Below are 69,017 nucleotides of genomic sequence, written 5' to 3'. Positions count from 1 at the left end.
AGGCAAGAGTACTGGAGTGGGTTGCCATTTCCTTCTCCAGGGCATCTTTCCTGGCCAGGGATGGAACCTGAAGCTCTTGTGTCTCCTGCATTGTCAGGTAGATTCTTTACCACCGTGCCACCTGGGAAGCCCAGTCTGTTCTATACTTGAAAATAATTTTGGATGAATATTGAGTTCAATATAGGAAATAATTTGCACTCAGAATAATGAAGGCACTTTTAGCTTTTAGCTTTCAGGGTTGCTACACAGAGGTCAATTCACTTTGGCCTGCAATCATTGTATATAATTTTTATTTTAGCTTCATGGAATCTCTATTTAGTTCCATGTTCTGAGCCTTGGTGTGGGTTCTGTTTATATTGGTGGGTAGTCAGTGAGCCTTTTTCCTTCTGGAGAGTCATATCCTACAGCTCTGGGATTTTAATAAATTGTATTTATTTGATAATTTACTGTCCAGTGCTTTTTTATTCTTTCAGGAATTCCCACTAAGTCAAATACTGAGCCTCCTATCAGTTCAGTTCAGTCGCTCAGTCGTGTCAGACTCTTTGCGACCCCGTGAATCGCAGCACGCCAGGCCTCCCTGTCCATCACCATCTCCCGGAGTTCACTCAAACTCAAGTCCATCGAATCGGTAATGCCATCCAGCCATCTCATCCTCTGTCGTCCCCTTCTCCTCCTGCCCCCGATCCCTCCCAGGATCAAAGTCTTTTCTGATCTTCGAATTTAATCATTTCTCTCTTTATTTCCGTTTCTTTCATTTTCCTCTCTTCCCTGGAAAAGTTCCTTGACCTTATCTCACTACCTTCTAAAATCTAAACACTGTCTTCTTAGCCCTCATATTTTTAAGTTCTATGGGGTTCTTTCTTGTTCTCTGACTTTCCTCTTTGATAGCATTCAGTTTTTGTTTCAGTGACACAGTCTGTTTCTCTCTCTGGATAATACCTGCTGCTAAGTCGCTTCAGTCGTGTCCGACTCTGTGCGACCCCATAGTCGGCAGCCCATCAGGCTCCGCCGTCCCTGGGATTCTCCAGGCAAGAACACTGGAGTGGGTTGCCATTTCCTTCTCCAACGCATGAAAGTGAAAAGTGAAAATGAAGTCGCTGAGTCCTGTCCGACTCTTAGCGACCCCATGGACTGCAGCCTACCAAGCTCCTCCATCCATGGGATTTTCCAGGCAAAGTACTGGAGTGGGGTCATTGCCTTCTCCTACAGGGTTTTATTAAGCTCTTTTTGCTCTTTGTGCTATTTTGTTTCTACTGAATCTGCCCCTCTGCTCCCACTGCCCCAAATATTTATTTACCTCAGTCTTTCTCTTTCATGATAGGGAATTTCCTCATATGTATGCTGATCCTTAGCGGCATGTTCTATTTATTTATAAATAAAAAATGTGGGGAGGCTGTTTACTGGAATGTTTCACTATTTTTAGGCAATCTGTCAATTTTTTCATTGTAGATTTCAAGATAGCTGTGTCTCTGGAGTGTTCAGTTTTTCCTGAGAAAGATGCTTCAGTCTCCTACCTGCAGAATGTGAGCCTTGATGTCAGTATTGCAGAGTCAGGCAGGGGGAGACCTTCATGGAATCTCCCTGTCCCCACTCCAGGACTAACTACTTGGTTATAGGTACCTTTACACGAGGTTGTTGTTATTTTAATACTATTGTAAATGGTACTGATTTTAAAAATAATTTTATTGAAATATAATTCACATACCATACAATTCATCTATTTAAGATGTATAATTCAGGGAATTCCCTGGTGAGCCAGAGATTAGACTCAACATTTTCACTGCCATGGGCTCAAGTTTAATTCCTGGTCGGGGAACTAAGATTCCACAAGCGGAGTAATGGGGTCAGAAACAACAAACAAATCCATTTTATCCAACAAACAGTGGTTTAATAAAGAGGAGTTTCTTTAAAAGGAAAAAAGTATAATTCAATGGTCTTTAGTATATTCAGATATATGCAAACATCACTAGTGTCAATTTTATTAACAGATCATTTTCATCACCTCAAAAAGTCTAGGGGAGGGTGAATAGGGCAACTGTTCAACAGGCACAGTGTTCTAGTTTTGCGAGATGAGAAAATTCTACAGATCTGATGCAGGACAAGGTTATCAGTTAATACTACTGTACTGTACACTTAAAAATAGTTACGATTGTTTCCTGGTGACGCAGAGGGTAAAGCATCTGCCTGCAATGCTGGAGACCTGGGTTCGATCTCTGAGTCAGAAAAAGTCCCCTGGAGAAGGGCATGGCAACCCACTCCAGTCCTCTTGCCAGGAATAGTCCATGGATGGAGGAACCTGCTAAGCTTTCCAGTCCATGGGAATCACAAAGAGTCGCACACGACTGAGCAACAAACCCATACGCCTTAGCTATTCACCACCATCTCCACATCCACACCTACCCCAGCCAAAAGGAATTGCTAATATACTGTCTTTGTAGATTTCTTTACATACTTCATATGGGTGGAATCATATTTACTATACGAATAATTTTCCGTTGTACAACATACCACATTCTGTTTATCCGTTTAGTCATTGGTGGACATTTGTTTCTACCTTTTGGGTATCATTAATAATGTTGCTATAAGCATTCACATACAAGTTATTTTGTGAACATCTGTTTTCATTTCTCTTGAGTATACACCTAGGAGCAGAATTACAGGTCATATGCTGGCTCTATGTTTAATCGTTTGAGGAACTGTCAATCTGTTTCCCAAAGCAGCTGCACCATCTCACATTCCCACTAGCAATGTATAAGGGTTCCAGATCTGTGCTTCTGACTTTCTAATTCTAGACTTTCAGAGTGTGTGAAGTGTATCTCCTGTGGTTTTTATTTGCGTTACTCTAATTACGAGTGGTGTCCAGCATCTTTTCATATGCTCATTGGCTATTTGTATATCTTCCTTGGAGAAATGTCTGTTCAGATGTCTATAGTGAATTGAATAGAGTCCCCCCACCCCGTCCCTGAATTTATGTCAGTCTGTTAATGGTGAATGTGATCTTTTTGGAACTAGGGTCTTTGCAGATGTAATCAATTTAAGTTAAGGCCATACTGGATTAGGGAGGATTCTAAATATAATGAATGAAATCTGTATAAGAAGAGACACAAAGACACAGAAGGAGAAACACAATATGAAATGGAGGCAGAGTTTGGAATGAAGGGTCTTAAATCAAGGAATGCCAAAGACTAGTGGCAACTACTTGGGCTTCACTCAAAGCTCAGTAGGTAAAGAATCTACCTGCAATGCAGGAGACTTGGGTTTGGTTCCTGGGTCGGGGGATCCCCTGGAGAAGGAAATGGCAACCCACTCCAGTATTCTTGCCTCGAGAATCCTGTGGACAGATGAGCCTGGCAGGCTACAGTCCCTGGGGTTGCAAGAGTCAGACAAGACTTAGCGACTAAATCAAAACCACCACTACTGGCAACCACTAGAAGTTAGAAGAGAGGCATGGAACTGATTCTTCCTCAAGCCTCCACAGGGCACATTGCTCTTCTGACACCCATCATGACTTTTAGACTCCAGAATTGTAAGAGAATACATTTCTGTTGCTTTAAGTTACCTATCTTGTGGTAATTTTTATGGCGGCCCTAGAAAATTAATACAAGATCCTTTGTCCATTTAAAAATTGGGTTGTCTTTTTAAACTGTAAAAGTCCTTTATCTGATCTAGATACAAGTCCCTTATCAGATATGCAGTTTGCAAATACTTTCTCCAGTTCTGTGGTGGTCTTTTCACATTTGTGATGATTTCTTTGGAAGCACCAGAGTTTTAATTTTTTTTTAAATTAACTTAATTTTTATGAAATTCAGATGATCTATTTTTTGGCTTTTTGCTCATACTCTTGGTGTTATATCTAAGAATTCTTTGCCAAACCCAAATTAATGAAGATTTACTCCTGTTTTCTTCAAAGAGTTTGATAGTTTCAGTTTTTACATTTCGATCTTTCATCTATTTTGAGTTAATTTTTATATATGGCATTAGGAAAGGGTTCAATTTCATTATTTTGCATGTGACTATCCAGTTGTCCCAGAATCTTTGTTGAAAAGACCTTCCTTCCCCAACTGAATGATCTTGGCACTTCTGTTGAAAATCTGTGGACCACAGACATAACCATATATTTCTGGATGCTCAATTCTATTCCATTGTTTAACACACTGATTTTTGTCCCAATACTGCACTGTCTCCATTATCATCACTTTGCTATAACTTACGAAATTGTAAAGTGTTAATTCTCCTTGCTCAGATGCTCAGTCGTGTCTGACTCTTTGCGATCCCATGGTCTATAGCCCATCAGGCTCCTCTGTCCATGAGATTCTCCAGGCAAGAATACTGGAGTGGGTTGCCATTTTCTTCTCCAGGGGATCTTCCTGACACAGAGATCAAGCCCGCATATCTTTCTTACGTCTCCTGCATTGGCAGGTGGATTCTTTACCATTATTGCCATCTGGAAAGCCATTAATCTTCCTAGTTTGTTCTTTTTTGCAAGATAGTTCAGGCTCTTCTGGGTCTCTTGCAATTCTTTATAATTTTTAGAATCAAATTGCTAATTTCTACAAAAATAGCTGAGATTATGATAGAGACTGCATTGAATCTATAGACCAATTTAGGGAATATTGCCATCTTAATAATATTAACTCTGCAGATCCATGAAAATGGGATGTTTCCATTTACTTAGATATTTAATTTCTTATTTTGTTTTTTAGATAGCTTCTGGAATGTTTTACTCTTTTTGATGCTACTGTAAGTGGAACTGTCTTATTTTTATGTTTGGATTGTTCATTGCAAGTGTTTATAAATATAATTGAATTTTGTATATTGATCTTATATCTTACAACTTTGTTGAACTTGCTTATTACATCTAATTGTTTTTTAGTAGATTCCTTAGGATTTTCTATGTACAAAATCATGTCATAAATCGAGATAATTTTATTTCTTAATTCCCAGTCTGGATGCCTTTTATTTCTTTTTCTTGCCTCATTGCTTTAGGTAGAACCTCCAATACAATGTTGAACAGACATGGCTGGAGAAGCATCTTTGTTTTGTTCCTGATCTTTGGAGGAAAGCATTCAACATTAACCATTAAGTATGATGTTAGCTGTGGGATTTCAAGCTCTTTATCAGCTTGAGGAAGCTGTCTTTTATTCCTAAAAGTTTGTTGAATTTTTATTTTAAGCATGAAAGGGTTTTGGATTGTTACATAAATTTTTAAAGTGACCCTCCTCCATGGGGTTGCTAAGAGTTGGGCACGACTGAGCGACTTCACTTTCATTTTTCACTTTCATGCATTGGAGAAGGAAATGGCAACCCACTCCAGTGTTCTTGCCTGGAGAATCCCAGGGACAGAGGAGCCTGGTGGGCTGCTGTCTATTTGGGTTGCACAGAGTCGGACATGACTGAAGCGACTTAGCAGCAGCAGTAGCAGCCTCCCCTATATGGATGACTTAGTAAGAGATACCCCTCTCTGCATGGTCCAGCCCCGGCTGATCCAGGGAGTTTGAAGCGGGGATGGCGTCGGCGAGGATCAGGATACAATAGCTTCAATTAGATGTTAATTAGAGCTATAAAGAGTAATAGAATAAGGATAGCTTAGTAGGAAAATTCAGTGGAGAAAAGAGGCTGAGTAGCTTGGTTTACCCGGGAGACCAATAAAACTTCAAGACAAGAAGCTTGCACCACTTATGTAGGCCGCAGGCATCCTTCCATTCTCCCGAAGGAGAGGAGACACTGAGGCCTCCCCGGTAGGATCTTAGAAGCCCAGGTATAATTAGTAAGCATGGCGGGTTCCGTGCTCCAGATGGAGACTCAGCCAGAGTGAGAGAGAGAGTGACATGGGGAGACCAGTCTTTCAAGGAACTGATCCCAATTCTTTATTTTCCATGGTCTACTTTTATACACTGAGATGTTATGCAAAAGTCACACAGGGTCAGCAGTCCTGACTTTTATCAAAGTCAGGTGCTTCATACAAATGTATACAGAGGTCTTAGGGATGTTACATCATCTTCTGGCCAGGGGGCCTGCTGACAATTTATGACCCTCTCCTTGTGACAGCGGTCAGTCAACCAGGACACTTATTTCTCCAGGGGTGATTATTCTTAAAACAGACGCCACCCAAATAAAGTTACATTCCTATAGGGAGGGTGTAGTGGGTTTTAGTTAAGGAAAGAATTTACTTAGCCTAAGGTCTAATGTGATTAATATCAAAGGTTAATACTTATTTCTTCTATATATTCATTAATGTGTATAAGGGCAGGGGATGTGGAGACCTAGTGACAAACATTGGCTCAACAAGTGAAAAACCCTTCACCAATACAATTTCTAATCAGCCCATTATACTTATACTAATAGTTTTCTAACTTTTCTAAGGAACCTGTTTTTAGAAGGTTTAAAGCATCTCGTGCCTCTCACGGTTGGGAGGCTGTGAGCAATCACATGTGGCTGGACAAGCCTGTCAGGCAGGCCAGAGAACCTTCAGAGGAGTTTGTAGGTTAAAACACTCTTGTCACGCCCAGGAGTTTTTATTAACTGGAGCTCTAAGTTAACTCCTTCTCCGAAAGAGGTGGTGGGGGACAGCCCCCAGTAAAGTCAGAGGTGTAGGTGAGAGGACAAAGTAGTAAAGTAGGCAGGCTCTGGTTATGGGGGTAGATGCTCAAGGATTTCCAGGGGGACTCCTGAGGCTCAATCCCGCCTTTGTGTATGTTGAGCCTCCTTCCTCATGACCTTTGCCACGGGCAGAGTGCCTCACTCTGGCCCCCAACAAGTGTGAGCTAAGTGCTCCTCTCCCATGGGATACTCTATTTCAGGACCTAATCTGTACAAGGCAGCCTTGCCCCACAATCTTTTTTTTTTTTTTCAGTATCTGGTTTCCTAGTGCCTGGGGCCTCTCTGATTCAATTTCTTTTGGAGATTTCATACCAATGGCTGAGGTGTTGAAGAGGGTCAGATATAAAACCTGATGTCGATTTTAACCAATCTACGTGTTTCAGTCTACTGCCTTACTGTTACCTTCTGTGGCCCCTGGTATCTACAATTCCTGACCTTCTTTGGTATTTATTATTATTATTTATCTTTCTCTATAGGTACTTGAGTTTGACCTTCTGCTTTGCTAAGTTACTTTCCACTGATATCTTTGTGACTTGGAGTTACACATATCTCTTAGTTCAAAGGAAAAGAAGTTTGTGCTTTTATTTCTTGTTCTCCCTGCTTTAGAGAAGAAACTTTCCTTAGAAGAAGAGAAAAATATTTTTGCTCTTGAAATCAGAATTCATTGTCCTCATTCTTAGAAGTATGGAAACCTATCACCTAAAAAGATAAATTACTTCATCCCTAGGCTAGTTAATGGAAAAGGTAAAACCAGAATTCAGTTCCCGACTCCCTGTCCAACACTCAATTATGATTTTGTTCTTGGTCCATAGAAGCACATGTAGTCTGAAAGCTGGTAGGTACCTTTGAGGTTCTAGGTCAGTTTTCCCAAGTTTTCTATGAATCTCCTTAACAATATAAGCGGATATCAGCATTGGTTAAAATATCAATGTGAAATCCCATGCCTGCCTATTCTTATCTCAGAGAGTTCTGGTTATTGGAAAGATTTTTTTTTTTCCTCTGAAACACATTTCTTCACTTCCATACACTGCATCTACTTCTTCTCTCTTTAGTTACTAAGGACTGTCGTATTTAAAAAACAAGGGACTTCCCTGGTGGTTTAGTGGTTAAGACTCAGTGCCTCCATTCTAGGGGGCGTGGCTTCCACCCCTGGTCCAGGAACTAAGATACCCACAGGCTGCACAGTTGTGACCCAAAACATAACAAATAAAAATAATATAATATGGTGAACAGAAGGCTGATTTCATAGTCTGGAGAAAGGATACTAAACTCATTGTCTCTAATTCTTTGTCCAACCCAGAAGTAGACAGTTCACCAGCAAAATGGAGAAAAAGCTCAAATCCCAGATAACAAAGGTTGGGCCAATTAATAAACAGCAACTGTAGTTTACAAAAATCTAACTAGCTCTCAATCAATTAGATAAGATTGTCATGTAAGAGAAGGAATGACTAATTACAGGTGAGTCAGAAAAATTTCTGAAGAAAATATTTGAGCCAATTGGAAGGGTCTGTAAGAAATTTCCAAGGAAGTATTATAAAACAACCTTTAAGCACATAAAGGTTAAAAACTACAAGTGGTTAAGAGAATCAAAATACACAGAATACATAGTTACAGTATGTAAAAGAAAAAACCTGGTCTTCCTTCCATGCTTCTTCTTTACCTTCACACTACAACCACACTGTTTTTCCTACATCAGGCAATTCTGTGACACCAGCTCAGTCCTACCATTCAACCCAATCCTGACACACTTGGAGATAGTATCAAATCCCACAGGTTAAGGGCTCAGCCCCTCAGTACCCCTCTTCAGATGCCAATCACAAGTAGTTAGTCCCAGGTTACCCACAACTTCTGTCCAACCCACAACTTCTGTTCAACATGGCTACAACAACAACAAAAAAGTTTTCCATACCTTCCTCCCCTTGAATTTGATTATTGACTGGAACAACTCACAGAACTCAGGGAAATACTTACTTATGTTTACAAATTTACTAACAGTTATGATAAAGGATAAAGATGAACGGCCAGGTGAATAGATGCCTAAGGCAAGGTTTGGGAGTACAGGATCTTCTGTCCTGGTGGAGTTGGGGTATATATAGCATCCTGGTACATGGACATATTCATCAACCTGGAAGTTCTCCAAACACCATACTACTGGAATTTTGTGGAGGCTTCCTCATGTAAGCATGATCCATTAATTCCATTCCAAACCCTCTCCCCTTTCTATAGAATGGGGGGAGGGGCTGAAAATTCCAAGCTTCTAATCAGGGTTCATGTTTCTGGTGATGAACCACCATCTAGGAGCCACCCAGGAACCTACCCAGAGTCCCTCATTAGAAAAAAAGATGCTCCTAGCACTCATTACTTGGGAATTATAGGAGCCCTGTGTAGGAAGCATAAGGCAGAGACCAATATATTAATTTATTATTTCCAAGGGTACAAGATGGATATGAATACATGAAAAATTAAGAAAAGTAATAACTGATTTTGGATGTGGTGCTGGAGAAGACTCTTTATAGAGTCCCTTGGCCTGCAAGATCAAACTAGTCAATCCTAAAGGAAATCAACCCTGAATATTCATTGGAAGGACTGATGCTGAAGCTGAAGCTCCAATACTTTGGCCACCTGATGCAAAGAGCTGATTCATTGGAAAAGACCCTGATGCTGGAAAAGACTGAGGGCAGGAGAAGGGGGTGACAGAGGATGAGGTGGTTGGATGGCATCACCCACTCAAGGAACATGGGTTTGAACAAACTCTGGAAGATAGCGAAGGACAGCGAAGCATGGCATGCTGCAGTTCATGCGACTGCAAAGAGTCAGACACAACTTGGCAACTAAACAACAACAAATAATCTGGCTACTACTTTACATGTAATAACCTTTATAAGAACCTTATTACTATCTCATTCTATACATGGTGAAAAGGAGGAAAAGGTAGTGTTAGGTTAGCTGGCCTGAGATTATAAACTAATTAATGACAGAGATGGGCTCTGAGTCCAGGCAGTTTGTCTGCCACTCATAAAATAGTCTCATATGAATGGCCTTCTTATTCTGAATATTCTAGGACTTCTTAGGTAGAAAGCTGGAGACACTGGTAGAAAGATCCTCTTCTATTAATCTTTGGCTTGGCTATTCAAAGGAGTACCTGAGACAAAGACAGATGGTTCAAGTCTATGGTGCTGGAGTGGAGACCAGAGGACTACTGTTCCAAATACTCTGATCCTCCACATACAACCTGGGATAAACTTGCTGGTTCCTGGTGGACTAAGCTCAGATATTTCAAGTTGAGCAGAGACCTTCACAAAGGGGGTACCTCATCTGCCTATTGGAGAGGAAAGGGAACTGAAGTTTTGAAACACAGAACAGTATCGGTGGCAGTCAGAACTTGACACCGGTTCTTCTGGCTATGAACCTTTTCTGCAAATGCACAGACAAAACAAGACAAGACATTTTACAACAAAACAGCCTTTAGTTAAGTACTGCCAAGTTCTAAGGGCTTAAACTCATTTAACCCTCACAGCAACCCCAGGAGACAGACACAATTATTCTTATTTTACAAAGATGCCATTAAAGTACAAGGATATTACTATACGACTTGCTTACAATTTTTTTTTTTTTACAGCAAATAAATGGAGGAGCCAAGTGAAGTTGTAAAGAACTACAAAAAAAAATGTCAATAAGTACAAAACAGCTGATTAAAAATCAGTAATTTTCAGCTAACATATAGCAGAAAGCTTTATCAAGAGGTTGCCAACAATGGTCCTTCTAGTCAAAGCTATGGTTTTTCCAGTAGTCATGCATGGATGTGAGAGTTGGACTATAAAGAAAGCTGAGCGCCGAAGAATTAATGCTTTTGAACTGTGGTGTTGGAGAAGACTCTTGAGAGTCCCCTGGACTGCAAGGAGATCCAACCAGACCATCCTAAAGGAAATCAGTCCTGAATATTCATTGGAAGGACTGATGCTCAAGCTGAAACTCCAATACTTCGGCCACTTGATGCGAAGAACTGACGCATTGGAAAAGACCCTGATGCTGGGAAAGACTGAAGGTGGGAGGAGAAGGGGATGACAGAGGATGAGATGGTTGGACGGCATCACTGACTCAATGGACCTGAGTTTGAGTAAGCTCCAGGAGTTGGTGATGGACAGGGAGGCCTGGCATGCTGCAGTCCATGGGGTCGCAAACGAGTCGGACACGACTAAGCAACTGAACTGACTGACTGACTGATAGCAGAAAGAAACTCGGATTTGAATCAGGACTTGGATTTAAACTCCATCCCTGAGTGCTGTGTGAAGATTTGGGGCTGGTCACTCTGGGCAATTTCCTCGCCCACAAAATGCAGATAATAATAACCAACTCACACGGTTTTTGAAAAGATCCAGAGAAACGATTGTAAAAGCGCAATGTAATGTAAAAATCGCTGAAATGTAACACAAACGTGAGCAACACCTCCAGCCTGCTTTGAAACCGCTCATTTGAATGCGGACTATCAATCCAAAGGGCAAATACCGCGCGCCTCCTTCCCGGAAGCCCACGCAGGGCTTCCTGGGACTTGTAGTCTTAGCCGGAACCGGCCCACCTGTCTAAAGCCCCGGAAGTACTCGTCGCCTGAGAGGCGCGCTGGTTAGGAAGCTGGGGGTCAGAGGTCGCGGAGGCAGAAGGCGTTCCTGCCGCTGTCCTCGTCACTATGTAGCTGAGGGGCAGGAGCCCTACTCCACGTTCTGGAAGGTTCTTGGGCTCGACCACGGCGGTAGCCCCAGGACTTCTAGTCCTTGGCCTCGGGTCCTTGCCGGCCGAGGGGAGTCGCCGCCGCCATGTTCGGCTGCTTGGTGGCAGGGAGGCTGGTGAGGAAAGGGTCGGATGGTCTTAGGAAGGGGGCGACACCCCAAGGGCGAGGCCACTGGGAGTGGGGGTGGGGGTGCGCCGGGTTCGGGGAAGACCCCTTCCGTCTGCTTTCCGGCGGAGAACGTGAGTGTGGGGGCTGGGTTTGAGCCCTTCTTTGCCCCCCAGCGCTCTTGATAGTAGTCCCAGTATTCACTGCCTCTTCTTGAGTGTGCCTTAGCCTAGGCAGCGCACGCCTTTTGTTCACTGGGCTTCATCTCAGCCTTCTTCGTAGCGCTTTTTTGGCACTCCAGACTTAAGCGGTAACTCGTGAAGTGGTGCTTCTCGTTTTCATTTTGCAGTTGAGGAACTTAAGCTCAGTTGGCAGTATAAATACTCGCCTGAGCTCCCAAAGGGAATTCGAGGTAAATTTGATCTAGCCGGTAGCGTCCAGCCTGTCGAAGGTTAAGATGCTCGGTCAGTGTTTAACTGCTGGGTCCCTTTGGAAGGGTTCTAATAAAAATAGGCTTAACGTAATTTGAAGTTGATTGGTAGAAATTCGTGAAACTTAATCGGGAGCCGTGCCAGTGATGACTCCAAAATGATATGAGCAGCGAGTTTCCTTATTGCGTAAAAAAGAGATTGCAAAAAAAAAAAAAAAAAAAAGAGAGAGATTGCCTTCCTTGATGAATTGTTAGGTAAATAAGATAAGTACCTGGAATTGTTGAGGAATAATCTGGAGGGTGAATCTTGCTTGCCTTCGTAGAAACCATTCAGATTCATTTCAGACCTGATTGTTTTTTCACCAAGAGTTCTTTTTATGTTTTCTCCCTGCTTTGTTAAATGTTGCAGTTTCTTTGTTAAGTTTTTCATCAATTTGTTTTAAACAATGTAGACTGTAGACAGTGTAAGGAACTAGAGAGAGAAATTGGAGATGGCTATCCTCAGAAAATTTGTCTGTCCCTTAAATGGCTGAGAGGTGCCTTTTGGCGCTGGTAGGAGATAACACTGGTGAAAAGTTTGGATTGCACCTGCCCTTGGTAGGAAAAATGACAAGTCCACCCGCGGAACTCAGATGAATTTCATTAATGAATGACCTTTAATATGTGTGTGTTTTTTTCTGAAGAATAAAAAGGCCCTATGGAATTCGTGTTGTTAACTAATTTGCAGGGCATTTAGTTACCGCAATGCCTTTGTCTATTACCTCATCTCTGTAATGGATATCCAGGAGGGGTTCGTTGATGGCAACGTTTTTTCACAGCGTTTGACTCTTAATTCTGCAGTATTTGAACATGTTAATCGAAATAAAGGGTAAAGAGACGTAGAGTACCTCAGCACTTAACAATATTATTCTTTTACTAAAAAAGTCCATCTAATCTAAAACTAGGAAGTCAATTTTCTTTCCTTGACAACTTTTCTTATGTAAAAGAGGTCCTTTTTTTTTTTTTTACCTCGGGTTGAGGATTAGACTGTCATAATACAAATTAACAGAATGTCTGGTGCTTTTGACAGAGTTGGCATTAAGAAATGTTTATTTTGCTTGAGGATTTGTACATACCATAATTTTACATACCTTTAAGATTGTGTGCATGCCAAAAACTGATAAAATTGGATTTAATACTAATATGGGCAGTTTGGTTTTATATTCTTTCTTCCTTTGTTTTATTCTCCGTATTTAAACTGAAGGTTAGTAATTTGGGGGTTACAAATATATTTTAGTGAGTAGGCAAAATGACAAATAGGGAATCTGCAAAGAATGAGGATTGACAGTAACAATTTATGGATTGCTTACTCATTTTAATTACCTGGAGTTTCTTTACCTTCAAACTAGAAGATAAGGCTTTCATGGTGTGGTGTTTCATTTTTATAACATTTTGAAGCTGTAGTGATTTATTATTTAAATATAGTCTTTCCTGGGCTCTTCTCAAATAATTTAGTCATGTTTTTAAAAGATGGCATTCATTAAATCATTTTAAGCCTAGATATATATTTTTAGGTTTTCTATTAAAGTTAGCACTCTCTGGTGTATTTGGTAATTCCATAATTAGAGTATCAGATTCACCCAGTGTTAGGCTTGGCATGATGACAGACGTCAACTATATCTTTTAACAGAGCTTACAGCAACACTAAAAGGGCTATAGTAACTTATCAAACTATTGAACTAAGGTGAGTTTCTTATTTTCTAGGTGCAAACAGCTGCACAGCAAGTGGCAGAGGATAAATTTGTTTTTGACTTGCCTGATTATGAAAATATCAACCATGTGGTGGTTTTTATGCTGGGAACAGTCCCATTTCCTGAAGGAATGGGAGGCTCTGTCTACTTTTCCTATCCAGATTCAAATGGAATGCCAGTATGGCAACTCCTAGGATTTGTCACGAATGGGAAACCAAGTGCCATCTTCAAAATTTCAGGTCTTAAATCTGGTAAGAATAATATATTAAAATAGTTTCATAGTTAAACTTTTTTCTTAAATAGCATAGCATAGAATATGGCTTTTTTCACTTTGCATTATATTTTTCTGATTGCTAAAGTAATATGTAACATTGGTTAAAAAAAAAATCAGATGATACACATTTGAAAAATGGTAAGTGAAGGGACCACATACTCCCATCCTGTGCCCCTGGAGAGAACTAGTCACTGTGATTCTCTTTATATGGTGTATACCTTTATAAAGAGATATTTTTGAGTGAGAGGGTGTTTAATGAATAATGAGAGGAATCTTCTCAAGATGAGGAAACAGTGGAAACAGTGTCAGACTTTATTTTTCTGGGCTCCAAAATCACTGCAGATGGTGACTGCAGCCATGAAATTAAGAGACGCTTACTCCTTGGAAGGAAAGTTATGACCAACCTAGATAGCATATTCAAAAGCAGAGACATTACTTTGCCAACAAAGGTTCGTCTAGTCAAGGCTATGGTTTTTCCCGTGGTCATGCATGGATGTGAGAGTTAGACTATGAAGGCTGAGCGCCAAAGAATTGATGCTTTTGAACTGTGGTGTTGGAGAAGACTCTTGAGAGTCCCTTGGACTGCAAGGAGATCCAACCAGTCCATTCTGAAGGAGATCAGCCCTGGGATTTCTTTGGAAGGAATGATGCTGAAGCTGAAACTCCAGTCCTTTGGCCACCTCATGCGAAGAGTTGACTCATTGGAACAAAGACTCTGATGCTGGGAGGGATTGGGGGCAGGAGGAGAAGGGGACGACAGAGGATGAGATGGCTGGATGGCATCACTGACTCGATGGACGTGAGTCTGAGTGAACTCCGGGAGTTGGTGATGGACAGGGAGGCCTGGCGTGCTGCGATTCATGGGGTCACAAAGAGTCGGACACGACTGAGCGACTGATCTGATCTGATCTGATACATCAGTGTTTAAACAGGTAAACCGAGTAGACTTGTGTAGGAAATACGAGAGTCCTTTTTTTCTATGAAGATTTTTGAATTCTTAGGTTTGATTACCCCTTCAGTGTTGTGTTGGTTTTATTGACATTACAGATGCTAGATCTTAGAGGGACAAATCTTGTTTACATGCTTGAGGTATTTTGTGTAGAAACTGAAAATAGAACTAGGTACATTTACGCCCAATGGATGTCTGGTTCCTTTGAAAGTCTAGATGAAAAGAAACATGGAAAGTCTTAGATTATAAATATATCTTCTCCTAGAAATAGTCTATAGAGTCTAAGGAAAAGTCGTATTTTAGACAACATATTTGGACCATTATTTAGAAGGTTGAAAAGTAGTTGTGTATGTTTGTATAAAGTGCTTAGAGAATCGGTAAAGGGAGCAACCAAGTAGGCAACCCTTAGTAGGTTGGGGAAAATTTCTGGGCGGAGGTGATATTAAACCCTTTGACAAGATGAGTAGGTGTTTGTCAGGCCTATGAGAGGCCTATTGGGCATTCTTTTCTACGTGGAGGTAATATGGATATAATGATAAAAGTTTGAAATCGTGGTGTGCTCAGAATGGCACAAGGCATGGGGCATAGGATGCAGGCATGGGTCATGAAAGGCTGAAAAGCTTTTGAATCACACTGACTCATTTGAATTTAATAGGTTAGAAAGGCTGAAAAGCTTTTGAATCACACTGACTCATTTGAATTTAATAGGTTAGCAAGTTTTAACATGCTTTGATCACAGACCTATTGGATAGTGTCAAAAAAGTGTGTAATATAAGCATAGCGAAACACTAAAAAATTTGCGTGTACTCTGAAGCCCATGTTTCTCTCCCTCATAAAGACTTGTCCCTGTAGTTGTAGAGGAGCCAGTGAACAATTGAGTAGGGAAATGATAGGGTCAAATTCTGTTTTTACCTTGAGGACTGTGAATAATGAACTGGAGCATTTCTGGTCAGATGATGAACTGTTAGCTGCTGTTATTTATTTAGTTGGATTTCTGTGGGGAGAAATGGGAAAGGGTAATATTTACAGCTAAACATGGTTTAGATTGATGGTAAAGACTAACCTCTAGATTTAAGAAACAACAAATTCCTGCAGTCCTTCTGAGTAGGGGTTCCTTGAGATAATTATTCCTAATCCCTAAGGAAGTGGTTCTTAAAGCATGATTCCCCTACCAGCAGCATCAGCCTGGAAACTTGTTGGAAATGGGGATACGTGGTAGGACCCCAGACACACCGAATCAGAAGACTTGGCTGGAGTCCAAGTTTTTCAGTAGGTTTCCTAGGTGTTTCTGTTGCCTTCTAAAGTTTGACAGTCATTGTTCTAGGACATCCATTGTATGTAGTAAATTAATGCTTCTTATAGTATGGTATTGGTTCTGAAAACTCTTTGGGAAAATTAAGAAAATGGTCATTCTAAAATCACTTACTGTGAATGTGCCTAAAAATAGACACTCTATATAAGTAAGAAAAAATATGGACAACCTAGTACTAGGTTGTCCATATTTTTTCTTACTTATATAGAGAAACTAATAAAGGAACCAGAGAGAGAAGACAAGTCACTTGTAACTGAACAGCAGTTAGTTTAGCAGATTTATCAACAGCATGAATGAAGATAAAAGTTCTCTAGATTAGTATTTCAAAGTGCCGAGGAAAAATGACATAACCCTCATTGGTTATTGTCATTGTACAGTGAAGGAGAAATGAACTTTTTCAGGTGGAGATGGAGAGTTTGCTACTGACAGACCATTGCTGAAAGAACTGCTGAAGGTAGTTGAACTTTGATGGAAGGGAACTGAATCCAGAATGTAGAAGAGGATGAAAGACTCAAAGTTAGCAGAGAAATTGGTAAGCATAGACAAATTGGGACAGTTTGATTATATGAAACAATACAGTAAATAAATACATAAGAATTGAAGGAGGTAGTAGTCTGAGTAAGCTTTCTGAGGTGCTGTTGTTTAGAAAGAGTAATAAAATTGATTCTACTTTAATAAAATTGATTCTACTTTTAAGTAGTTCTGTTAAAATTGTAAGGAAAACTTAAAAAAAGGAAAGAAAAAATGCATGGTATTGAAAACATAGCTGTGGAAATAGTTTCATATATATCAGTTATCAAAATAAATGTAAACAGAATAAACTTACCAGAGAAAGCATGGAGACTCTGGGATGGGATTTCTTTTAAAGACAGCAAACAAGTAATTATAGTGATGTTTATCAATAATGCATCTAAAATATTCTAATGCAAGGACCCCCACTCCCCTGAAGCTGTCACAGATGTGTTTAAGAAAAATGAGACTAATACAAAAACATTATCAAGGAATAAGAGGTTCATTCCTTAAAAATGAGATCATCACTAGGAAGGCTTAAATATTTCTAGGAAAAAGTAAATGTCATGAATTTGTGTATAATATAAAAGACAACCTCAAATATAGAGAACTTTATAATCAGTATTTTTAACACACTTCTCAATAATTAATACATCAAGTAAATAGTAAGGAATGAAAATTTGAATAAAGAATTAACAATCTTGGGATGCTATAGAACCCTGAAACTAATAATTAGATCATACGTATTTTTTAAGTACACAGAACATTTATGAAATTTGACCTTATAGCAAGTCATGAAGCAAGTTGTAGCTAATGGGAGATTATCACTGTGCAGCCCACAGTGCAGTCTAATTACAAATCAAAAGATAAAGCAGTCATATTTAGAAATTTAAAAATATTTTAAAGTAATTAGGTGGGTTGCAGAAGAAATAACTGTGGAAATTAAGCTTCTACAGTCAGTCGCTCTGTCATGTCCGACTCTTTGCGACCCCATGGACTGTAGCACGCCAGGCCTCTACAGAATAAAGCATCACATCCTTTGTGGCTCAGCTGGTGAAGAATCCGCCTGCAATGCGGGAGACCTGGGTTCAATCTCTGGGTTGGGAAGATCCCCTGGAGAAGGGAACGGCTACCCACTCCAGTATTCTGGCCTGGAGAATTCCACAGACTGTATAGTCCATGGGGTCGCAAAGAGTCGACTGGACGAGTCCTTCTTTTTCAAGGTAATACTGAAGAGATTAACTCATAGGCTTAAGTGATAATATTTGAAAAGAAACAGAAATGAGTGGGCTAAGTGTTTAAGCAAACTAAGAAAGTAGATGCAAAAATGGTAGTGCTAAAGAATAGAAATAATAACAGAAAGCAAAGGAACAGTGGAGGGACTTAATGAAATAAAAATCGGATCCTTTGAAAAGACAAATAATGAGCTACTGAAAGGTATATTTAGGAAAAAGAACACACAGTGTTTTTGAAAATGTGAAAATGGAGATATAACTATAACTGTAATACAGTTTAGTAAAATTTACAAGAAATTTTATGCCAGTACATTTGAGAACAGTAAAGGAACATATAAATAGGCTATATTCTAGAAAAATACACTAAACTGACTCAAATTTAAATCATGATGAGATAAAATATCAAAAAAAATTAAAATGAGCAATTAAAAATATACCTTTTCCTTCTACATACCACTATCAGACTGAAAGGGTTAAAAAGTTCAGTTACACCTTTATGAAACAGATTGTTTATATCTTATGTGTTAGAGAACAGGAGAAGAGGCAGTTACCCAATTTAGATTTTGAAGCTAATATAACAGCTTTATTAAAAAGGACAAGGAAAATATGAAAGAGGAAATTTGGCCTAAGCCAGTTTATTTATTTGGATATTTATATCTATGTACATATGAAAGTTACAAAGTGAATTCAATAAGGTATCTTTATTTTTAAAACTTGTCATTATGGCACATTTAAGATGTATAAAAGCACTTCAGTATTCTTGCCAGGAGAATCCCATGGACAGAGAAGCCTGGTGGGCTACAGTCTGGGGGGGTGCAAAGTGTTGGATATGACTGAGCGCACACACAGTTCAGCTAACCTGCATGTATTTAAAGTACCTTTTGATCAATTTTGATATATGTTTACACCTGTAACACCATGACCACAATCAAGATAATGAATATATCCATCACCCCTAAAAGTTTACTAGTGCTCCTTTGTAATCCCCTCTCCAATCTCCTCTTCTACCCCAGGAAACTACTGATCTGCTTTCTGTCACTGTAATGTTTCATTTTCTCGAGTTTTCTTTGAGTCAGGACAATGACTTTTTCAGTCATCCACGTTGTGGAGTAACTCGCCACAATAGTAATTCATTGCTATTTATTGCTGGGTAGTTGTCTGGTATACCACCATTGTGTATCCATTCACTTGTTGATGGACATTTGGATTGTTTCAGTTTTGGGCTCATAAAAGTAAAACTGCTGTGAACATTTGTGTGTAAGTCTGTATGGACATATGGTTTCATTTCTGTTAGCCAGGTGGCTCAGTGGTAAAGAATCTGCCTGCCAGTGCAGGAGATGCAAGAGGTGCAGGTTCGATCCCTGGGTCAGTAAGATCCCTTGGAATAGGAAGTGGCAACCCATTCTGATATTCTTGACTGGAGAATTCCATGGAGAGAGGAGCCTGGTGGGCTACAGTCCATGGGGTGGCGACGAGTTGGACACAACTGAGTGTGTACATACGATACAATACAGATAAATACCTAGGAGTGGAATGACTGGATCATAGGGTACTTCTGTGCTAACTTTTTAAGAAACTGCCAGACTATTTTGCAACATGATTACTGTTTTACATTTCAGTCTGTAGTGTTTGAAAGTTCTAGTTCCTCCCTGGCCTTGCCCACACATGATCAGTGTTAGGCCTTCTATTTTTTCGGGCTCCAAAATCACTGCAGATGGTGATTGCAGCCATGAAATTAAAAGACGCTTACTCCTTGGAAGGAAAGTTATGACCAACCTAGACAGCATATTGAAAAGCAGAGACATTACTTTGCCAACAAAGGTTCGTCTAGTCAAGGCTATGGTTTTTCCTGTGGTCATGTATGGATGTGAGAGTTGGACTGTGAAGAAGGCTGAGTGACGAAGAATTGATGCTTTTGAACTGTGGTGTTGGAGAAGACTCTTGAGAGTCCCTTGGACTGCAAGGAGGTCCAACCAGTCCATTCTGAAGGAGATCAGTCCTGGGTGTTCATTGGAAGGACTGATGCTGAAGCTGAAACTCCAATGCTTTGGCTACCTCATGCGAAGAGTTGACTCATTGGAAAAGACTCTGATGCTGGGAGGGATTGGGGGCCGGAGGAGAAGGGGATGACAGAGGATGAGATGGCTGGATGGCATCACCGACTCGATGGACATGAGTTTGGGTGAACTCCGGGAGTTGGTGATGGACAGGGAGGCCTGGCGTGCTGTGATTCATGGGGTCGCAAAGAATCAGACACGACTGAGCGACTGAACTGAACTGAGCTGAATAGTTGTATAATGGTATCCCATTAGGTTTCAAGTTTGCATTTCCTTGATGACTAGTGATATGAGCATTTTTTCAAGTGCTTATTTGTTCTCTCTGTATCTTCCTTGAAGTGTTTGTTCAAATCTGTTTTTGTTTTTTTATAGATGGGGTTGTTTTCATATTATTGAGTTTTGAGAGTTCATTCTTGACACAAGTTATTTATGAGATGTGATTTGAAATTTTTTTTCTGGTTTTTGGTTTGTCTCTTTACAGCATAAGTTGTTGGGTTTTTTTGTTTTTGTTTTGTTTACAGATATCTTATTTAATGATTTGTTCCTTTGCATCTTTTTAAAAAAATTACTTGATTGATTTACATAGAGCATGTTTTTAATTTTGGTAAAGTTAGTTTTTCAATTTTTTCTTTTCTGGATTGTGGTTTTGGTTTTGCCTCTTAAGAAATCTTTGCCTAATGTGAGGTTATAAAAAGTTTGTCCTAGGTGTTTTTAGTTTTAGATTTTACATTTATATCTGGGATCCAACTTGTATAAATTTCTGTATTTAGTGCAAAGTACAGATTGAAGTTCAATTTTTTTTTTTTTGGCAAGTGCATATCTAACCATTCCAATACCTTTTGTTAAAAAAAGGAAGGAATGACATTTTTCTGCATTCTTCTCACTTGGGAGCTCTCAAACTGCTCCATTTTAAGGTAAAGCATAAACTAGTGAATATTTATATTTGTTTGTACAAATATGTATTGATTTAAAAAGGAAAGAGAAATGGAAATAGATACTATTATATAGTTTGTTTAAACAAATCACTAGTTGGAAAACATGCTAGAAGATTACATGGATACTGGTAAATGTTAATAGTAATAAGCAGCCAAAGTGGAGAAGCAGCTAACTTGGGGCAAGAGAGAGAGAACAGTTTTGGTTTGGGTGTGAAGAGCCTTTGGAACTTGATGCGTGTGTGTGTGTGTTTGTGCATGTGTGTGCGTGCGTGGTCAGTTGTGTACAGCTGTACATGACCCCAGGGACTGTAGCCTCCCAGGCTCCTTTGTCCATGGGATTTCCCAGGCAAAAATATAGGAGTGGTTGCCATTTCCTACATGGTAGCAATGCCTTAAACAAAGTGGTGGATTTTGTTTGTATAGCAATAGGCTAGGAGAAGGCAATGGCACCCCACTCCAGTACTCTTGCCTGAAAAATCCCAAGGACGGAGGAGCCTGACAGGCTGTAGTTCATGGGGTCGCTAAGAGTTGGACACGACTAAGCGACTTCACTTTCACTTTTCACCTTCATGCATTGGAGAAGGAAATAGCAACCTACTCCAGTGTTCTTGCCTAGAGAATCCCAGGGACGGGGAGCCTGGTGGGCTGCTGTCTATGGGATCACAGAGTCTGACACGACTGAAGTGACTTAGCAGTAGCAGTAGCAGTAGCAGTAGGCTAGTAGTCAACCAACTGTTAACCTTTGCATAGCTGGAAAATGCAGACTTACTTTATACCCAGATTCATGCATTGATTAAGGTTAATATTGGCCATCATCTAGTACACCAGGAACCTTGGTTGTTTTTGAAGACATACTAAATATTAATGAATGGTCAGTTGTCATCACCTTACCCTCACTTCTCTGCTCTGTGCCAGCATTTTGAGTTGGAAAGGGATTCAGTGCCTCTTTTTTGTTTATGATCATCACTATATTCCCTGAAGGAGATGCCATGTGAATAGTGAAAATTGCTTTCTTCTGTCATGCTTTTATTGCCTTTGGCTATCTTTTCCCCTTTTCTCTTGTGACACACAAAAGGTTGAGGGGCAGTGGACATATATTCAGAGATCATAAAAACCCAGACATTTCCTTATTGTGTTATCTCATCCAGTGTAGAGAAAATTCAGCAATTAAAAATTAGTTAATATAATTGCTTTAACCAATTATAGTAATTAGTCAATAGTAATTAGTCAGTGACATTATGATTTCTGTTGTGAAATTAAACAGTCCAAAACACAATCCCAAAATAATACCTAATCCATTTCAGGAAAATGGATTTATTTCCATTTTGATAATACAAATAGTTCTTTTACTCTCCTGTCTTTTAAAAAATACATTATTTCTCATCATTTCCAAAACTATAACATGGCTTTTGATAGTTTTAGTTATGAAAACAATGAAATTTCAAGGCAATATTTGTACTGAGTAAAGCAGAATGTTTTATTAAAGAGAAATAAAGCAGCTTAAAATATATAGAGACTTAGTGATTATCATAGTTTCATTGAGTTAGACAAGGCTGTGGTCACTGTGATCAGTTTGGTTAGTTTTCTATGATTGTGGTTTTCATTCTGTCTACCCTCTGATGGAGAAGATTAAGAGGCTTATGGAAGCTTCCTGATGGGAGAGACTGACTGAGGGGGAAACTGGATCTTGTTCTGATTGGTGGGGCCATGCTCAGTAAATCTTTAATCCAATTTTCTGTTGATGGGTGGGGCTGTGTTCCCTTCCTGTTGTTTGACTTGAGACCAAACTATGGTGGAGGTAATGAAGATAATGGCAACCTCCTTCAAAAGGTCCCATGCACACACTGCCGCACTCAGCGCCCCCGACCCTGCAGCAGGCCACCGTCGACCCACGCCTCTGCCGGAGACTCCTGGATACACGGGCAAGTCTGAGTCAGTCGTTTGTGAAAAGATCAGTTTTCATTCCAATCGCAAAGAAAGGAAATGCCAAAGAATGTTCAAACTACTGCACAATTGCACTCATCTCACACACTAGCAAAGTAATGCTCAAAATTCTCCAAGCCAGGCTTCAACAGTACATGAACTGTGAACTTCCAGATGTTCAAGCTGGATTTAGAAAAGGCAGAGGAACCAGAGATCAAATTGCCAACATCTGTTGGATCATCGAAAAAGCAAAGTGAGTTCCAGAGAAACAACTACTTTTGCTTTACTGACTACGCCAGAGCCTTTGACTGTGTGGATCACAACAAGCTGGAAAATTCTTAAAGAGATGGAAATACCAGACCACCTGACCTGCTTCCTGAGAAATCTGTATGCAGGTCAAGAAGGAACAGTTAGAACTGGACATGGAACAACAGACTGGTTCCAACAGTACCGGAAAGGAGTACATCAAAAGGCTGTATATTGTCACCCTGCTTATTTAACTTATTTGCAGAGTACATCATGTGAAATGCTGGGCTGAATGAAGCACAAGCTGGATTCAAGATTGCTGGGAGAAATATCAATAACCTCAGATATGCAGATGACACCACCCTTATGGCAGAAAGTGAAGAAGAACTAAAGAGCCTCTTGATGGAAGTGAAAGAGGAGAGTGAAAAAGTTAGCTTAAAACTCGGCATACAGAAAACTAAGATCATGGCACCAGTCCCATCACTTGGCAAATAGATGGGGAAACAATGAAAACAGTGAGAGAAGACTATTTTCTTGAGCTCCAGAATCACTGCAGATGGTGACTACAGCCATGAAATGAAAACACACTTGGTCCTTGGAAGAAAAGCTATGACCAACCTAGACAGTATATTAAAAAGCAGAGACATTACTTTGCCGACAAAGGTCCATCTAGTCAAGGCTATGGTTTTTCCAGTAGTTGTGTGGACGTGAGAGTTGGACGGTAAAGAAAGCTGAGCGCCAAAGAATTGATGCTTTTGAACTCTGGTATTGGAGAAGACTCTTGAGAATCCCTTGGACTGCAAAGAGATCCAACCAATCCATCCTAAAGGAAATCAGTCCTGAATATTCATTGAAAGGACTGATGTTGAAGGTGAAACTCCAATACTTTGGGCACCTGATGTGAAGAACTGACTCATTTGAAAAGACCTGGATGCTGGGAAAGATTGAAGGTGGGAGGAGAAGGGTCCATCAGAGGATGAGATGGTTGGATGGCATCACTGACTAGATGGACATGAGTTTGGGTGAACTCCGGGAGTTGGTGATGGACAGGTAGGCCTGGCGTGCTGCAGTTCATGGGGTCGCAAAGAGTCAGATATGACTGAGTGACTGAACTGAACTGAGTGATTATCAGCATTAGACAAATGATAAAATGCTGTGGTGGTTCTTTGCTAGTATGTTTGAAAAAGTACTTTTTGGGTGTTTAAAATATTAGAATTCTTAATTTAAGAATTAAGAATTAGAAAAGATTAGACTTTTATATTTGGGAATTGTGTATTGCTGCAATTTAAAAATAGGTAGACTTGTAATGGATTTATATTTTTGAAGCTTTGAGATGCCTTTTATAAACTTTATTGAGCAAATCTAGCTAATTAGCACAGCAGGGTGGAAGAGAGACTTGTTGAAGTAACTTTAGGCAATTGTTATTGAACTGAGAATTTATTAGAGAATCTAGCAGAATTTTTTGGAGTAAGGAGAATAGTTCAAATGAAGCAGATTTCATGTTAAACTTTGGTAGTGTTTGTGGTTCTCTTCTGGATGATGAACAGATTCCTTAATTTTGCATTGAAAGATTTTGGTTGGAGAAGGTGAGGAGCAGAGGGCTCTGTTGAGAGAATTTCAGTGGGTAGGGGATCTTAAAACCAGTTACTGTGAGTTTTATTTTGATAGAAGATTCTTTGTGACTCTTGGGTTCTGAAAAGGAGTTTACACAATGAATACATTTTTTAGGCTGATGCTGGAACAATCTGAGATAATGATTGAGAATTAGTATGGGACTAAACTCTTAAAATGTAGAAGGGAAGGTTTGACATTAGACGAGAAGAAACTGCCCTTCTTTCTTCCTTCTTTCATGGGATCTAGAAATCCTTAAAATAGTAAATAAAAGGCACAAGCTTAGGGAATACAGTTTGGTGGTTAGAGAATTGGGAAAGTTTAAATCAGTCTTGCAATTTTTATCTTTAGATACACTGTGCTTGGTGTTTAGTGTGGAAGAGACATTGAATTAAAAACTTAGTAAAAATTATGAAATACTGGGAGTATTACATAAAGAAATTGTTTGGTTTATAGGAATTATATGCAAACTCAGATCAGCACATAAAAGGGAGTATTGACAAAAATAAAATTTGTGTGGAACTTAGGTTTTAAAAAGTAGGTAGCTATAGGCACTATAGGTCTTTTGCTGTATTATAATTTTTAATTATTAAAAAACTTGGGAAGTATACTAGAAATTGCTTTAGACATTTCCATTAAACAAATTACAGAAGAAAAATACTTGCTTTTGTAAAAACTTTGTGGTATATCTACTTCATCCTTAGCACATACACTTCAAATTGATGACTGCTTTCATTTAGGGTCTCCATATCTGTGTGTGAATATTAAAACCACTCCAAGACAGTATTCATAGGAAGCAGATTAGTGACCTGAGATAATCGAAAATGGCTCAGTGGAAGATTAGCCTGGAGCATGAGCTTGAAGCATGACTGGATTTGCTTGGGATGGAAGTGGGAGGATGGGAAGTTGATTGCATGTGGAAGTCAGCAAAGTTATGAAAGCAGTAGTGTACACCACACCTTCAAGTGACAGTGAGGAGGAGACTTTTAAAGGCAGCATGATAGACTTCTACTTGGGAAGTCTCAGATGGGGATGTGAGTAAGGTTTAAAAGTAAAGTGAGGCTGTTGTGTGATGGTTATACCATGTGGGGTTTCATTTTTTTTTCTCTGGTAGGAAAGTGTTTGAGCAGGAGAATGATATTTTAAAAAATGATGTTTTAGGAAAATCATTGTCTGGGATGGCTTGGAAAATTTTGTTGAGATTAGAGCCAGAGCAGCCAATTAGGAAGATTTTATGATGTTGAAAGAATGAAGGAAAGGGTAACATTGAATATCTGCTCATGCAGTGCATTGTCCTAGGCTTTCATGTGTATTATCTCATTATTCTTTAACAACAACATTTAGAGGTGGATATTATTAGCCTCTGGCTTTTCAAGAGACTGGATGTCAGAGAAATTAAATATTTCACTTAGAAATACTGTAAACTATTAGGCAACAATTGTATGTTATGCAGTACCAAAATAATATTTAACTAATCCACTTTGATTAGTTATGCAGTCCATGGGGTCACAAAGAGTCAGACACGACTGAGCGACTGAACTGAACTGAGTCCTCATTGATGGAAATTTGGATTATTTCCATTTTTAAAAAATTGTTTATAGCAATGCTACAATCAATATTCTTACATATATTTTTGTACATATTTTTTAGCACTGTATTTCTGTAGAAGAAACGCCTACAAGTGGAACTGAATTCCTGGATTAAAATGGCCTTTTAAATAAATATGTAGGAGGCCTGGAAAAAGTGTACTGAGTGTGGATAATGGATCATCATTGTCTTGGCGGTTGTTAGAGAATCATAAGAAAGGTAGTTGGTACTACAGAAAACTAATAGAGCATATCCTTGCCAAGTATAATAAGAGAATAAGCCATGGAATTTTAGAATAGAAGGTCCTAGAAATAATTTCATCCAATCCTTAAATTTACTGTTGAGACACTTGAGATCTAGAAAGTTTCAAGAGAGTTTCTAAAATTGAGCTGGGATTAGAATCAAGATACCCAGATTTTTATTCACTATTCTAAATGATATAGATCTTTTCACTTTTGAAAGTAAATTTAAGGAGAAACCTACATTCACATTCCTATGCATTGTTTTATATGTATATATAGTTCATATGTTTATAACTGCTATTTTCTGCCATTTTCACTTAATATTATTTCATATGGAATTAAATTTTTATGAAACTTTGATGTGCTAAAGAGTATTTACTGTTTAATCTTCTCTCTCTCTCTTTTTTTTTAACCCTCCTTTTCCATCAGTCAGGTACTGTAGAGTCAGAAACAGACACACTCTGGTCTTTAGATGGGCTGAAGTGGAAATACAGGATGAGATTTTAATGTGTTTTAAAACAAAAGATGATATGCATTAAAAGGTTTTCAGAAACACGGATGTGAAGTGTATGGTCCTTTTTTCCCTATTTGTTTAAAATAGTAGTATAGAATTACATTTTGTTGATAGGTTATAGTTACCTATTTATTGTTTACCTTTTTGGCTTTTTCTTGCCCCTCAAATTACTTTAAATTTCCAGTTATTATTGGTATGCTGTGCTGTGCTTAGTTGCTCAGTTGTGTCTGATTCTTTGCGACCCCACGGGCTTTAGCCTGTATCATGCCAGGCTCCTCTGTCCGTGGGATTCTCCAGACAAGGATACTGGAGTGGGTTGCCATGCCCTCCTCCAGGGAATCTTTGCAACCCAGGGATCGAAACCAGGTCTCCCACATTGCAGGTGGATTCTTTACTGTCTGAGCCACCAGGGAAACCCAGAAATACTGGAGTGGGTGACCTATTCCTTCTCCAGGGAAACTTGCCAACCCAGGAATTGAACCAGGGTCTGCTGCATTACAGGTGGATTCTTTACCAGCTGAGCCACTAGGGAAGCCCTTATTACTGATATATAGAAGTACAATTGTTTTTAAAAAAAAAATAAGAAAAAAAAAAAACAGGCTTTTTTAAAGAGCAGTTTTAGGTTTATAACAAAATTGAGAGGGAGGTACATAGATTGCTCATATACCCCTGCTCCCACACATGCTTAGGTCTGTCCTGTTACCAGCATCATTAACCAGAATGCTTTTTTCTTTTAACCTACATTGATGCATCATAATCACCCAAAGTCCACAGTTTATCTTAGAGTTCACTCTTACAGGCTTGGACACATGTTTAAGGATATATATCTATAATTATAATGTCATATAGAGTATTTTCACTGCTATGGAAAATCTTTTGTGCTCTGCCTATGTACCACATTGCCTCACCTCCCCACCGGCAGCCACTGACTTTTTTAAACTGTCTCTAGGTTTGTCTGTTTCAGAATGTCATATAGTTGGCATTATACAAGTGAAATCTTTTCATGCAGATTGGCTTCTTTTGCTTAGTAATAGGCGTTTAAATATAGTTTTTTCATGTCTTTTCATCACTTGATAGCTAATTTTATTTTTAGTGCTAAGTAATACTGCATTAGGGCTTCCCAGGTGGCTAAGTGGTAAATAATCAGCTTGCCAGTGCAGGAGATGCAAGTCAGTCCCTGGGTGGGGAAGAGCCCCTGGAGGAGTGCATGGCAACCCTCTCCAGTATTCTTGCCTGGAGAATCCCATAGACAGGAGCTTGGTGGGCTACAGTCCATGGGGTTGCAAAGAGTCAGACGTGAGTGAGCACGCATGCAATATTGCCTTGTTTGGATGTACTGTAGTTTATCGTTTCACCTACTGAATGTTATTTTGATTGCTTTCAAATTTGGGCAGTTATGAACAAAGCTACTGTAAATATTCATGTGTAGATTTTTGTGTATATAGACATTTTCAACTCCTTTGAATACTAAGAAGCATGAATGCTGGATATTATGGTAAGAGTATGTTTGATTTTGTGAGAAACTGCCACATTCTCTCCCACGTGGCTGCACCAGTTTTCATTTCCACCAGCAGTGTATGGGTACCTGTTGCTCCACATACTTGCCAGCATTTGGTGGTGTTATACGATTGGTTTTTGTTTATTGACTTTGTATATTGAAGGATGAAGGAAAGGGTAGCACATTGAGTATCTTGCTAAAATCCCTTTATTAGTAGTTCTGATTGTATCCTAAAATTTTCAATATAGATGATTGTAACATCAATGAAAAAGACTTTTTATTGCTAACTTTTATGCCTTTTATTTTCTTTTTATTGGCTATTACATTATCCAATCCTTTGAACACCATATTGAATAGGAGCAGTAAGAGGGCAGTGGGGCAAGAAAAAGAAAGAAAAGCCGTAACTCTCTTCTCTATTCTTCCTCCCTCTGTTTCATGAGTGTCCAATATTGATAATGAATCGATCCTCTAATCAATATGAAATACCCTGTCTCTCTGGTAATGCTTCTTAAAAAGTCTTCTTAAAGTAATGTCTTAATGTCTGCTTTGCTAAAATTTATATAGTTTCTCCAGCTTTCTTATGATTAGTGTTCACATGCAATGTTTTTCTGTATTTTTATCTTTGACATAAATCTTTGTCTCTTGTAAGTAGTGTATAGTTAGGTGTGCTTGTTTTTTAACCTCTTACTATCTCTGCCTTTTAAATAAGGCGGTTAGACCATCAGTACTTAATGTTACTGGTATGGTTAGGTTTACATTTTCATCTGCTAGTTGTTTTTCCTCCTTTTTTGGAAAGGAGGTCTTTTGGATTGAGTATTCTTAAAATTCATATTTCTTCCACTATTTTTGTGTATACCTTTGTATTTTCTCAGTGGTTCCTCTAGGAATTATGATACGTGTTGTTAACTTTTTACACTGTACCATGAGTTAATACTGACAAAATAAAATCTGTATTTGACAACTCTGAACCTGAATTTGGTCATTTTTTTAGGGTGTCATCTCCACTTTTCGTTGCTATGTTAGCCCACTTAGTGAAATTCTGAATATGACAACAAAAATTTTATGGCAAAAATCACATTTCAGAAAAAGCAAAATCACATTTTGGTGATTTATTTTAAATTAAGGATATTTACTTCCACTCTCATTATCTTCATACTGAAGAAGTTCACCATTGCAACTCTTAGTAGCATGTGAGAGAGTCAGATATGGATAATAGGAAGCCAAAAGATCTGTGATAAATACTCTACATTATATTTTTTCCCCACAATTCAGAATTTTCAATCCTTAGAGCTGAATACAGAGACAAAGGATTATCTGCTCACCTTTGCTCTAGACTGAATCTGGTCCAGAGAAGCATTTCATGGTTGGGTCCAGGTTGTACTGGGGATTTTCTCACTGGGCTGCATCTGTGATTTTCTTAATGAGGTTTTTTTAGAGATAGACTACTTTGTCATGTGTGTCCATCTCCTTGACCCAAAAGGTATCTGTAATTAGAGTTAAAAATTTACTTTCCACATACATGTAAGTATTTATAGTTGTACAGTATAATGATTATCAGATCTCACAGTACTTTTTGAATATTTTTTATATTACTTTTGGAAAGTTTTTCTTAAAATGTCTTATTTGAGTTCTGAAGTTGGTATCTAGCCTTAGTAGCGTTTATTAAACTGTAAGATGCACCAAGAAACTCAGCATTCATATAGTAGTCAACTGAATGCTGGTGTTCACTTGTCGTAAACATCTGTTAAAACTTGTAATATATGAATAATGAAATCCATGTAATGTTGACTTTAAAAAGTTTGGGTTCATGCTATATAAAGAACATGAGTACAGTATCTTTTAAGATTTAAAATTCTAGTTCTGAACTTGGAAGGTGAAAACAGTTTCTCTTACCAAAAATATGTAACTGAAAAATTTTATATTATGCATATTTATATGTGTTTATATGCATATGTCTGTCAAAGGTAAATATTTGTAGAGCTCATATACTATTTGAAGAATTTGTTTAAGCCACATCTACATATTCTTTCATACACATGCTTAAGTTCAACTTAAAACCTTCCTTTTTTCTGTAGGTTAACTATTTTAAAGTGTTTCGAGATACAATGAGGAAGTGGCTCAGTGCCTCAGTCAGGGAGAATCCCAGTGACATCTGCAGTGGAGAATGATGTGGAGAATGGGAAGCAGAAGAGGCCAAGATTGGAAGAGCAGGTGGGGAGCAGGGCACTAGGTCAGACAGAATAAGAACACTGACGTGGAGCTGAAATGTTTTACATTGTGTCATTAGCACTTTAATATGTGATTGTACTTAACAGAATAAGAAATTGCTGATTAACTCACCTGTGCTATAAAGAGGAATTATATATTTATGTGAATAAAATAAGAGTCATGAAGGTGGTAGAGCTTTTTAGAACACTGATGAGAGAGAAGGCTGGTATTTTGTGTTTCACACACCTCAACTAGGCACCTTATGATGGGGCTTTACCTTTTTTCTTTTTTGGCTAGGGCCCTGCTGTGAGATAGTGTTTGGAATGAAATTCTGGAAGTATCATTTCTGATAATTAAAAAACATTTTTTTTTGCAGTAGGGGTTTTTAAAATTTATTTTTAATTGGAGTATGATTGCTTTACAGTGTTGTGTTGGTTTGTGCCATTCATCAACATGAATCAGCCATAGGTATGTGCAGTAAGAGATTTAAAGCAACTGTATTTTGAAATAGTTTCAAAATTAGAGAAAAATTATAAGAATAGTGTAAAGAATTTTTTACATTCTTCTTCCGTATTCATTTGGGCTTCCCTGGTGGTTCAGACAGTAAAGAATCTGCCTGCAGTGTAGGAGACTTGGTTTTGATCCTGGTGTTGGGAAGATTCCCTGGAAATGGAAACAACTACCAACTCTAGTACTCTGGCCTGGAGAATTCCATGGACAGAGGAGCCATATTCATTGATTTTGTTACATTTATGGTCCTCTGGATATTTTTTCCCTGAAAATTTTGAAAATGTTACAGATATCATACCCCTTTACTCCTAAATACATCAGCATATGTTTCCTAGAGCAAGGATATTCTTTTATAATCACAGTATAATGATCAAATTCAGCAAATTTAACATTAATACCGTACTCTTGTCTGTATTCTGCATTAAAGTTTTGCCAGTTTTCCCAGTAATGCCTTTTATAACACTTTCCTCCTCCCTCTGTCTAGGGTTCAGTCAGTATTGTGCAGTCCATTTAATTGTCACACTTCTACACCATGCTCAGCCTTTGTCTTTAGGCTAAGCACCTAAGAATATCCATGAAAAAAGGCTTAGCATCCATGAAAAAAGGCTTAGCACCAAAGAATTTTCAAGGAATGTTAAAATTAGAGTTTGTTATAAATCATTTGACTTTCTTTATAGTTCTCTTTTGGGGCTTGCTGCTGTATTTTAATGTTACCGCTTTGGCTTCTTGCCTCTAGCTCAGTTGCCAAGAAGAAACATTTAAACTATTCTAGTTTTCATTTTAAAATTGGATTGAGCTTGTTAAGGGGATTAGAAAGGACAACCCCGCCCCCCACCTCAAGATACCACTAGGATCAGTCTATTCATATGTAGTGGAACTAGAGCCAGAATGGGAACCTTTTACTTCTTTTTTTTTTTTTTTTTTTTTTTTTTTTACTTCTTGACTTGCTATCTTGAATGCTTATTGTAAAGTAAGTAATGAGTAAAAATCAGTATAGAGTTCATAAGCATCAGCCTTGGGGCTTACTAGACCTCTTTGAATCCCAGTGCATTACTAGCTGGGTAGTCTTGACCAGGTTCCTTAACCTTAGAGGAGAATTCAGGTAAAATGGGGATAATAATACCTACGTTCATGTGTTTTGGGGAACATTAGAGATAATGCATAATAGTGCCTGTCTGGCACTTAGTTGGTGCTCAAGAAATGATTTTTATGTTTTTATTATACTATAGAAAGACAGCTCTAGGAGGTATCTTAAAAATCACCCAGATAATGAAACCTGTTCAGAAAGGTTAAGTAATTGTGACTGCTTTATGAGAATGAAAGTGCCTTGAGAGTAGGGAATGTTGTATCTTTTACCATATGTTCTTTAGAGTGTATAGAGCACAGAGATGGACTTGGTAAATAGTGATTGTTTACATACATTTCAGACATCCAAATTCTAGACATACTTCAATGTCAGGTAAATTAACATTTTTATCTGGTTTAAGAGATTGATTGTTGATAAACCTTTGGAAGTCACATAGCTCTTAAAATATGCATTCAGGAAAAATGGTATTTCAGACTTGTCAGACTATCCATAGAAATGAAGCAGAAGTTTTAGGAATATATATTTGTGATTTCTAAATATTTATATTTAATACTAAGAGGATTTTCAACAAGCATAATTAGGCTGTTTTTCTGTAGCTTTTTAGCGTATGTCAGATTTCAAATGTCACTTCATAGGAAATTGCTTGTTTCTGCCATAACAGTTTTCTTCAGTCCTCATCTCTTTGCACACCAAAAATACTGCAACTACTGGACTCACTTTTAGTTTCTTATAGGGGACGCTTGTAACTCTTAAATAGATATTTCATGAGTTTGTTTTTTTTTTTTTTTTGTAGGGGTCTTTCAAAAAACAGAGAAAGCATTTATTTTACTTAATCTGTTTTTTAAGTTCATTCTATCTTACAGTTACCATATGGGTCCATTGGATCATTTTATAAATCTAATATGCATTTGGAGATATTACTGATCTTATTTTGTCTATATTTTGAAACATTTTGCTATTTCATCCAAGGAATTCATTATTCATTAGTTATTCTCAACTATGGGGGAAAAAGGCTGAAATGATAAGAAAGAGGAAGAATGATGGAATTACTTGAAGCTGAGGTTGGCAAACATTTTTGTAAAGCTTAAGATAGTATATATTCTAGGCTTTGTGCACTACAAATGGTCACTGTGACATGTTCTTTAAACAGCCCTTTAAACATGTAAACACTGCTTGGGTCAGGAGCTCACATTAGCTGATGGGCTGGGTTTGCATGTGGGCCTTGGTGCGCTAGTGCAGTGCCCCTCAGCCAGCCTCCATACCGTACTGCCCAGAGAATTACGTCAGCCTGCGCGAAGTATAAAGGGAGACTGGAGACACCATCTTCATTGTCTGCTTTTTGCTTTTATTGGACAGAATTAGGAATTAATAATTTTTTATGTTTTTAATGGCAAAGAGAACATTGAAAAGGAACAAATTTTACATTTATTGCATGAATCGGACAATAAATACAAAGAGGCAAATAGCAGCATTCTAGACTCTTATCATGATGGTGCAGTTGATCATATAAGTAAAATCTTAGGACTGAATCTTCTTAAATAAAAGAATGATGATCTCAGTGAATTTTCTTAACTAAAAAATTGATGATTGAACAGTATATTTCTAAGGACCAAAAGAAAATAGGATATTCTTACTCATTCAGTCATTCAGCAAGGAGGAATTAATCAGGTAGTATTTTGTGACAAAATCTTGGATGTGTGGTTTGAAGGATAGGTGCTGGTATTCTTTTATCTCTTACATTTGTGCTCCAAATTTGACTGAATACAGTTTGTAAGTGGACATTGCACCTGCTTTGGTTATGTTAATCACTTTGATGTTTGAGTTCCACACGAGTTAAGTGAGAAAATCCTTCTTGACTATATTTTTGCATGTGGTTCTCTACTGAGACATATGAAGATGTTCTGTTCTTAAACAAATTGTGCCAAGCGATGAAAAGTGGATACTGTATAATAATGTGGAACGGAAGAGATTGTGGGGCAAGTGAAATGAACCACCACCAAGCACATCAAAGGCCTACCTCCATCCAAAGGAGGTGATGTTGTATATATAGTGGGATTGGAAGGGAGTCCTCTATTATGAGCTTCTTCAGGAAAACCAAACAATTAATTCCAATGAGTACTGCTCCCAGTTAGAACAACTGAAAACAACACTGTATGTAAAGCGTATGGAATCTGTCAACAGAAGATGCATAATCTTCCATCAGGATAATAAGACCTCGTATTTTTTTGTTGACCAGGCAAAAACTGTTACAGCTTGGCTGGGAAGTTCTGGTTTATCCACCGTGTTCACAGACATTGCTCCTTCAGATTTCCATTTATTTCTGTCTTTACAAAATTCTCTTAATGGAAAAAATTTCAGTCCCCCCCCCCCCCTCCCCTGAAAGACTGTAAAAGGCATCTGGAATAGTTCCTTGCTCAAAAAGATAAAAAATTTCAGGAAGATGGAATTATGAAGTTGCCTGAAAAATGGTGGAAGGTACTGGGACAAAACAGTGAATACGTGGTTCAATAAAGCTCTTGGTGAAAATGAAAAATATATCTTCTATGTTTACTTAAAAATCTAAAGCAATTTTTTTGCCAATGCAATGCAAAGATGATGAGAAGATAATAAATGTAGAAATGAAATGTTAATTGGATTATTCTAAATGTTCATAAATCTAAAAATGACAGTGATTTAAAAATTAAAAATCAGAGAAGGTGGCTGTTCTTCAACAAATTATGAGTCATTAAAAATTTCAAGTATTGCACTTTCACAGTACAACTACTAGAAGAAGGACCAGAAGTAATGATAAGCTTGAACCTAACAGAGATGTGTTTAAAGTCAGGAGTCAGGTTTATAAATGGACATATTCCACATTTATTAGTGACACTTGATGAACAGTTGTATTCAAAGAATGTGGCTCATTTTGTTTTATTGTAACTTAAATACCAGGCACATGTGGGAAATCTGGAGTGTGTATTTGAGTTTGCTAAGTGCTTTGTTACTCATTGAAAATTCCAATAAAGTTGTTTTTTACTCTCTGTTCTTCCAAACATTTTTTGTGAAATGACTTAAAATGTATATATTTTTAAAAAGAGTCAATTAGACCCAGATAGTAAATGATGATGACTGCTTTTCCTTGTATACTAACAGTAAAACACTAGTTTCCTATATGATTTCTCCTCTTGAGTTACGCCTTGTTAGGTTAGTGAGGAGAATATTTTGAGAAACAGCCTTAAAAGATTTGTTGCTGCTTTTACTGTTGGAATGTTACTGAGGACTTTATGCAATGTATTTTTTTTTGAAGACCAGATGTTTTACTTTCCCTGCTGTTTTTGCTTTTTAATTTTTTATTATAAGACTCAGTGTCACTGATCATGTTTTTCTTTTGACTTTGGCTATCATGAATTCATACACAGAATTAAGCGCTCACTATTAGTTTGTATTTTATGTTCCAGTGTTTCTTCCCAGTATTTTATTTTATGGTTTGCAAACAAGAACTTTTGTACTTGGAGGGTATCAACTACTGTGTCAAACCCATTTTGAGAATAAAATCGACTAAAGGAATGGCTTAATTGCACAGTAGATTTCTTTGAAAATATTGATTAAAGATTATTGAAGACTTGGAGTTTTATTCCCCCCTCCCTTTACATTGTCTTGGTTCCAGAGAGCTTTAAAATGAAAAAGTCAGAATATTTCCTTGGCCCCAGTTTTTACAGTGGATCGTAGGCAGCTTTACTTAGGACCCCACTCATTTGCCGAGAGCTTGTGTATGATAAGAGATGGAGATTAGAGATGACAAGGCTTTCTGCTTGGGCACATCACTCCCTGGGTGATTATAACTAAGGCAAGTGTATTGAGTCATTTTCCTGAGCCTGATACACAGACAAATAGCAGTGCATTTTCTGGACTTAGCATGATTCTCATCTTAAAACAGTTAAAATGATGGCGAAGGGGATTCCAAAATTATCCCTCCATAAAAGCAACAACACGAATAACAACAAAAAACTGGCAGAAACTCTCAGAATCAACTTTTTCAGGCCCCTGGAAACTAACCAAAGGCTTGTCACAGCCAGAGGGACGTTTATTAAGAAAAAACACCAAATCTCTGTGAGAACAATAAGCTTTGTGGTGTTTTAATCCACCCTGATCTCAACGCTTTTTCCTCTGCTCAGTGGTAGCCTTGAAAGTAACAGACCATGTTCTTGGTATTGGTACTGATACCAGAAGGAGCAGAATGGATGTCATTCACAATTAATTGTAATTAACTTATTTAGTTATGTGATTCTTTGAAAGGCAGAATCAAAAGGTTTGCCTTTATGTCGTTTAACTTAGAACTCTTCCACTGCTAAAATGATTTCTTGCAAGGGTTGGTCAAAAATGTTTACAGGTAAATGTAATATTTGCATATATATTACAAATATTTACAGGTCATTGATGCCTGAGGAAGTGTCAACAGTTGGGGCAAACATCAGACTAACCAAGAAGTTTGGAAGGGAAGGCTGTGAATAAGATACTTAGGAAACAAGGGCTTTGAAATTCTCTGACCTGGGAATTCCTAGGAATCTAAATGACCACATGGGTGTCCAGGGCTATGCACATGCTTGGGAAAGATCTAAGAAGGTCCTAAGGTCTCACTGCTGGCCGACCTTGAAGGCATGAGTTTTGAAGCCATGTCTCAACATGTGGAGCCCACCTGCAAAACATTGGGAGAATTTGGTTCCAGGCTTCTAAGGCAATCTTCCCATTCACTAGCTGATCGTTAAGCTAATAAGGGACTTTAGTAGTCACAATGATAAAAAATAAAGACTTTATAGTATTAGTTCAGAAAAATCATTAAACAAGGAAACAGCTACAACAAAGTGGCAATAAACCTTAAGGAGTGAAACATCTAATTGCTAGAGTTGTCGATTATTCAATGTCTAGTTTTCAACAAAAAGCTATGAAGCATACAAGAAGCTAGCCCCTTTCACAGAAGAAATGACTAGAAACTGTCTAGGAAATAGAGACATTGGACATAATAGTCAAAGACTTTAAGGAAATTTCTCAGACATGCTCAGAGAGCTAAAGGAAACCAGGAGAATGATATATCATCAAACAAGAAGTAAAAATTGAAAAAAATTTTAAAGGAAGTAAACTATGGAGTGGAAAAGTACAGTAATGGAAATGAAAAATTGACTAGAGGGTTTTAGTAGCAGATTTGAATAGGCCCCCCAAAATCAGTGAATTTGAAAATAGGTAAAATATCAGGTTCGAAGAGCTGAAAGAAGAATGAAAAATGAACAGAGCTTTAGAGACCTGTGAGACACCGTCAAGCGTGTCAGTGTTGGGTGTCCCAGAGGAGGAGGAGAGAAGGGGTGGAAAGAATACTTGAAGAAATATTGCCCTAAAACAGATTTGATGAAAGCTTTAATCTACACTTAAGTAGCTCAGCAAACTCAAGTAGGCTTAGCTTTAGAACATATTAAACTGACTAGAGAAGCAACTCATCATGTACGGGGGTCCTTATTAAGTTACAGCTGATTTCTCATCAGAAACATTGAGTCCAGAGGAGTAGGCTGACATATTACAAGTACTGAAAAAAGGTCAATCGAGAATTCTGTAGCCATCAGAAATGAAGGTGAAATAAAGATATTCCCAGATAAACAGAAATTGAGAGAATCATGACTAGAGGACTAACCCTACAGGAAATGCCAAAGGGGGACCTTCAAGCTGAAATGAGACCTGAGACAAAAATCAGATACATGTTAAGTAAAAACAGGTAAAGGTAACTACACAGGTAATTATAGAAGTCAGTATTAATACATACTTTGTAACTCTGCTCTTCCTGTTTGATATAAAAGACAGTGACATAAAACATTGTCTGCTTCTTGATATAGTGGGCTTCTCTGGTAACTCTGGTAAAGAACCTGCCTGCCAGTGCAGGAGAATGTGGATTCATTGTATGGGTTGGGAAGATCCCCTGGAGAAGGAAATGACGACCCACTCCAGTATTCTTGCCTGGGAAATCTCATGGACGGAGGAGCCTGATGGGCTGTAGTCAATGGGGTCACAAAAGAGTTGGACATGACTTAACTAACAACACCACAACATAGTCATACTATGTATGAAGATGTAATTAGTGACAATAAACAACATAAGGAAGAGAAGCAGTTACATAGGAGCGAAGTTTTTGTATACTGAATTTTGTATACTGAAATTAAACTATTTTGTATACTGAAATTTAAATTTTGTATACTGAAACTGATATTAATCCAAATTAGAGTTATAAATTAAGATGTTAATTGTAATTGTAGTGCAATCATTTAAAGAATATAATAAAAATTATGATAAAATGGTATACTGGCAAGTATCTATTTAACACAAAATTCAACTCTCCAACTAAAAGGCATAGATTTACAGAATGGATTAAAAGACATGATTCAGCTATTGATTCAGAGAGAGAAATGGGTTGGAAGTAAAGGATGAAAAAATATATATGCAAACTGAAATCAAAAAGGGTCAGTCTTTCAAAAAGATGTAACAGTTGCAAACTTGTGTGCACCTAAAAGAGCCTTGGAATACATAAATCAGGTATTGACAGAGTGGAAAAGAGAAATAATCAGTTCAGCAGTAATTGAGAACGTCAGTACCTTACTTTAAATATGGACAGAACAGCTAGACAGATCATCAAAGAAATCGAAGACTTGAACAACACTATAAACTTGATTAGACGTAGCAGAACATTCTGTTCAATAGCAGGAGAACAGGCATTCTTCTCAAGTGCCCATGGAACATTTCCTTGACACATTAGGCCACAAAACAAATCTTAGTATATTTTAAAAGATTGCAGAGTATGTTCTCAGACCACATCGATAGAAATAACAGAAATAAACCTGGAAAATGTATAAATATGAGGAAATTAAGAAAAATAAAATACTGAAAATATCTTCAACCAGTCGCATTTAGTGAAGTGTGTGTATGTATTTTTAAAGCACAGAAACATACGGTTGCAAGTTTTTATATTCATATACCTGAAAATTTAAGAAGAGATTTGATACTTTGAGTGTTCTGGTTATTAGGAATGCATGTTGTCCCAGATTTTTGTTCTGTAGTATTAGTTTAGACATTTTATAGTCCTGTTAAAAGAGCAGATAAACCACTAATCTATTCATTGTATTTTTTTCTTCTTTCATGATTGTTTTATATGGACTAATAAAACTGACCTATATTTTTTCATGTTTAAGTTAGCTGACACTTAGAGGATCAGGTATATCAGATACACTGTTTTATGTATTTATGATTATATATATATATACACTTATAAATGATATATTGTACAGTGGAAAATTATTATTTTCTGAATAAGTTGCAAATTTTTTTATTGCCTATTTGATAATAGATCCTCAGGTGTTGAGTGGGGTGAGTCATGACATGTAGTAAAATATGCCATGTCGTTGATAATGGCAATTGAGAGCTCTTTCTTTGTATAATAATCAGAAAATATTAAAACTAATTCTAAAAATCTTTTAAGATATCCTTTCGTCACAGCATTGAGAATTTTTTTATCTAATTCTCATTTATTTTTGTCTTACTCTCTTAATTTCCATTTCTAGCTGTAATAATTTTATAAGTTTTTAGAAAAATAACAGCTGTTTTTCTGGTGGGGAAAATTTCAGTTTTCTTAATATGGTAAGAACTAGGCATCCTTTTGGGCTTCTCTGGTGGCTCGAATGGTAAAGAATTTGCCTGCAGTGTAGGAGACCCAGGTTCTATTCTTAGGTGGAGAAGATCCCTTGAAGGAGGGCATGGCAACCCATTCCAGTATTCTTGCCTGGAGGATCCCATGGACAGAGGAGCCTGGTGTTGGTCTACGATGCATGGGGTTACAAAGAGTCGGATACAACTGAACAACTAACACACACACAGGCATCCTTTTACATTTATCTGAGAAAAGACAAACTTTCAGGTGACAGAACTTCTTAGTGCATATAAATCAGCAGTTCTTTACATCTTTAGGAAGGAATTTATATATGTACAAGTTAAGTTTGAAACATGTGGCACATGTTAATTTCTTTCAGGAGAAGGAAGCCAACACCCGTTTGGAACCATGAATATTGTCCGAACTCCGTCTGTTGCTCAGATTGGGATTTCAGTGGAGTTGTTGGACAGTCTGGCTCAGCAGACTCCTGTGGGTAATGCTGCTGTGTCCTCAGTTGACTCATTCACTCAGGTAATGGAATGCACCTTTCATTTTCTAAAATAGTTTACAAAATCACATTCTGTACTTCATAAAACAGCCTGTGGTAGAATTCATGTAAAAATGAAGGTAAACACATATGACATAAATTACTGGCTTCCATGAATATTTTCAGTTTGTCTCCTTTCTATATAAGTATTTTAAAATTCATAAATGCTTTGATGATACTTAGTTTTTACAGTGATAAAATAGCTCAAAGTGATTTTTTTAAATGAGTTTAAATATTAACTTTTCCCCCCGTTTCCTCCCACAATTAATATGCTAGGCTGTGGGTATATAGTTTTGAACCTGATAATAAGCAAGATTCTGGTCCTCATGTTGCTTAAAATCACATAATTTCATAAGGGTTGACTTTTATTCTATAAGGCAAAGGCCTGAAGGGGAGAATGGTTGAGGCAGAGTTATAGCTAATACAAAGGCCCAGTGGTAGAAGTCTGTTATGTTTGAAAAATAAAGTGAAACTTTGTGGCTGGAGTAGAGTGAGCAAGGGAGAGAGATGGGAGATGAAGTTGGAGATTATGGGGAAACCGCTCCCCCATAATGAGATTCCATATATGAAATCTCGTTACGGGGAAGCAGCTCCCCCATAATGAGATTCCATATATGAAATCTCATTGGCTTTTGTAGGGACTTTGGCTTAAGTTCTTTTTGGAGGACAAAACAAAGTTTTGAGCAGGGGAGTAATATGATCTAACTTACATTTTTAAAGGATCACTTTTGCATCTTTGGAGAGAAACTGTAATGAGGCAAAGATGGAAGGAGAAAGAGCGGTTAGGAGTCTCTTGCGAAAATCTCAGAGTTTAATGGGGGAGTACAAATGGAGGTGGTGAAAAGTAGTTGATATCTCTTATTGAGGTAATTTGAATATGGAGCCAATGCAGTCTCACAGTGTAAAGCACATGTAAAGTCTGAGATAGAGACATCAACTGTGGCTCTAAGGATGCTGGTTCCAGGAGCTGGAACACAGGAATGTTGTGCAAAGAACAAGTATGGGCTGGGAGTGGAATCAGGAGTTGAGTTTTGGTTGTACTGTGTTTGGGATGCCTATTAGATAGATAGCTGGAGGTGGCAGGTTCATGAGATAAAAATTTGGGTGCCCTCAGTGTAGAGGTGGTATTTAAAGTTGTAGAGGAAATGTGATCACTGAGAAATAACTATAAACAGAAAAATTGGCCAGTGACAGAGCTTGAGGCCATTTCAAAGTTGAGATGCTTAAGAGATCAGGAGGAATAAAAGGAAAGGAACACCCAAAGTAGGAAGAAACCCCCCAAGATGGTATTTTGGAAGAGAAGTACTTTTTTTTTTACCTCTTTAAATTATTAAGATATGATAGCACATTTACAGGAGATTTGGAAAATACAAATAACAAAGTTATATATATTTCTACTATATATTACAGTTATTTTTTTAAGTAGATAAAAGATTTTTAGTTGGGGTTTCAATATCAAACTCAAAACTTAGTAGAATGAATATACAGAGAAGTAGAAGGATACGGTAGACCTGAAAAACACGATGAACCAATTCAACATAAGATATATACAATTTTCAAGACTGGTTTTTAAGAAGAAGTGATCAGTAGTATTGACTACCTACGGATGAAGTAAGTGAAGGCTAAGAATTAACTATGGGACTTGGCAAGGTAGAAGTCATTAAAGACTTTGACAAGAATTCACAGAGGTGGAAAGGGAGTTTGGAGTGAGGTTGAGTGACTTGGAGAAGAGGAAATGGAGATAGTGACCATAGATGACCCTTGGTGAGTGTTGTTACAAAGGACAGCAGATGGGTGGTCTGGTTGCTTGAGGGCTGTGGGGACAAGGAAATTTTTTTTTTTCTGTTTTTAATAGGAGATACTATATCATGTTTGACAGCAGTAAAGCATTTGTGAGAGAAAAATTGATGATGCAGGAGAGTGGGGAGACTTGTGAAAGTGGTATCCTTGAGTAGGAAGTAGACTGTATTAGGAAGTAATAGAAAGGATAACGGGCAATGTTTACAGTATGAATAGAGCCGCAGCAGGTTAGTAAACGAGCTGAAGAGAACTTGTGCAGGTTCTCTCTCGACTCCTTCTCTAGTGAAATAGGAAGCAAGATCATCAGCTAAGATTGAGGGGAAAGGAAATACTGGAAATGTAAACCAGAGGCTTCCCTGATGGCTCAGATGGTGAAAAATCCACCTGCAATGGCTTCAATCCCTAGGTTGGGAAGATCTCCTGGAGGAGGGCATGGAAACCCACTCCACTACAGTCTAAACCAAAAGGATTGTTAAATAAGTCCTCTAGGAGAGGAGGAGCATGAATGGACTAGGGAAACCTCTGGGCTTGCTGGACAGCATACTTTTAAGAACTGTGGCTGTGAATTTAAGAGCCAACTTGTCATGCACTCTCTGGAGAATGGGCCAGATTAAGAATGACAGAGTCTGGGTTTTAAAATTTTTGTCAGTAATTTAAAAATAAACTGTGCTGAAAAAAGCAAGTTACGAAGCAATACTCAACAGTTATTCCATATAGATTGTATGTGAAAAATGTCTGGAAAATACATGCCAAAGTGATGTTATCCCTTGAGAGGGGCAGAAAGACATTTTAACTCTATAATAAATTATTTGACCTTTTTATTAAACATATGTATTTTTTATGAAATATTTTAATATACAGAAAAGTACATCCCACAGATATTTATTGTGTACATTTTGTGTGCCAGGCATTTTTAAAGAACAAATAGATAAAAACAGGTATCAAAATAAAATAGTACCTGACCTTGTAGGGCTCACTTTATAGTGGGGCATATTTGAAGACTTCCATGTATCTTCCTTGGAGAAGGCAATGGCACCCCACTCCAGTACTCTTGCTTGGAAAATCCCATGGATGGAGGAGCTTGGTAGGCTGCAGTCCATGGGGTCGCTAAGAGTCGGACACGACTGAGTGACTTCCCTTTCACTTTTCACTTTCATGCATTGGAGAAGGAAATGGCAACCCACTCCAGTGTTCTTGCCTGGGGAATCCCAGGGATGGGGGAGCCTGGTGGGCTGCTGTCTTTGGGGTCGCACAGAGTCGGACACGACTGAAGTGACTTAGCATAGCATTAGCATGTATCTTCCTGGGCTTCCCTAATGGCTCAAAAGGTAAAGAATCTGCCTGCAATGCAGCAGACCCAGGTTCTTTACCTGGATTGGAAAGATCCCCTGGAGAAGGAAATGGCCACCCACTCCCTTATTCTTGCCTGGGAAATCCCATGGACAGAGGAGCCTGGCGGGCTACAGTCCATGGGATCGCAGTTGGACTGGACTAAGGGCTCACACATGCACACAGTCTTCCACTTAGATTTAACTGATACATTTTGCTATATTTTATACTAGTTAAAAAATTATATAAAGTGTTACAATCCACTGCTCTCTGCTTCTCTTTTTCTCTGTCCAAGTAGCTACTCTTCTAACTTTATGTATCCTATTTCAGTACTTTAAAAAAAATTTTTTTTTTTTTCACAAAATATGTATAGTACAATTGTATGTAATTTATGCCTTTAGTTGTTCTTACTTGATTTTAGTTTTTATCAGTAGCACATGATTGAAAAAGTCAGTTTTACATGCAAAACAGCTGTTCTCTATTGTACCTCTTAATATTCTGCTCTTATTCTACTCCTCAGCAGCAGTCACTTTCAGTGTCCCACTTTTTTCCCCTTCTTGTATTTACGTCCATGTGTCAGAAGAAACTTGTTGAGTCTTTATTGATTTATTTGTTATAGGTATTTTCCATTGACTTATCAGTACATAACATGATTTAAGGGCTTCCCTGGTAGCTCAGATGGCAAAGAATCCGCCTGCAATGCAGGAGACCTGGGTTTGATCCCTGGGTTGGGAAGATCCCCTGGAGAAGGGAATGGCAACCCATTCCAGTATTCCTGCCTGGAGAATCCCAGGGACAGAGGAGCCTGGTTGTCTACAGTCCGTGGGGTCGCAGAGTCGGACACAACTGAGTGACTGAGGATAAGCACAAGCCCAACATGGTTTAGCTCTCTTAATCTTCTGCTCCCCAGCATATACAGGTATCTTTTCTCCCCTCCTTTCCAATATAGATCTTCAGGATTCCAAATTTTCAGTATTATGACCTGGTAAATATTTTTCAGAGCTGAGCCATGTGTTATGAGTTTATGGTTATATTTCTTGTTCTATATAACTTTTTATTTTTCTTGGTTAATAAATTCCTCATTTTTTCGTTTGCATGGATTTCTGTGTTTCCATTAATAATTTATGCCCAAACTCTTCCAAGTATAAATTCCCTTATCTTTATATATATTTATAGCAATTTAAAATTTATCTTGGAAACATTCCTCTTGGAACTCTTTATTTTAAAGCAAATACATCTTAAAAATTTTTTTTTATTTATTCATCTTGGACCGTGCTGGATCTTTGTTGCTGAGCAGGCTTTTCTGTAGTTGCAGCTCATGGGCTTCTTATTGTGGGGCCTCTCTTGTTGCGGAGCACAGGCTCTAGGGCTTGCAGGCTTCAGTAGTTGCAGATTGTGGGCTCCGTTGCAGCGTAGTTGCTCTGCGGCATGTGGCATCTTCCCAGATCAGAGATTGAACCCATGTCTCCTGCATTGGCAGGTGGACTCTTTACTACTGAACCAGGGAAGCCCAGTCCCTATTTTTAAATTAATTAATTTGACTGTGTCTGGTCTTAGTTGTGGCCTGTGGGATCTTCCTTGCAACCTGTGGGATCTCCTGCTGAGACTTGCAGGCTCAGTAGTCGTGGTTCGTGGGCTTAATTGCTTGGCATTGGGATCTTAGTTTCCCGGCCAGGGATTGAACCTGTGTCTCTTGCATTGCAAGGTGGATTCCTCACCACTGGACCTCCAGGGAAGTCCCTACATACATTTTTTTTTTTTTAATTGAGTAATAGCATCTTTGTGGTATGTCATGTGTCACATATACTTATGTTTGTTTCTGGGCTCTCTCTCTCCATTTTATTCCAGTTAATTTGCCTGTCCCTTTGCCGGTTATATCTGGTAGGCCAAGACCCTCCTCCTAATCATCAAAACAGGCCTGAGTATTTTTCATAATAATTTTAGCATCAGCTTGTCAAGTGCCATGAAATATCTTGTTGGAATGTAGTTGAAAATGACGTTGGATTTATAGGTTTTAATGTGCCTTTATTACATTATGTTTTCCCATTCATGAACACATGATGTCTTTCCACTCAATGTGGTAAAAAAAAAGTCCTTTGATTGGTTTTCTTTCTTCTTGGTCAATACACTCTTAAAATATTTCTCACAAATATCTTACTGTCAGCTTGTCTTAGCATTTCCTGTAGGTATCTTATAGACTTGCTGTCATGAGTTGGCTCTTCTTAAAGTTACATTTAAAATTTTTTGTTGCTTGTGTGGAGGGTTGCTGTTGGTTTTATTTCTCTTGATACTGAACTTTTAGTACATGCTCTTACTGAACTCTCATATTGGTTCAAGTACCTTAACAGAGTCTCTTGGGTTAAATTATCTCTATATTATTAAATAAAAAACCATGTTAGCATGTTTCTTCTCATGTAGAAAAGAGACAGCAAGAATCTTCATGGCTAGTTTTGTGTTTCTGAGAAAGTGATGTTGGAAGATTATTTTTGAGTGAATAAAAGGTATTACTATTGTTAGTAGTTCATTAATTTTGGGTTTAGTGCTTAAACCCATTTGATGCTCAAGAAATGTAAATCCGTGTGCTTCTGGCTTCTACCAAGGAGACCTGGAAGGTGGTAATGGATTTGCCCATTTGAGGGTCAGTGAGAGCAAACAGGCCAGGAGATAGAAGTGGAATAGTATCGTCTTTGTAATTGATGGCAAGTAACCAGTTGCTCCTTTTTTATACTTTTAAAAAATTTTTCTGGGAAGAAAAAGACTTTTTAAATATGGTTACTATTTTGGATGAGGAAACGGGTTGATTTGACCAGGGTGGTATTTGAGGAGAAGGGAATCTCCAGAGGTGGAGATAAAAGAAGATATTTTGAAGGAAAAAAATTTTATCTTTTTTTTTTTTAAATAAAATGAATTTGTTAGAAACTTAAAAATGGTTGAAAGTCATAGAAATTCTTTGAGATATAAAGATAGTACTAAAGGCAGATGGTTACGCTTTTGTGCCCTAATGTCATTTTATGACTTCCCTTAGTGGTCAGCATTAGACTTAGAACTCTTAGTTCTTAAACCAAGTGACTGCAACAACATTTCAAATTAAAAATATTAGAGTTTAGTATTTTAAAATATTTTGGTATTTAATACAACCCATTAATCTATTTATTATTAACTTTTAGTTCACACAAAAGATGCTGGACAACTTCTACAATTTTGCTTCATCATTTGCTGTCTCTCAGGCCCAGATGACACCAAGTCCATCTGAAATGTTCATTCCAGCAAATGTGGTTCTGAAATGGTATGGGGCATTAAGTAGCTCTCATATTAAGGCTTTGAGTAACCATATATATATTTTGCTTGTGAATGTATTTCTTCTTTGACGTTTAAACATTTTCTTTTATAGTGGATATCAGCCTACATTAACATTTGCATGCCATTAAATAGTATGTACTTAGAGTTCAGATTAGGAACAATTTCTGCCCCAAATAATACTCTGTTATATAGTAGCCATCTTGGGTTTTTATAGACAAGGAAATACAGTTGCTTATGTTTTAGGGACCACAATTAAGGTCTGTATCTTTTATATATATATTATATATATATATATGCTTGAATTTTAAGTACCATATATGAGGCTTGAAATATCAATGAAAACTTTTTTTCCTAAATTTAGAAAGTCTTGATCTAAAATAAACATATATAAGACATCAGAGTGTCTTACCCTGTACATGAGTGTCTGTGTAAGTGTCTGTACCCTGTACATGAATGATTAATAAATCTGTTTCTCCAGCTTTTCTCTGTTTCTCTTCTATAGATGTTTCTTTTCACTTTGAATATCCCAGTGTTAGGGAGGTACATAAGGAGACTGTTGAAAAGTGGTAGCATGGTGTAGCATGGACTGGTCTGGAATATATTAGATTTGAGCTTTTTTATCATGTAGCTGTGTGACCTTGAGCAAATCACTCTCATCTGTGAAATGAGGGTGGGGGAGTTAGATTTCATTTTTTCTTAGGTCACTTCTAGCTCTCAGATTTGCTGAAGATAATAAAACGTATTATGATGTGTGCTTTGTGATTACAGCCAGGTAAATCACTATGCTTGCTGTCTTCTTATACATTAATAATTAAGCTCCCAAATTAACTTTTTAACTTTCTAGGTTCTTAATCTTGGCTTTTTAGAAGTGACATGTAAAGTTATATGCTTTTTGATGAGTTATTTGTCAGGTTATGAAAGATTCTAATTAAATTTCTTATAAAGATGTTTTTTCTTTTGTAGGTATGAAAACTTTCAAAGACGACTAGCACAGAACCCTCTCTTTTGGAAAACATAATTTGAATAAAATAATTTTTAATGGATTCTAAAATTTGTCATGTTTTGAAGATAATGACTATTTGAAAGCATGAAGTCAAAAGGATCAATGAAGCCTAAATTTAAAAACTGCTTAGTGACTATGAAGTTTAATTAAGATCTTTATAAAAAATTAAAAACATTAAAAAATGAAAACATGTTCATCATTAATGACTCTTTTCCCTTAAGCTTAAAATATTCAAGAGGTAAAACATTTTGTTTGGGCTATGATTCATGTTTTACTTAAAAATAAAGCATATTCACAATAGCGTACCAAATGCATTGCATTTATAATCTTTCATTTATATTTACAGTGGAATTTGCTAGAATAATGAAAATCAAACATATCAAAATTTGGAGATTTTTGGAAAAACATATCCATTATACATTTTTACATATGGAGAAATTATTTTCAGTTAGTATTTCTCAAAAGTTTTTTCAGGGGCATTCCCTGGCAGTTCAGTGGTTAGTACTAGGAGCCTTCACTTCTGTGGCCTGGAGTTCAATCCCTGGTCTGGGAACTAAGATCCTATAAGCCTCATGGTGCAGCCAAAAACAAAGTTTTCAGTTAACAAATTGGTTGTCACTTTTTATATCAGCAAATTCATACATTTTAAACAAAATTCCCATAATTATTGTTGTTCAGGTTAGTATTGATAATGTTGTTAGGCACTTTTGTATAGAATATAGGATTTATTGCTTTTATGTATGAAGTTAAAGCCTTTGTGTCTCATTCAGAGGCAGACCTTTGACTTATACTGGTGATTCCCATTGACCAAATACCACCAGGATCTCACCTGTCTGGTGATCTTTTTAGAGATATAACAGTAAGTATTAACTAAATACAAACTATTCCTTGGCTTGCCAAGAGGACATAGATGTGATTGTCCATGACAGCCCTGGGTAGTGTATTTAAATTGGTTTGTTGGGCTTTCACAGCACAGCATTAGGCAAAACTTGGATTACTTTTCTGATTGTATTGTTCTTGCTGTTGGAGTAGGTAGTCATACCCAGTTTGGGTGTAGTGTTGTTAGTTGCTCAGTTGTGTCCAACTCTTTGTGACCCCATGGACGGTAGCCTTTGTTCATGGGATTCTCCAGGCAGGAATACTGGAGTGGGTTGCCATTTCCTTCTCCATGGGATCTTCCCAACCCAAGGATCAAACCCAGATCTCCCACATTGCAGGCAGATTCTTACACCATCTGAGTTATCAGGGAAGCCCCAAAAGAATACTGGGGTGGGTTGCCATTTCCTCTTCCAGGAGATCTTCCCAACCAAGGGATTAAACCTGTGTCTCTTGTCTCTCCTGCATTGGCAGGTAAACTGTTTACCTGTAAGAGGTGGGCAAAAGCCTGATATTGATGTTGCAATTCCGGGTGAGTTACAGATAATATCAGAAATATATTATCATAACAGGAGTAAGCCAATAATTGTTCCTTGAGGTGTACATATTCTTAGTGCAGCTTAGTTCCTGCGCAGAAGTCTGGAAAATCTTGGAGAAAATGACCAGTATGCTGAGAATAAGTCCAGCATTTATTCCTGGTGCACTTGGTTTAGCAGACAGCACTGTAATGATTGCAGCAGAAGTGCTTTGTTGACTTGGAGTACAGTTTTTGCAATAATGAAAATTGGGGCTAATACTATGAGGAAAGTTCAAATTCTAAGAAGGAGTCTTTGGGAGGAAATTGGTCTCAAGAGTTTAAAGGAACAGCTATTAAATCTTTCACAGTGGAATTTGACAGGTTTAGCGTCAAATTCCAAAGTAAAAGATTTAATAACTGTTCCTTTAAACTCCCAAGGAGACCAGTTTCCTCTGAAAAGTCCCTTCTGCCATGTGAGGATATATGGAAATGTCTGTGACCTGGAAGAGGGTCCTCAGCTGACCATGTTGGCATAATGATCATGGTCTTCCAGCCTCCAGCACAGTAAAGAACAAATTTCTGTTGATTACATGGTGTTGAGTCTGTGGTTATTTTGTTGTAGCAGCTTGAAGGAAGAAAGACACATTGAAACATTTTATTCATTTTTACTTACAGTTTAATATAGGAAAGCTGAACTCTTGATTTGTCAATTTTTTTAAGTTTGATTTTTAAAAAGAGCTTTTATAATAGTTATTGAAAATTTGTAGAGTGCCACACAAACTTAATTTTGCCTATTACTGTTTTTTCCATAAAGCAACCAGAGTTTAGGTAAGAAAAACAACATTATTTTTATGCTTCAATATGGGAAAGGGAAAATCATAAGAGAGTTGTCCGAGGAGACAAGATACAAACTTGAGTTAAAAATATCCAAAGGCAAGAAATAGTCTAAGCCAATATCTCTATCGGTTTACAGGGAAAAATAGTAATATCATTTACCATCTGTGCCCAATGGATCCATTTTTTAAAATGCTTGTAAGTCACTGAATAATTTACTGAATAAAAAATTTTAAAAGATAGCAAGGGACTTTATTAGAATTTTAAATAGTTAGAAAATAGCAAACTCAAATATGTGTTTCATATTTTCATGCTGTGATGATAACAGTGCCTGATGAACTATGGATGGAGGTTCGTGACATTGTACAGGAGACAAGGGATCAAGACTATCTCCAAGAAAAAGAAATGCAAAAAAGGAAAATGGCTGTCTGAGGAGGCCTTACAAATAGCTGTAAAGAGAAGTGAAAAGCAAAGCAGAAAAGGAAAGATAAACCCCTTTGAATGCAGAGTTCCAAAGAACAGCAAGGAGAGATAAGAAAGCCTTCCTCAGCAATCAATGCAAAGAAATAGAGGAAAACAGAATGGGAAAGACTGGAGATTTCATCAAGAAAATTAGAGATACCAATGGAAAATTTCATGCAAAGATGGGCTCAATAAAGAACAGAAATGATATGGACCTGACAGAAACAAGATATTAACAAGAGGTGGCAAGAATACACAGAAGAACTGTACAAAAAATATCTTCATGACCCAGATAATCACAATGGTGGGATCACTCATCTACAGCCAGACATCCTGGAATGTGAAGCCAAGTGGGCCTTAGGAAGCATCACTACGAACAAAGCTAGTGGAGGTGATGGAATTCCAGTTCAGCTATTTCAAATTCTAAAAGATGATGCTGTGAAAATGCTGCACTCAGTATGTCAGCAAAATTGGAAAACTCAGCAGTGGCCACAGGACTGGAAAAGGTCAGCTTTCATTCCAATCCCAAAGAAAGGCAATGCCAAGGAATGCTCAACCTACCACACAATTGCACTCTTCTCACACATTAGTAAAGCTCAAAATTCTCCAAGCCAGGCTTCAACAATACGTGAACCATGAACTTCCAGATATTCAAGCTGGATTTAGAAAAGGCAGAGAAACCAGAGATGAAATTGCCAACATCCACTGGATCATCGAAAAAGTAAGAGAGTTCCAGAAAAACATCTATTTCTGCTGTATTGACTGCCAAAGCCTTTGACTATGTGGATCACAATAGACTATGGAAAATTCTGAAAGAGATGGGAATACCAGACCATCTGACCTGCCTGTTGAGAAATCTGTATTCAGGTCAGGAAGCAACAGTTAGAACTGGACATGGAACGATAGACTGGTTCCAAATAGGAAAAGGAGTATGTCAAGGCTGTATATTGTCACCCTACTTATTTAGCTTACATGCAGAGTACATCATGAGAAACACTGGGCTGGATGAAGCACAAGCGGGAATCAAGATTGCCAGGAGAAATATCAATAACCTCAGATATGCAGATGACACCACCCTTACGGCAGAAAATGAAGAAGAACTAAAGAGCCTCTTGATGAAAGTGAAAGAGGAGAGTGAAGAAGTTGGCTTAAAGCTCAACATTCAGAAAACGAAGATCATGGCATCTGGTCCCATCACTTCATGGGAAATAGATGGGGAAACAGTGGCTGACTTTATTTTTTGGGCTCCAAAATCACTGCAGATGGTAACTGTAGCCATGAAATTAAAAGACACTTACTCCTTGGAAGGAAGGTTATGACCAACGTAGACAGCATATTAAAAAGCAGAGACATTACTTTGCTAACAAAGGTCCATCTAGTTAAGGCTATGGTTTTTCCAGTAGGCATGTATGTATGTGAGAGTTGGACTATGAAGAAAGCGGAGCACTGAAGAATTGATGCTTTTGAACTGTGGTGTTGGAGAAGGCTTTTGAGAGTCCCTTGGACTGCAAGGAGATCAGTCCTGGGTGTTCATTGGAAAGAGTGATGTTGAAACTGAAACTCCAGTACTTTTGCCACCTGATGGGAAGAGCTGACTCATTTGAAAAGACCCTGATGCTGGGAAAGGTTGAGGGCAGGAGGAGAAGGGGACGACAGAGGATGAGATGGTTGGATGGCATCACCGACTCAATGGAATGGGTTTGGGTAAACTCCGGGAGTTGGTGATGGACAGGGAGGCCTGGCGTGCTGCAGTTCATGGGGTTGCAAAGAGTTGGACACGACTGAGCAACTGAACTGAACTGTACCCAATAAAGGCATTGTCTTCTGAATTTAACTAGCTGTACATGAGTTGTCATGTATGAACCTGGAGCATATCCATCTTGTAAATGCAGATTCTAGATTTCAGGTATAGATCTAATAGGTTCTACTTTACTACCATCCAGTTTTGCATCATCAAAATGCAATACATGAAGTATTAATTGAAAACTGGCAATAATTTTGTTGGAGAATGGCTGTCTTTGTAGCTCCATAGTTGAAAGAGATTTTCATTTTTAGACTTATGGATTTATTGAAATGATAATTGCTCATTTTTGCATTTTCTATATAACCTTTGTGTGTATACTTGATTTCAACATTTGCCTGCTTAAAAACCTTATTAATATATAATTCTCATAACATCAGATTCACTCAAAAGTATATAATTCAATGTTTCTTTTAGTATATTAATGGTATTGTGCAACCATGATCATGATCTAATTTTAGAACATATTCATCTCCCCAAAAGAAACTCCATGACCATTAGTGGTTAATCTCCAGCCTCCAGGATCCCCAGTGCTGTAAGCAACTATGAATATACTTTCTTTCACCATGGATTTGCCTTTTCTGAATATTTTATATTAATGGAATCGTGTAGTGTGTGGTCTTTAGTGACTCATTTCCTCTAGCTAGCATAGTTTTTCAGAATTCATCCATATTATAGCATGTTTCAGAGCTTTATTCTTTCTTATTGTTGATAATATTACATTGTATGATTATACCACATTTTGTCCATATGTCAGGTGGCATTTGGGTTATTCCCAGTTTTTGGTGATTATGAATAATGTTCATGTAAATATTCATGTATAATTGTTATGTGGATATTTGCTTTCAGTTACCTAAAAGAGAAATTACTGAGTTCTATGGTAACTATGTTTAACTTTTTGAAGAATTGCTAAAGTGTTTTCCAAAGCTTTTATTACACTTTGCCATGAGCAGTATATATGTATGTGTGCTTAGTCGCTCAGTTATGTCCAACTCTTTGCAACTCCATGGACTGTAGCCCATCAGGCTCCTCTGTCCATGGGATTCTCAGGCAGGAATACTGGAGTGGGTAGCCATTCCCTTCTCCAGGGGATCTTCCCAACCCAGAAATTGAACCGGGATCTCCTGCATTGCAGGCAGCTGAGTTGTCAGGGAAGCCCCACTGAGTTACACAGTAACTATGTTTAACTTTATAAAGAATTGCTAAACTGTTTCCCAAAGCTTTTATTATACTTTCTCATGAGCAGTATATGAAGATTTCAATATCTCCATGTCCTTGACAACACTAACTATTGTGTCTTTTGATTGTAACCATTCTAATGGATGTGAAGTGATATCTCCTGTTTGATTTGCAGTTTTCTAACCCACCCAAGTACTCTTGCCTGGAAAATCCCATGGGTGGAGGAGCCTGGTAGGCTGTAGTCCATGGGGTCACGAAGAGTTGGACACGACTGAGCGACTTCACTTTCACTTTTCACTTTCATGCATTGGAGAAGGAAATGGTAACCCACTCCAGTGTTCTTGCACCGGAGAATCCCAGGGACAGGGGAGCCTGGTGGGCTGCTGTCTATGGGGTCGCACAGTCAGACACGACTGAAGCGACTTAGCAGCAGCAGCAATGACTAAGAATGTCTTTTCTAATTACTAATACACACTTCTCATGTGATGCTAGCGGTAAAGAACCTGCCTGCCAATGCAGGAGACATAAGACAAGGGTTCGATCCCTGGGTAGGGAAGATCCCCTGGAGAAGGAAATGGCAACCCACTCCAGTATTCTTGCCTGGAGAATCCCATGGACAGAGGAGCCTGGCAGGCTATAGTCCATGGGGTCGCAAAGAGTCGGACATAAGCAACTAGCACACACACAGGTGTGCATGCAATGACTAAGAATAGTATCTTTTCGTGTGCTTTTTGGCCATATTTTTATGTTCTTGGGAAAAATGTCTATTCAGATCCTTTACTCCTTGTTTAGTTTGGTTATTTGTATTTTTATTGTTGAGTTATAATAGTTCATTATATATTCTGGATATAAATCCCTTATCAGATGCATGATTATGCAGGTATTTTTCCCATTCAGTGAACTGTCTTCATTTTCTTGATAAGAATAATAGTTAGCACAAAAGTTTCTAATTTTGGTGTAGTCTAATTTATCTTTGTTCTTTTGCCACTTTTTTTATTTTTTTGGTGTCATAGCCAAAAAAAGACATTCTATCAATCTGTAAAGATTTATTTCTGTGTTTTCTTTTAAGAGTAGTTTTAGCTCTTCCATTTAGGTCTTTGATTTATTTTGAGTTGATTTTTGTGAATGGTGTGAAGTTGGGCTCCACCTTCATTCTTTTGCATGTGGATATCCAATTGTCCGAAGGCAATGGCACCCCACTCCAGTACTCTTGCCTGGAAAATCCCATGGACAGAAGAGCCTGGTAGGCTGCAGTCCATGGGGTCGCACAGAGTCGGACACGACTTAGTGACTTCACTTTCCTTTTCACTTTCATGCATTGGAGAAGGAAATGGCAACCCACTCCAGTGTTCTTGCCTGGAGAATCCCAGGGACGGAGGAGCCTGTTGGGCTGCCGTCTGTGGGGTCGCACAGAGTCGGACACGACTGAAGTGACTTAGCAGCAGCAGCAGCATCCAATTGTCCCAATACCATTCGTTGAAACATAGCCTACTTTTGTTAATTTTGGTGCACAAGCATAAAAGATCAAAGAATATGTGACTGAGATTATTAGGAACTTCAATATTTTCAAAAGTGGGGAACTTTTTTCAAAAATGATTTGAGTATATCAAAATATTAGAGGGGTATTCTTTAATCATGATAGAAGAAAACTCTCTCAGCACAGATAGCTGTGCTGTCTTATAAGAAAACTAATTTCACTTTTATCTATTTTCTATGTAACATCTAGTAATGGTTTCATGAGCCTACCCTTCTGAATACACTCATATGAAACCAACTTTGTCAATAGTTTTAAGACATTTATTAATCAGTTCCAATATCGTTATAAACCCAGACAAAGTTTACCCCTCAAACCTTCTACCTGTATACTCTTTAATTTGTCTTTACCAAAAGTATTGTTTTATAGTCTTAATCAGACACTTTTTAAGACAAAATTTTCTTTATGTAGAAAAAGTGTTTATTACTCTGCATGGACATCCTGTTACCTACACAATTTTTTTTTTATATTCTTTGAAAAATGTACATGCATACCAGTAATCTGAGGGCATCTGAAGTTCCTTTATAACCTAATATTTCCAGGTATTAAATAAGAACACATGTATAGTAAAATTATATTTTCTACTTATCCAGGATTATCAATTAATACTCTTTTAAAAAAATTATATTCCTTTATTTGGCTGCACTGGGTCTTCCTTGCAGTATGTGGGATCTAGTTTCCCAATCAGGGATCGAACCCAGACCCCCTGTATTGGAGGCAAGGAGTCTTAGCTCCTGGACCACCAAGGAAATCCCTATACTTATTAATATTCTTAAAGATAACTAAGGCTCTGGAAATTAAAAATTAGGCTGATGCAGGAAGTCTTAATGGAAGCATAAGAACTCCACAAATTTAATCTCTCTCAAAAGATACTTACTATAACCATTCCATTTTGTTAAGCACAATTTTAGGTTTTTGTAGTAATAATTTGTGGAAAACAGTGTTAACCCATAAAACCTGTACAAGATATTTAGAAACTTTAAGGCATGGGGAAAAAACAAAAAACACCCTAGTCTTGTACAAACTTGAATATTTTTACATTGTGATAAGGGGAAAAAGTGACATTATTAATTAACTGTAATTTGTGTAAAATCATCTGTGTTCAGGTGTATTTAATGAAGTTTTTCTTTAATACAGTTTATCAACCTGCATACATAAATCAAATTTAAAAGACTTTAAATTACATTTAAAAGTTCTGAATGCCTTGATTTTATTCTTGTAATTATTTGCTTAACTAATAGCAGTTAAAATGTTTTCATGCTATGTTTGAAGCAGAAATATTTTCCTTAGAAGAGCCAAAAATGTAAAGGATTAGAAGGCTCTCCCCTTCCCTTTGGAGTTTCTTGAATTATTTCTTGAGATTTATGTGAACATATCATACAAACCAATCAGAACAGGAGCTCCTGTAGATTTTAAGAGTCCTTGTCATCTGGTTCATTCCTCTTTTGGTTTTTAATGTACTTAAATGAGCAAGTTTCCCGAAGTGGCCACTTGTAATTCTAAATTGGCTTTGGTGAAATTGTTGCGGAGAAAGGTATGTGCAGACTGAGAAAATGGAAGAGTTCTGTTAGCAGTTCTGTTTCTTTTGAAATGAACCATAGGACAAACAGTTTGTTTAGGTTAAAAGGGAAAGTACTGCTTTTGTGAGTCTCTAGTCATTATTCAGCAGTTTCCCAGTCCCTCGACAGGGACAATATAAAGAGAATATCTTTCCCAGAGCCAGTTTTTCACACACAGACAAGACTGAAGTGTATTGATTTATGATCTTAAAAAGGTCAAAGTTTTAAAAGTTTGCCCAAATGATGCCAAGTTATCAAGACCTTGTGAACTTAACGGTTCTTGGAAAGAAGCTTGGAGGACAGGTTTAATGGGTCTGTAGCTGTCTTATGTTCTGTGAACTTCTTTAGACATGTAGCCGTACTGTAGACAATAGACAGGCAAGACGGCTAACAGTAAATCAAAGATTTGGCAGACCTTCACCAGGGCTTCCCTGGTATCTCAGCTGGTAAAGAATCTGCCTGCAATGCAGGTGATCCTGGTTCGATTCCTGGGTCATGAAGATCCCCTGGAGAAGGGATAGGCTACCTATTCCAGTATTCTTGGGCTTCCCTGGTAGCTTAGCTGATAAAGAATCCGCCTGCGATATGAGAGACCTGGGTTTGATCCCTAGGTTGGGAAGATCCCCTGGAGAAGGGAACAGTTACCCACTCCAGTATTCTGGCCTGGAGAATTCCATAGACTGCATAGTCCACACGGTTGCAAAGAGTCGGACACAACTTGAGCGACTTTAACTTTTCACCAGGGAAAAAGAGTATATATTTAGTTGGATAGGCCAAGAGTCTCAGGGGAGTTTATTCCTAGGACAAACCCAAAAATCCATCACTGGAAAACTTGTTGAAACCGTTGAATTCAGTTTTAGCACAAGGGTGACTCTTAGGGGGAAATGAAAGGGGTTCAGAAGTGCACATTCCCATCCAGTTGAGGGTCTAGGATGGAGTAGCAAGGATCCCAGTGGGATCTAAACTTGTTAAGCTCTGCAACACACAGACCACTAATTCACACCCTTATTCAAAGTTCTGCTGCAGCAAAGGAGAATGTAAACTGAGGCAACAAGGGGACTTCTCTAATGGAAGAGGCTTTGGGAGCCAGAGCTCGTCTTGGATCATCTAGGCAGGGATACACTGTTGGAAGTCAGTGGTCTTTAAAACACATAAACCTGAGTGTGGTTAATGTTAGACCAGTTTGTTTGGTCTAACCAGACCCTTAGACTATAAAGGGTCTGCATTAATTTAAGATGGTTTGTTTTGTATGTTGTTTCAATGTATGTTAAGTCTGTGTCTGCAAGTCACGGGTAAGTTGGAGTTTCTGTTTCAGTTCTCAGTACTTTAAGAAAATACCCACAGTTTAAAAAGAAAATCTTTATAAACTATTACATTTATTGCCTAAGTTAGAGTGGTAGTCTTTAGTTTCTATATTTTGGGTTTCTTTTTTTGTTGACTATTAGTTTAATTTTTTAGTTAGCTCTTAATAGTACATCAGGTCATGGAATTATGAGCAGTTTATGACATTTAAGGATATCTCCTTTTATTTTATTTATTAAAATGTTTTCATAAGCCATGTATGATTTACTAGAGATTGCATAGAGCTGATAGAAGGGTTTGTTTTTTTTTTAATTGAGTTTCTTTTGGTTTAATAAGTACACTTTTCCCTTAACAGGTTCTATTTTTCTTAAATAAGTTTTTGTTATTGAAGCTAGCTCACACCAATTTCAAGATGAGTTTTTCCTTTGATCATTATGATAGTGGTCATGTGTTAAATCTAGATTGAGCATGTGAAATTTTTAGGGCTTATGCACTTTATTCATCTTCTTGTTTTCTAGCCCACATTCATGGAAATTGAGAGAAGGACTACTATTCAGCAGTGGCTGTGTTTAAAATAGGCTTGTACAAGTATGCTGGCAGAATTGTAGTGACTGCTGCTTGCCAATTTCTGTTTGATTTATAAGACCCTTCAAATACTTATATGTTGAAACCAGCCTAATCTCTTTAATTAGTTTTTGGGAAAACCTAAAAAATGATCCTTCACAATTGTACAGTGTATTGCATCCTTTTCCACTCAGCATTAAAAGGAATCAGTGTAAAAAAATTGCATTAAACACGGTATTTCTTGAAAGTATAGTGTGATATCATTTTGCACTGTTGTAGCAGCAGCAGCAGCAGGCATTTTTTACTTCCACTAATTATTTACTTCCACTAATTATTTACTTCCACTAATTATTTAGCATATATTCAGGACTGATTGGAGAAGGCAATGGCACCCCACTCCAGTACTCTTGCCTGGAGAGTCCCATGGATGGAGGAGCCTGGTAGGCTGCAGTCCATGGGGTTGCTAAGAGTCGGACACGACTGAGTGACTTCCCTTTCACTTTTCACTTTCATGCATTGGAGAAGGAAATGGCAACCCACTCCAGTGTTCTTGCCTGGAGAATCCCAGGGACAGGGGAGCCTGGTGGGCTGCCGTCTCTGGGGTCACACAGAGTCGGACACCACTGAAGTGACTTAGCAGCAGCAGCAGCAGCAGCAGGACTGGTACTCAGTCCCCTTATCCCATTCCTTGTCCTGAGTTCTAAAGTCCAACCACTTGTACTTTGTTTTTGTTTTTGTTTTTTTTAGAGAAGGCCACTGATGATTTCTTTTTTAAAAAAGTATTGTAACCACAATCTTTGACTTCACCTTGGTTGGTAGTGCTTTTTAGCAACCTTATGTCTTTTGATAAACTCTCCCATCTCACTTGCCACTCACTGTTTTTTTCCTGCTTGGAGTGCCTTTTAAGATTTTCCCTTTGGTTTTTTTTTTGTTTTCAGCAGTTTGCAAATGATTTGCCTAGGTGGTTTTGTTTTTTAAGATTGCTTGTGTTTCTGAGCTTCTTGAATCTGATAGGTAAGATGTGGTAAGCCACATCTATGTTTTTGGTTAGTTGCTCTACAATATCAATACTTGGATGGATTCAAGAAGGCTGTGAAGTTGCTGTTTGTTCATAGTAAGTTTGGTAGCATCTTTTTATCCAGCTTTCTACATCCCTAAAAGGAGATCAGATCTCCCACAGCAGTTTTTAAATGCCCTCCTTTATTAAAAAAAAAAAAAAATTCCTTTTATAAAATTCCTTTCCCTTACATCCCACTCATCCATTGGGCAGTTAGTCACTTTCTGAGAAAGTAGACATCATCAGATGGGAATGCTTCCACTTCCTGCAGCCCAGCATCTGTACCTTCCTCTTCTCCATTCTTCTGTCACTATGGGTGAGGTATTCTTTCCACATACCCAAGGATCATTCCTGTCTGAAAGGCCATCCCGATTTAACTTCTCAGGGATCTCTTTCACTATCCCCCTTCTCTCATATATCTTATCCCTCTCTTCGCTCCTTTCCAAGAACATTTAAACAGATTTAAGCCTCTTCTATCAAACCAAAAGCCCTCTGTGACATATTTGTTCCCTCTCTTGCTTCACTCTTCTTTCACAGACAGATTTCTCAGTGGAGTTGCTAGCTTTGCTTTCCTAATGGCTCGACCTCTTGCAATCTGATTTCAGTTTGCACACTCAAACTAATCCACAAAATCATTATTGGCCTCTTTGGACACTTCAATCTTAATCTTACTTAGCATTGCCTATTTAATCATATCCTTCTTAAAATTATTGAGCTTTGTCTTACCTGTCTACTTAATAGCATCCCGTGAAGACCCATGGAATTCTGTCCTAATCCCTCCATGTTTTACACTATATACTTCTACAGCAGTGCTTTCCAATATAATGTAAGCCATAATTTAAAACTTTCTAGGAGCCACATTAGACTTCCCTGGTGGCTCAGAGTTGGGCACGATTGAGCGACTTCACTTTCACTTTTCACTTTCGTGCATTGGAGAAGGAAATGGCAACCCACTTCAGTGTTCTTGCCTGGAGAATCCCAGGGACAGGGGAGCCGGGTGGGCTGCCGTCTCTGTGGTCACAGAGTCTGACACGACTGAAGCGACTTAGCAGCAGCAGGTGGCTCAGAGGGTAAAATGTCTGCCTGCAATGCGGGAGACCTGGGTTCAGTCCCTGGGTTGGGAAGATCTCCTGGAGAAGGAAATGGCAATCCATTCCACTATTCTTGCTTGGGAAATCCCATGGACGAAGGAGCCTGCTACAGTCCGTGGGGTCGCAAAGAGTCAGACACAACTGAGCGACTTCACTCACTCACTCAGTAGTCACATTAAAAAATAAGTTAATTTTAATCATATATGTTTAATATATACAAAATATCAATATGTAATCAATTTTAAAATTAATGACATTTCATTTTTTTTAAATGAACTTTTCAAAATCTGGTGTGTATTTTGTATTTACAGCTCATTTCAGTTTGGATGCCAGATTTTGAAAGGCTAAGGTGAAATATAGTACTATCAAAACAATAAAGTTGTGTTTATTGCAAAAATGTTTTATACTGCTTTGACTTTTATTTATTTATTTATTTTTTGTTTTGTTTTGTTTTTCTTTCATCCTTTTTTTAAATTTTTTTTTTTGTTTTGCTTTGACTTTTAAATTCATTAAAACTAACTAAAATTGAAAAATTCAGTTCCTCAATCACACTAATCTCATTTCATGTGCTCAATGAGCTATGGGCTACCATATTGGAAAGTGCAGTCTAGAGTGATCTAATTTATTCCAGCACATCTTGATGACTAGATCTCTTTTCAAATTCCAGAGTCTTATTTCCAGCTGTTTTCTGAAAAGCCTCATGTCCTATAAGAAGGTTAAAATCAAACTCATAAACAGAGCTCATCTCTTTCCTCTGCCTCTTTGTCCCCTGTACCTCTTATCTTGCTGCTGCTACTTCTGCTAAGTCGCTTCAGTTGTGTCCGAATCTGTGTGACCCCAGAGACGGCAGTCCACCAGGCTCCCCCTTCCCTGGGATTCTCCAGGCAAGAACACTGGAGTGGGTTGCCATTTCCTTCTCCAATGCATGAAAGTGAAAAGTGAAAATGAAGTCGCCCAGTCGTGTCTGACTCCTAGTGACCCCATGGACTGTAGCCCACCAGGCTCCTCCGTCCATGGGATTTTCCAGGCAAGAGTACTAGAGTGGGGTGCCATTGCCTTCTCCGACCTCTTATCTTAGGAAGTGGTATTAATTCCTATAAGGCTAGTTGCCCAGAGTTTAAATTCCACTATTGATTTCTCCTTCCCACCTTATCTAGTCAACAATTAATGCTAAATGAGTACAGTCACATCTCCCTCCAAATAGTTCTTAAATTTGTTCTCTTGTCTAATTCTGCATCTACTAGGCCGTTTGGGCCAGTATTTCTCAAACTCTACTGTACCAGCAAGTCACCTGGGGAGCTAATGACTGTAGATTCTGATTCAGTAGGTCCGGGTAGGCCTGCACTTCAACAAGTTTTCAGGTGAAACTGCCGTTGGTCCTGCTGCTCCCTTAACCATATTTTGAACAGGAAAGCTTTCTCTGACTCCCCTTCTTATAGCATTTTGTGACACCTAATCACACTAGTTTATTATTGGCTATTTACTTGTTGTTTTTATCTTTTTGAGCTTAGGAACTGTGACATCCCCTGGTGGCTCAGGTAGTAAAGCGTCTGCCTACAATGTGGGAGACCTGGGTTTGATCCCTGGGTCGGGAAGATCCCCTGGAGAAGGAAATGGTAACCCACTCCAGTATTCTTGCCTGGAGAATCCTGTGGATGGAGGAGCCTGGTAGTCTACAGTCCATGGGGTTGGAAAGAGTTGGACATGACTGAGCTACTTCACGTTCACTCTCTTTTTTAATTGTTGGTAAATAGTAGATGCTCAATAGATTTTTTTTTTTTTTTTTTTTAAGACTGGACAAGGTATGAGGGCAGTATGCTTTGTGGGGAAGTAAGTGCTTCCTTTGTTAAAATGGTCTTAGATCCCCTGTGGCTTCCAACTTGAGGGTTTCAGAAGGACCTACAAAGGAAGAAATTGAGGAATGAGAGGTGTTTCAGTTTTCTTTTTCAGCAGGGAATAATATTTCCCAAGACTTTAACTTATACCCTGTTTCTTAAATATCACATGTAATATGAACATGAATTTCTTCAATATTGCATAATATAATCAATATTATTTAAAATGCATTTGATAAACTGCTAATCTGCTAGATGCTGTGAAAAAAAAAGTTTCTAAGGTCAAATATTTTAAGAAACAGCATAATTTCCCCCTTCTTAAAATTCATAGTGCTTAATAGATCTAAATATGGAATAAAAATTATCAAAATATGTTTTGATTTAAGCATTTATTGAGACAGTTTCATGGCCTGCTGGTCCTTTTTTTTTTTTTTCCCATTTAGGACCTATTATGGACCAAATACATATCAGAGATCTGAGCCATCACAAAATTCAACTTTTCTGTATTTAATTGATCAAAAACTAATATTTTCTAACCAGGAACTGCAGTTATCTTAGATTTCAATAGCACTAGCAAGTAGCTTTTTTTTTCCCCCACAAAGGTTTTTCTTTTTGCAAAAGTACATAGATAGCAATAAAACTGTATTGTACAAATTTATTTTGTAAAGGTTAACATAATGGCCTCTAGAGCCAGATGGCTGGGGTTCAAAACTGTAGCCAGATGGATACAGTCCATGGGGTTGCAAAGAGTCAGGCACTACCTGATATTATCAAGTTACTTAACCTCTCTTGGTTTCCTTAATCTGTAAAGGAAAGTGACAATAATATCTGCCTCAGAGTCTCGTGGTAAGGTACAAATGATTTGATTACACAAAACAGACCAGTACCTGGTGTATCCTATGTGTTAACTATGTATTATAAATTATTAAAACTCTATCAAAGAGCAATCAGATCATTATATATCTTTAGGACTTCCTATGAATGATGAAATGAGCAATAACTATTTGAATACTAGGTATGTATTGCATTTTTAAAGGAAAAATGCATAATAATAGGGCTGCATCAACATGTGTTTCTTGTTTGGAATTTTATTTTCTTAGTGTGGTTTGTGTACTTGTGTACTTTTTAGTGAGATTTGAGAAAAATGGAAAAGATAGTTATAGACAAAAGTCCTTCAAAGCCTGGAGACCACTAGGGAGAAAGAAAAGGAGGAATATACAATCTGAATAGGTCTATATCTATTCAAGAAATCGAATCAGTAATTAACAACCATCCAAAACTGAAAGCACCAGGAAGTAGATGAGTTCACTTGGTAAATTCTACCAAATATTTAAGGAAGAAATTATACCAATTATCTATAGTCTCTTCCAGAAGATAGAAGCAGAAGAAATACTTCCCAACTCATTCTAAAACTAGATAAAGACATTACAAGAAAAAAGAAACTACAGACCTCTTGTGAACACAGAAGCAAAAATCAACAAAATATTAGCAAATAGAACCCAACAATGTATAAAATGAGCTGTGCGCCATGACTAAGTTTTATACAAGGCTGTTGCAACATTTGAAAATCTAAAATCTATCATGTCAATAGGCTAGAGAAGAAAAATCCAACGATATCAATAGATGTACTAATAAAAACACTGGACAAAGTCCAATACCCATTCATGATTCAAAACTCAATATCCTTAACTTGATAAAGAATATCCACAAAAAAAGTACAGCTAATATCATACTTATGGGTAAGAAATTAGAAGCTTTCTTGCTGAGATCAGAAACCATACAAGGATGTCCCCTCTTACTACTTCTCTTCAATATCATACGGGAAGTCCTGGTTGATGCAACAAGGCAGGAAAAGGAAATGAAAGACAAACTCACTGGGAAGGAAGAAATAAAACTGTCTCTGCAGATGACACATTTGTCTACATAGAAGATCTGAAAGAATTGACAAAAAACTCCCAGACATACTAAGTGATGATATTACAGTTTCAGGATACAAAGTTAGTAAACAAAAACTAGTCACTTTCTTATATACGAGCAATGAGCTTGTGGAATTTGAAATTAAAAATATATTACCACTTACATTAGCACCCCCAAAATGAAATACCTAGATATAAATCTAACAATACATACAATACCTATGTAAGAAAAACTGCAAAACTCTGATGGAAGAAATCAGAACTAAGTAAATGGAGTGATATTCTATGTTCATGGGTAGAAAGACTCAATATTCTCAGGATGACAGTTCTTCCTAACTTGATCTATGTATTTAATGCAATCCCATTAACACCCCAGCAAATTATTTTGTGGGTATCAACAAACTGATTCTGAAGTTCACATGGAGAGGCAAAAGACCCAGAAGAGCCAATTTAATACTGAAAGGAAAGAATAAAATTGGAGGAGTGACAATGCCAAACTTCAAGACTTCCTGTAATGCTATAGTCATCAAGACAGTGTGGTCCTGGCAAAAGAATAGACAAACAGATCAGTGAAACAGAATAGAAGCTGGAAATAGCAGCCACATAAATATGTTCAGCTGATCTTTGATAAGGAGAAAAGGCAATGCAATGGAGCAAAGATAATTTGTTCAACAAATGGTTCTGGAACAAATGGACATCCACATGCAAAAATCAGTTTCAGTCAATCAGTCTCGACACAGACCTTATACTCTTCACAAAACAAACCTAAGACGGAGCATAGACCTAAATACAAAATTTAGAACTATAAAACTTCTAGAAGATGATAGAAAAATCTTGATGGCCTTAGGTATGGTAATGATGTTTTATATGCACCAAAGGCATGATCTAGGAAAGAAAGACCTGACGAACTCTCAGCAGCCATGGAGCAGCATTCTATTTCCCTTTTCCTAATAGGTTCTTTCAGTACACACTAGTCCACTATAGAATGTTAAACTGCTCTTGACTAGCAGGTCAAATGCGTCTTCCAAATCACATGGAGTCATAGGCAGGGAGCAGGCATCCAGCTTTTGGTCTAGCTAACTGCTTCCTGCCCTGCATAAGACCAGAGAAGGACCTCATTGCATAAGTCATCAGGTGACAAAGTTACTCAGAGACACTCATCATGCTTCTTGGTCTTTCTGGCAAGCCACTCTTCAGTCCGCAGAATAAAGATATTTTAGCCTCTGTTTGCTTTTGTGTATCATAAATTCTCTTGCATAATGTACTCACTGAATGTGTACATGTGTTTTTTCCCTCCATCTTTGCAGGGAGAGTGGTTCTGTTAAGAGGGGGATTATGGGGGGAGTCCACTGAGTGCTTCACAGCTGTGGCTCTTTTTCTCCTAAAATACCTTGCATTAGTGTGCTATCACGAGAATTAATTTTCATTTCAGGACTATCTGATCTAATCTGCATTAGAAGCCTCTAATCTTCCTATTGACATTTGCCCCTTTCTTTTTCTGGTTTTCATTTCAAAGGACCGTCACATTGCCTGCACATGGCTCTGTTTAAGCCCCTCTGACTAGTTAAAGCTAGGATTTAAGTGTTTCTCTTTAATCCTCAAGTTTATTCTCTGAAAATGGGATGAGAGGATGGATGGCCTGTTTTACTACACTCTCTAGTCTAATATTAACTGTTCTACAAACTTGTAAGCAGACAGGCTTCCCAGGTGACCCAATGATAAAGAATCTGCCTGCCAGTGTAGGAGATGAGTTCAATCCCTCGGTTAGGAAGAGCCCCTGGAGGAGGGCGTGGTAACCCACTCCAGGATTCTTGCCTGAGAAATCCCGTGGATAGAGGAGCCTGGTGGGCTACAGTCCATGGGGTCGCTGAAGAGTTGGACACAACTTAGCGACTAAACCACAACAACAAGTAGACAAGACCACAGATACTAACTTGAGCTAACTTAAGAGAGTTACTGGAAGACTACTAGGAAGCTCACAGAGTAATGGGAACTGGGAAGATCACACTGGAAATGGGCAGGAATCATGGGGACTGCAGAGGGGCTAGGAATTAGGAACCCTGGCAATCTTTGTAAAGCAAAAGAGTGGGGAGAGCATGCCACCCCTGCAGTGTGTATGTTACAGACTTTTCTATTGTCTCTCTGTCCTTGGCTCAACTGTCTAAGAAAGAGCATCTGATAACTGAGCTTGGGTCACATGCCTGGTCTGCTGATTCAAGCAGGGCAAACATCTGTTTCGGTCTGCTCCGATAATGGAATGTGCTCACCAGGAATTACTGCTGCATCAAGATTACCCACAGTCTGGACGGATGAATTCCAAAAGGAAATCTGATGCTCTTGAGACAGCCAAAACAACAACAAATGCCAACCAAAACTGTGTTTGAAGGAATCAGTGAAATGTAGGAGAAAGGGATGAGGAATAAGGATGGGAGGAAATGGGGAAGAGGTAAAATCAGCAGGAAACATTTACTCAAGGAAAATTAATTTTTGACAGTAGGTACGTCTGTATATGAGTAATAGTGACTTTTTGTCTAACATGATTTTAAAGCTCTCTGAAAGCTCGGAGTATGGAAAGCACGTCTTGGTGACTTAGAAATATTGTCACCCTCTTTCACCACCAGATGGCGCTTTACATATAAATAGTGAAACATGGATCCTGGGGAAGTTCCCAAGCTCCTGATGTCCGCAAAGTGCTTTTGTGTAGCAATTATTAAAGAAATCCACCTTGCAATGCAAGAAATTAAAGAATCCGCCTGCAGTTCAGGAGACCCCAGTTCGATTCCTGGGCTGGGAAGATCTGCTGGAGAAGGGATAGGCTACCCACTCCAGTATTCTTGGGCTTCCCTGGTGGCTCAGTTGGTAAAGAATCTGCCTGCAATGTGGGAGACCTGGGTTCCATCCCTGGGTTGGGAAGATTCCCCTGGAGAAGGGAAAGGCTACCTATTCCAGTATTCTGGCCTGGAGAATTCCATGGACTGTATAGTCCATGGGGTCGCAAAGAGTCAGACACGACTTTCACTTCACTCACTCATTCAAGAAATATTGAGCTTCTGTTGGAAATGAGAAACTTAAGCCCAGATGAGGGATCCTGAACCTACCTAGGCAGATAAGGATGGCAAGTTTCCCGATTAACAGCTGAGACTGGGGCACCAGGACATGATAGGCATTTGGAGGGATATTCTAACGTAAGGGAGAACCACCAAAGAGCCTAAAGGTGTGAATACGTACACATACATTTAGATTCAACTCTGGATGGCTATTTAATTGTTTAGTTTGTTGTCTGGTGGTTTAGTCACTAACTTGTATCTGACTCTTGCGATCCCATGGACTGTAGCCCACCAGGCTCCTCTGTCCATAGAATTCTCCAGGCAAGAGTACTGGAGTGGGTTGCCATTTCCTTCTCCAGGGGGTCTTCCTGATCCAGGAATTGAACCTGGGTCTCCTACATTTCAGGTCCTTTACCGACTGAGCTGCAAGGGATGCTCAAAACGAAAGTCGCTCAGTCATGTCCAACTCTTAGCGACCCCATGGACGCTATAGTCCATGGAATTCTCCAGGCCAGAATACTGGAGTGGGTAGCCTTTCCATTCTCCAGGGTATCTTCCCAACCCAGAGATCGAACCCAGGTCTCCCATGTTGCAGCTGGATTCTTTACCAGCTGAGTCTGACTCATCTCAATTCTGTATCCTGTGATCTGAACTTGGAAAAGTGAGCTGTCTGTTTGAAATAACTATTCTAATTCTATCCCCTGCTTTCCTTAGCCATAATTGTTCCTCAGCTTCCCAATTTTTCTCATCCTCTCATTTTCTGTGCTAGAGCTGTATTGAAACAGACACATTGCAAAACAGGTGTTACATTAAAATACACCAGATCCCAAATGTTTATGCAACATCTACACTATATATATAGAAGACTAAGAAAAAGCCCATGCTATATTACTGATGCATTCATTCTGTTTGTAACTTATTACCTGTTTTGTACATCATGCTCAGTCACTCAGTCGTGTCTGACTCTTTGTGAGCCCCCAGACTGCAGACCCCCAGGCTCCTCTGTCCATGGGATTTCCCAAGCAAGAATACCTGAGTGGGTTGCCATTTCCTCCCCCAGGGGATCTTCCAGACTAGGGATTAAACCTGCTTCTCTTGCATCTCCTGCATTGGCAGGCGGATTCTTTACCACTGTACCACCTGGGAAGGCCATTCCATGATTTAAGCAATTATAATTTATTGTGTGCTTATGATAATAACTCTTTATGTTATCTCATTAAATCCTTAATACAGCTTAGAATGATTATGATCCCATTTTACTGACGATGGAGGTAAGACTCATAGAAATTGAGTAGCAGCCCCAGGTTTTCCAGAATAGAAAATTAAAGGCCTCAGGCTTAGTTTTCCATTAAATGTTCTCATAGCTGAGGATATTTACATCTTTCAGGTCTCTGTTTAAATGTAGCAAATAATAAGAAGCTCAACAAATTTTTTATGCTTAAGGATTGACTCTCAGTCCCAAACTCTTAACTTTTATTGTGTTCCTAGGCAGAACTAAGAAGATTTAATTTTTAA

At 38.2% G+C, this 69,017-nt stretch overlaps 1 protein-coding gene across 1 annotated transcript; it reads left to right on the top strand.

The window, feature by feature from the left end:
• Window positions 1-11,207: 11,207 nt before the first annotated feature.
• On the top strand, window positions 11,208-47,968 carry HIKESHI (heat shock protein nuclear import factor hikeshi). The gene is made up of 5 exons (XM_006067327.3): window positions 11,208-11,441; window positions 13,605-13,842; window positions 40,329-40,480; window positions 46,793-46,911; window positions 47,889-47,968. Exons 1-5 carry the CDS (start codon window positions 11,412-11,414, stop codon window positions 47,941-47,943), a joined length of 594 nt encoding a protein of 197 aa, XP_006067389.1. The 5' UTR covers window positions 11,208-11,411; the 3' UTR covers window positions 47,944-47,968.
• Window positions 47,969-69,017: the final 21,049 nt, after the last annotated feature.

Source organism: Bubalus bubalis, chromosome 5, assembly GCF_019923935.1.
Source record: "Bubalus bubalis isolate 160015118507 breed Murrah chromosome 5, NDDB_SH_1, whole genome shotgun sequence".
Taxonomy (NCBI): Eukaryota; Metazoa; Chordata; class Mammalia; order Artiodactyla; family Bovidae; genus Bubalus; species Bubalus bubalis.
Note: the sequence above shows the minus strand (reverse complement) of the source record. Positions and strands in the feature narration are given on the sequence as shown.

Coding starts and splice junctions, on each gene's coding strand:
- HIKESHI (XM_006067327.3), top strand. CDS start 11,412: ATGTTCGGCTGCTTGGTGGCAGGGAGGCTG. Junction 13,843..40,328: donor AATTTCAGGTCTTAAATCTG/GTAAGAATAATA, acceptor AATTTCTTTCAG/GAGAAGGAAGCCAACACCCG. Junction 46,912..47,888: donor GCAAATGTGGTTCTGAAATG/GTATGGGGCATT, acceptor TTTCTTTTGTAG/GTATGAAAACTTTCAAAGAC.